At 41.2% G+C, this 69,692-nt stretch overlaps 7 protein-coding genes across 10 annotated transcripts; 3 read left to right on the top strand and 4 right to left on the bottom strand.

Annotated features, from left to right (window-relative positions):
* Positions 1–11,000: 11,000 nt before the first annotated feature.
* c1d (C1D nuclear receptor corepressor) lies at positions 11,001–12,797 on the bottom strand. The gene is made up of 4 exons (XM_042065175.1): positions 12,655–12,797; positions 12,358–12,424; positions 12,203–12,258; positions 11,001–11,888 (listed from the first exon to the last, which is right to left on the bottom strand). The coding sequence occupies exons 1-4, from the start codon at positions 12,784–12,786 to the stop codon at positions 11,715–11,717; spliced, it is 429 nt and encodes a 142-aa protein (XP_041921109.1). The 5' UTR covers positions 12,787–12,797; the 3' UTR covers positions 11,001–11,714.
* A 124-nt stretch (positions 12,798–12,921) lies between these two features.
* dnaaf10 (dynein axonemal assembly factor 10) lies at positions 12,922–27,896 on the bottom strand. Of its 2 annotated transcripts, XM_042065172.1 has the most exons (9): positions 27,590–27,896; positions 27,208–27,308; positions 26,930–27,060; positions 26,720–26,821; positions 25,400–25,515; positions 24,712–24,846; positions 24,005–24,102; positions 23,720–23,903; positions 12,922–13,064 (listed from the first exon to the last, which is right to left on the bottom strand). In XM_042065172.1, exons 1-9 carry the CDS (start codon positions 27,773–27,775, stop codon positions 13,062–13,064), a joined length of 1,056 nt encoding a protein of 351 aa, XP_041921106.1. In that variant the 5' UTR covers positions 27,776–27,896; the 3' UTR covers positions 12,922–13,061. The 2 variants fall into 2 exon arrangements, with proteins under 2 accessions (XP_041921106.1, XP_041921104.1); XM_042065170.1 differs by lacking the exon at positions 12,922–13,064 and having other exon boundaries at positions 23,310–23,903.
* LOC121684973 lies at positions 13,521–23,278 on the top strand. Of its 2 annotated transcripts, XM_042065168.1 has the most exons (20): positions 13,521–13,747; positions 13,882–14,089; positions 14,163–14,329; positions 14,475–14,605; positions 14,714–14,880; positions 15,410–15,495; positions 15,715–15,795; positions 15,915–16,029; positions 16,916–17,091; positions 17,663–17,884; positions 18,247–18,449; positions 18,787–18,918; positions 19,081–19,218; positions 19,352–19,583; positions 19,853–20,054; positions 21,403–21,637; positions 21,774–21,895; positions 22,114–22,277; positions 22,605–22,827; positions 23,094–23,278. In XM_042065168.1, exons 1-20 carry the CDS (start codon positions 13,589–13,591, stop codon positions 23,231–23,233), a joined length of 3,303 nt encoding a protein of 1,100 aa, XP_041921102.1. In that variant the 5' UTR covers positions 13,521–13,588; the 3' UTR covers positions 23,234–23,278. The 2 variants fall into 2 exon arrangements, with proteins under 2 accessions (XP_041921102.1, XP_041921103.1); XM_042065169.1 differs by lacking the exons at positions 13,521–13,747; positions 13,882–14,089; positions 14,163–14,329 and having other exon boundaries at positions 14,496–14,605; positions 14,737–14,880.
* A 230-nt stretch (positions 27,897–28,126) lies between the features above and the next one.
* pno1 (partner of NOB1 homolog) lies at positions 28,127–32,256 on the top strand. Its single transcript, XM_042065173.1, has 7 exons — positions 28,127–28,428; positions 29,571–29,720; positions 31,103–31,186; positions 31,390–31,450; positions 31,543–31,660; positions 31,773–31,843; positions 31,946–32,256. Exons 1-7 carry the CDS (start codon positions 28,231–28,233, stop codon positions 32,011–32,013), a joined length of 750 nt encoding a protein of 249 aa, XP_041921107.1. The 5' UTR covers positions 28,127–28,230; the 3' UTR covers positions 32,014–32,256.
* ppp3r1a (protein phosphatase 3, regulatory subunit B, alpha a) lies at positions 32,244–49,456 on the bottom strand. The gene is made up of 6 exons (XM_042065174.1): positions 49,163–49,456; positions 43,378–43,417; positions 36,385–36,561; positions 34,985–35,044; positions 34,679–34,863; positions 32,244–34,359 (listed from the first exon to the last, which is right to left on the bottom strand). Exons 1-6 carry the CDS (start codon positions 49,163–49,165, stop codon positions 34,312–34,314), a joined length of 513 nt encoding a protein of 170 aa, XP_041921108.1. The 5' UTR covers positions 49,166–49,456; the 3' UTR covers positions 32,244–34,311.
* Positions 49,457–50,111: 655 nt separating this feature from the next.
* On the bottom strand, positions 50,112–52,888 carry cnrip1b (cannabinoid receptor interacting protein 1b). 2 transcript variants are annotated; one of them, XM_042065736.1, is made up of 3 exons: positions 52,522–52,888; positions 51,652–51,829; positions 50,112–51,289 (listed from the first exon to the last, which is right to left on the bottom strand). In XM_042065736.1, the coding sequence occupies exons 1-3, from the start codon at positions 52,698–52,700 to the stop codon at positions 51,125–51,127; spliced, it is 522 nt and encodes a 173-aa protein (XP_041921670.1). In that variant the 5' UTR covers positions 52,701–52,888; the 3' UTR covers positions 50,112–51,124. The 2 variants fall into 2 exon arrangements, with proteins under 2 accessions (XP_041921670.1, XP_041921672.1); XM_042065738.1 differs by having other exon boundaries at positions 51,652–51,796.
* An 8,858-nt stretch (positions 52,889–61,746) lies between these two features.
* Positions 61,747–68,293, top strand: plek (pleckstrin). Its single transcript, XM_042066388.1, has 9 exons — positions 61,747–61,909; positions 63,937–64,092; positions 64,437–64,618; positions 65,392–65,483; positions 66,091–66,275; positions 66,698–66,802; positions 67,118–67,201; positions 67,361–67,433; positions 67,553–68,293. The coding sequence occupies exons 1-9, from the start codon at positions 61,868–61,870 to the stop codon at positions 67,690–67,692; spliced, it is 1,059 nt and encodes a 352-aa protein (XP_041922322.1). The 5' UTR covers positions 61,747–61,867; the 3' UTR covers positions 67,693–68,293.
* The last annotated feature ends 1,399 nt before the right edge of the window (positions 68,294–69,692 follow it).

Raw genomic sequence — 69,692 nt, 5'->3', positions numbered from 1 at the left:
TGTGCCCTTGAGAATGACACAAAAGGGAGGAAGACAGGGTTCACTTTACAGCCCAGGAAGATCCTTCAATAAATGACTTTCTTTGAGGAGGTATTGATGTGCTGCTAAAGTAGAGAGAAAAGTAAATTGTGTCTGCAATGAACTAATAATGGTGTGAAGAAAGTGGTGGGAAATTGACTAATAAAATGAACCCATAAACGTTTATGCTGGGGTATCTTCACCGCACCGTATAAGTGTGATGCTGTATGAGTGAATAAATGGATAGGGATATATTTTGTTTCAAATGCTGCCAGGTTAATAGCTTTAAGGGTAAATGTGGCAAAAGAAACACAGCGAAGTATAATAAGAAAACATAATCTCACTCTTCCACAAATAAGTGAGTCACATATGAGTTAAGGCCCTCTAAATAAACCATTTTGTGTAAAGAAATTGCACAGTCTTTGAAATAAACTTTCATGTGAGTCATCTGACAATTGACATAGCTACGTCAACAAATAGCTATATCAAAAAACTTTAACGACACAATAGTGGTGATTATTTTCACATATCAATCATTTACATGACTAATTGTAAAACTGCCTGAGAGTCAGAATCTATGACCAGTGAAACCTACTTTCACCCCATCACCACCCCGCACTGAGCCTAGATGTGCAATTCTCCCTCACATACTCCCTTTCACCAAAACAAAACATGTGCGTGATGAATATGCTGAAGCAGAAAAATAAAAACAGTCACTGGGCCCTTGTGCAGATGGACCAACTTGCTCTGTGAATGGTGGTGCTGAGCAAGAATGCCCAAATCACGATGGGTGCCACGCATGTGTCGTCCGAACCAAGCCATTTCTAAGCCAGCAGCTTGGAAGTTAAATAAAGGCAGAGTTAGACTATCTGTAGCAGACACAGAAACAATTACAGTCGTTTGCATTGAAGTTTTATGAGAAAACCATACAAATGGAAATTTGACCTGCGAACATACAACATATCACAAACTGAGGAAACCAACATTTTGTGGCTACATTTGAAACAATACATTGTAGATCAGCCAAAGTTTTACAAGTCCTTCATGACTGTGTAAACTATTGTTCCATACCCTGCTCTGGGTGCCCAGACGGTGAACCCCTTTTGACTTCACATTAGGATGTAAGAGCATTGGAAATGGTCAAATGAACCAGCATAATATCTCTTTTATGAATCAATCTCGTGATGCATTTCTCTCTTTCAGCGTGTGTCAACAGGAGAGTCAAATTATGCTTGTCAAACCTGGATGAAAAGAAAAATGAAGAGGCAGAAAAAAAAACCTGAAATAAAAATCGGCACCGCCTGTTTCCAAAACCCATCACTGGGCTCCAGATGTTATTAATTACCAGACTGTGTTTAACGAAGAGCCTTGAATTGCCGTGTTTTCAACCCAAACAGTTCCCTTTTCAGGACTGGACTGCCAAAGCTTGTGTGTGCTGTTGGCATCTCCTTTCATCTTGCCCCATTGTGTTTTCTTAGTTATTAGCAGTTATTTTCACAGGAGATCACAAGCGAGCGAAGACGCCCGCTAAATATAGTCCCATGGCAATACATTCCACCTTGCATGGCAGCACTGTCCAATGACAAACTGGCTCAAGGATAGCCATTCCACTCACGTCACACAGAGTCCGCCGCTCGCTATAGCGTAATGAGATCTTTTGATGTGATAATCACGTAAAAACGCCTCACATTTAAAGTGGATGTATCTCTTGGACAGATTCCCATGACACGTCTTATTGAGGAGCTCTATGCGGAGGCCGTGGCCACTTTGAGCAGACCAGAGCCTGGAAGTTGTTGTGGTCGAGACAGGCCTCACTTTGTACAAGTATCCATGTGGGAGTCGGAGAAAAATAGGATGATGGGTTTCATGTACAGTTAGATGAAAGAGTTTTCCTTGGACTCTAGACGATGTGCCCTGCTCCAAAAATGCTTGTTTCCTTGACGTGTCCAGACAGGTCATGGTGCCTCTGATTCACAAGGATGTGGCCGGCGATTATTTCTTTGGGCCCTATCGACTTGTGATTCCTACACCTCGTGCTGTCATAACTTGGCAGTCACTGCAGGTGTGAGAAGTTCTGATGGCTGATTACTCATAAGGCAAAAATGAGCTCAACCAGCGCAGATGGTGTATGTGGCAAAATACCAACATATATCAACCTCATGAGAGCTGCAGGAATAACCCATCCATGCACTCCGTGCTTAAGGGCAGATGTCTGATCACAGCAGGATGACCTCTAGTCTGCCTACAGTATATGAGCCAGGTCTTGAGGTTAAGTGTCAGAACTAAACTCCTTTTATGTTGGAATGGACATCCAGAGGGACAGAGAGGAACCCTAAAGCCAGGGATATACTTGCTTTTAAAGGGACACCAGGCAACGTTTTCGTGTTCGAAATTACTCATCTTCTTAAGTCGGTATATGGTTAAATGACTCATTACAGGCGAATGAAGACTCTCGGCCGCCCCTACTGCCTGTAGGAAGAATATCCCGCTTGCAAGTTCAGTGTATCGTACCCGCCGACCGAAGCAGGATCAGTTTACATCCTGCATCCATTTTAAATGTACGTTTTATGATCAAAGCTATAGAAAGTGTTATGATTGTTATAAGATTGTTTAACATTTAACAATAAGAAACGTACTGTTTAGTTTTACTTTATAGTATTAAACTCCCCCTTTTTATGCCCTCAACTATCTCAGGGAGACAGGAAGAAGTCAGCTCAGCGGCATCTTTCCCATGGTCAGCTGTTGTTCATTTACCTTGCTCAGGATGATGATCCATTATCAGACCACAGCCACCTCACACCCCAAATCTCTTTACATAACCCTTGACTGTACACATTGCTGAACCTATTTCCCTAGGGAACTGACTGTAGTCAATACACATACAATGGTGTTAGTCTCTTAGTGCAATCTACAGGTTTGCAAATATCCTCTTTTTTATCAGAGTCAACAGGGTCTGCTAGCCAATGGGTGGCCTTGATGTGACACTAGGAAGGACGCTGATAGCCCTGGATATGGAAGAATGTGAACTGCTGTCTCACATCCGTAGTCCTTTGCATGTCACCTTGTCCCCACACAGCAACACACCAGCCATCAACTCAGGACCATGAGCACCGCACCGGCTGGCATTCCACAAGTGTTTACTTAACTGTTCCCCGGGGGCGCCTCACAAACTTCCCTTGTAAAAGAGTAACTGAAGTGCCAGAGAGAGACAGAGACCAGGGAGAACACAGGGGTGAGACAAAATGCACCAAGGGCACACCAGGTGAACTCAAGAGTTTGTGTCATTCTTTGCTGCATTTTATTGCACATTTAATACCTCATTATATCATTATTATTACTAGAATTAGCGCTATTTACATTGTGAAAATTCAGAGAGCACTTTGTGCAAGTCGTAATAGGCTGAGCTGGGAACAGGGAGAGGGCAAGGGGTATTAGAAGCACACAGGACCCGTATACAGTAGGCTGCCGTCAGCGTGCGGTGGTGTTTCATAGCACAGCATGGACTCCAGCAGCGCAGTAAGTCTCTGGTGGCACTGTGGTGAAAGCCATGCTGTGAACGTTTACACCATGTTTCTCACAGGCCGCCACCATGAGTGAGTGAGTGAGAGGCTGATGGGGGTGGGGGGTTGGGGGGACGAGGGCATAGGCTGACTCCTGGACCACGCCAATTATGTACATGAAGGCTGTGTCTGTGTGTGTGTGTGTGTGTGTGTGTGTGTGTGTGTGTGTTGTATGCTTGTGTGGACATGTGCATGTGTGTGTGGGTGGGTGGGTGGATTCGGGGGTTTGGCGGTGGGGTGGGGGATAGGGGCACACATTGCAGGTGCCTGGCCGAGTGATAAATGATGTTTCTTTAAACTTTGGAGGGTGTCGTTTTCAGAGGGCCGTGCAGATCGCCTCCTCAGAGGTGTCATGGCAGCTCACCCAGCACAGAGGGGTCTTTTCAAGCTCGGGGGAGGGGTAAGAGGAGAGAAAAAAATGCCACGCAATTAGTTAATGACACATTCGGCTTCGATTAGACGTAATAGGATGAAACAGGCAGCCATTAGACGACCGAGCCTGCTAACATTAGTCTCAGCATTTCCTGCTGGCGTTTAGCCTGGCTAGCGCCACCACTTCTCAATGAGACGTGGTCTGGGAACCAAACGTTCATTTTCTCGTATTTGAAAAAAATGCCCAGATCCGTTTATTGGGTGCCACGGATGTCTATCAAATGCGTCTGTGCATAGCTCATCATCGTCTTGCTTTCCCACCTGTTCTGTGATTGGTTCCCTATCTCAGGCGAACATTTGCTCCATGGTCTCCAGGCTGCCTTAGCAGCGTGAATCAAATCGCGCGCAAGGCAGCATGGGAACACCCAGGCTAGCTGGCGTTAGCAGAAGAGGAGGAACGGCACGGACATGTCATGACGATCCCTTAACAGCCACCTCGCCATCTCCATCGCCATATACACAGAGAGCGGCTCATTTATACAATGGCAGAGAAAAAACGTTAATGGCTCAATAATTATAAAACAATAAGACACGCAACATTTACCCAGCCTCTTATATTAGTCTGGCTCTCTAATTGGTGATATATGGAGAAAAATGCAATGTCATTTTCAACACTGCATTTAACCCATAGTGCCTTTAGGTAAAGGCCTCATCTTCTGGGTTGTAAACAAACTGGATATCTTTAAGGGAAAAGATGGTGGAGACAGGGAAATACTCATAGTGAGGTCTTTTAAACAAGACAGAGTGGCCTATCAGAGAAATCGGGTGTCTTCATTGTCAAGTATTCCTCAAGGGTTTTTGGCTCCACCATTGGATATATGATGGAAGGGTGACAGCCTAGACTGCAGCTGTCTTAAAACAAGGCGCTCGAAAAACTTTACTCAAGTTATCACGCTAATAATCAGTCAGCTTCTCTTCAATTTACATTCAGCTCCAAACACACAAAGCTAGTTTATGGGTCTTTTGTCAACAGCAGTGCTGATTCAGCTGAAAGGCACAATCTGTTTATCGAAAATTATATCAGACTTGATGAGGGACATAACTGAAGATTGAAGACAGGAAAGCACATGGTGACAAAGAACATTTTTAAAAGTTTATATTTGGTGGGCCTCCCTTGAGTCCCCCATCTGAAGTTCTAATCTAAAACACAGGGTATTCTTTCCTATACTTTAGACACAAATAGGAAGTTAATTTAATCAAATCTGCGATGTAGTTGTGGGGTACAATGCCAGATGAAAGATATCTACAAACAAATGTCGGGCCTTACTTGCAATCATGGACAAACGGTTGGGTGCTGGAAAAATGTCTGGTGGAGTAGCCAGTGCAACCAGGCAGCCTAAATCCAAAGAGAGTGCAAGTTTTCACATTCATTCATCAGTACACAGCTGGGTAACAAGAGACTTCTAGAACAATTACCACAACAGTCATTATTATCACTGATATTGTTGTTGTTTTCTTTGTGTGATAAGACTGCTTATCAGGCGACTTCGCAATCATCTACATCCGCGTGAGGTTTCCACTGCAACTCCATCCAGTAAAGCACACAAGAATGCCTGAAGTTGTCTTCGGGTGCCACCTAGTGGTGCTCTATCGTTCCAACAGGTATTTGAAAGAGCTTACCCAGAGTGATGTAGGAGAATTCTCGAACAAAGTAAAAAAGTTCCATTGCAAGAAAATGTGTAGGCCTACAGTAGTCACACACTGTTACAGAATTACACCGGTCCATGTCATAGTCACAATAACGTCAGCTTTAGATATTCAAAATGAATTGGTATTGCCACCAATAAATAATCAACAACAGTAGCCTAATTTGAATTTAATGATTTTAATTCTTTCATTCGATTCACAGCACTTCGACAGAAAACGTCAAAAAGCATTTCACCCGTTTTATGTGTAGGTCAGGCCAAGATGTGACCAGGTCTGACGAAAGAGACCTTGAGAGGAATGTGGACAGAGCGCCGTGCTCTTCTAGCAACCCCAACAACCACTTCATCCACATCATAAAACGAAGAGGCCTGCAGTTTACTACCCCCTCAGCCACCCTTAGCAGAGATTCACATCACGGGCCGAGTGAGCCTCGCAGAGGTCGTAAAGTGAGGACATGAGAGAGGCATGAGTGGCACTATTGACATTCCGTAAAGCATATTTTACCTTAACTGTTTCTCGCGGTGAAAAAGAATTACTCTGTCCATAATATCACACGTCCTGCCTCACAAAACTTGCTATTAACGTGGGCCTAAAATGCTATGGCAAAATCTTTGAATGTGCCTCATTTATAAATGCCTATTATTGGCACTCGCAGTCGCAAGGCATTTTTTTTATTGCCGAATACTGCTGGTTTGGCTTACTGCACCACCTCGATGTGGTTTATGAGATACTAAGCAACTGTCAAAAAATAATGACAATAGCCGCTATCCAACTCAGCTGTTTGCATCACGCCAGCTGTCACGCACTACAGTGGAAATCACAGGCCGCATTCTGATCCTGTTCATCCCCCTCACAAACCCACAACAGACACTCTCCCTTCTACCAGGCTCTCCTGGGATCTATCACTGAGAGCGTGGGTGTGTGTGGGTGAGTGTGCATCTGTGTGTATATAGGCAAGTGTGTGTGTGTGTGTGTGTGTGTGTGTGTGTGTGTGTGCAGATGCTCTTTAAAAACATAATTTGTCATTGGGGAAAAATCCAAATTCACGGCCTTCAGCTAACAGGCATCAACATTCCTCGGAAAATATATATCCCGACAGCTGTGGGCCAGTCTTCCTATGGCCAGTGAATAAACCACTGTCTTAGAAATTATGGGGAGCATAAAATCCATTACACACCACCTCTGTGTGAAGACCGACATTGGAAATGGCCTTAGGAGGAACTGATGGGTTATGGCCTTTGAAAGCGCAGAGGAAACTCTGACACACACTCCAGTTTGCATCACCTTTAGTTTCATGTATCTGTAGTGTACGACCTGAAGTGGATACATGAACATAATGATCAATTTGCATGTTAGGTTATGTGGTCATTGTGGGATACATTATAGCCTTGAGTAGACTAAGGAAGAAGGAAACATAATTGTGGAGACAAAATATGATGCCTTGACAGAACAACTGTCAACTGCTACAGGAATGGTCACATGAAGTTTTGTTCCAATGCATGAAAATGCGAGTGGTGCGCTAGTGAGCACTTGAAAACCCACAGAGCGTGCTTTCAGAGTGGCGTAATTTCCTTCTAATGCAAAGCCCCTGGGAGAAAGGGAGGGAACCAAGGAACAGACAGAGGGAGAAAGAAGGGAGGGTGGGGATCGAGAGAAAGGAGAATGTGGAGAGTAAAGACAGAGAGACAGACAGACAGAGAGAATGAGAGAGAGAGAGAGAGAGAAAAGAGAGAGAGACCACAGACACTACTCCACAGACTCACTGAAGTTCTTTTAAGGGTGACGAGTCTCAAAGTAAAGTCTGACTTTGGAAAGACTCATTTGTCCTGGCTGGTGTGGTGAGGGTAAATAAAAATCTCTTATCTTGATTAATCTGTCCATCTGTGCCAGACAAGGTGAATGGAAGGTAGGACAAAGGACTGTGAAGAATGTATGTGAGTGTGTACGTGTGTGTGTGTGTGTGTGTGTGGGGGGGGGGGGGGGGGGGGGTGTTCTTGTGTAAACACCCCCTGGGTCGCTCTCCGCTCCATCAGTCATGGCAGCAGGACTCCCCCAGGCTCATGCGCGCCAAATTTATTTAGACCCCACATTACTGCCACTGAGGTCAGGGCTGGTGATTACAGGGGGAATTGGGTCGGGCTGGGTAGGTGGGAGAAATGGGGAGATCAACTATACATGCTGGTACTATTTCAGGTATTACTCCTCAACGAAAAGAGAGCAGTGATCAAAGTAGTTTTGGTAGAGAGTCAATACACGCTAGAAACACATATGGGGTTCGGAAAATCCGATGTTTGATGTTGTAAAAAGGTTTCAAGCTAGAAAAAATAAACAGAACCACATATTCTAAAAAGGGTTCCATTTTGGAATTAAATAGCAAGAAAAGGAGAGAAAATATGAGGTGATAACATAGGGATTTGAATCTGGAAGGAATTCCTGGACAGGATTCAGCGTCTGTTCTTATAAACCAAGATGCAGACAATGCCAGTTATCATCATTTATTTCAAACTCCTTCGCCTGTGGTTGTGGGCCACTGCTAGCTGAGCTAGTCTGTGAGTGGGGAGAATTTCTCCATACTAACTGGGGAACAACATATTGTTCTTGGCTCTGACTGTGGCACTTTATAAGGCCAGAGGCAATGTAAAGAGGCTTGGAGGAGCTCCTCGGCAGGCCTCCCGTGTGTCTCTCCAGTCCTCTCAGGCCACCGCTACGCGTCTGTCTCAAGCCACTGACAGCATTATTAGCCCAGGCCTACAGATGAGCGACATTTCGGTCTCCTTAACAGAGTGACCCCAGAACCAATTACTCCGTCATTAGTCCCCTGATATGGCCTGGCCTCTGGCTGCACTTGTGAGCACGCTGTAAAAGGAAAGAGGGGACAATGCTGCCATAATCTATTTAGGACAAAGAAACCTCCATACAAGAGTTTACTGAAGCAGTTTTAGTGTGAGGTTTACGTGCCAAAGCCAGAAATATGCTGTTATTTGAAGTAAAAAAAAATACCTCTTCACGACTTCACTTTCATTGCTAACCTCACAATGCACTATAAAACCAAAACCAAAACACTAACTGACTTCACCACATCCCACTGAACATATCCATTAGTACAGTGACTGCCATGTTTTATTTAATTTCCTGAGGATATATTTCACAAAACTCTTTTTAAATTACTTTAAAACTCTTTGTCTCTATAGGGGTCTTTAATGGATGATATATCCCGCACCAGACATCAGACTCACTAATTAAAGCCTGAAGGCCTGCCAACAATAGCCTTCATGAACCTCATCTTCAGAAAGCTTCTAATTAGTCCCTCAGAACCTCTTATTCAATTGCCCAGTCCTTCTCTGCTTCAACTTCAGCAGCACTTTGTCCAGCGCAATACTTTTACTGTTCTGGGTTATGAACGCTATTGCCAGGACAGGGTTTCACGTTATATTAGTGTGATCTTTGACAGGAAAAACTTTTGCTGCCCCCTTCAGGCTAGAGGTGGTCATACCACTTGGCCATTGATATCTATTTCCCAAATCACATGGCCAGAAATGACGATCCAAACAGAACAAAGAAAATAAATGCAATGAATGAGCTGGAGGCACAATCAGAGCTGTTGTTGCAGCATGTCATTTAGCTTGAGTTTGTTTTCACAAATCTGTCTCCAGCAAAATTCTTCTCAAGTGACCTAATTTCTAAATTCTTAGCACATATGGCCGCTGAAAGCTCTGGGGAAAAATCCACATTTTCCCAATCTGCTTTGCCATGAGAGAGACAGACAGAGGGAGAGAGTATGCTTTCTGCAAGGCTCACTGAAAGACATCTCTGAAGTAAAAAAAAAATCAACAATTTCTTGGAAAGTGATGGATAGGAGGAGAACAGTTCACTTCAACAAGTCTCCATTGCTAGTCACCAACACAGGCAATGCCAAAACAAATGGCATTCCTCTAAGAGATGCTCATGACATTTCTTCTCATAATGACTTATTTAAATGTCATGTTCCATTCTGACATTAACAAAAGGCAAATAGTCTATTCGGAATGAAACTGACAGATGAATAACATTCTAAATGGTAATATATACATTGATGAATCAACGAGGCATCAAGTGAACAGACATGTTTGTCACATTGTCAAGCTCATAAAGTACTAGTCCCTTCCTGCATAGCTATTGGTCATCAGCATGCCACCAAAACAACTCAAATCTGCTCATGCCGAGAGAGAATGGAGCGGAGCAAGAGGCAGAAACGTTCGACTACTTCCGTGTGCGATTATTGCGAGGGGGCAGGGGGCAGTTATTGCCTCATTTTAGGAACAACTACTGATCTCAAAAGAGCACATCACTTTTCAAACCATACTCAGGGCCATTTTCTTTTAGCAATCACTCCAAAGGTCACCTGCAAAAGCCAGCTTTGGTTTGTAGTACACCCCTTTGGTCTTCAACACTGTTTGCACATGTCAAATAATCATCCACACAATTCCCAAATTCAGTTTCTCAGCAAAACATTGCCCTGAACATAACCCCTACACCCTGTGTTAGTATGGAAAAGACAGGACCTCCTTCATTGCTCAAATGCATCAGAGAACCTTAAGTGTTCAACAGCCTGCCACTGGATCAGGTTTATCCCTCTTAAGGCCACTGTTGGTAGATCTCAAACACTGCTGACCAGGAGTACCCCACAAGACAGGTAATTTTGGAGATGTTCCGAGCACAGTCATCTGCCAAAAAAAATGTAACCCTCCAAAGCACAGTCCACAGTTCTAATTCAATATATATATAATAATTCAATATATAGAATAGAATATCTATATATATATATATATATATAGGCTATATCCTAATTCAATATTCAGTGGCTCTTTAAATGGGAAACAAACATTGTGACATACCATTCCAGCTATGTTTTGCTTTATCTGCATCATCAATATCAACAATCCTCTAGCAGAATCATGGATTGAATCGTAAGTTACTCAGGTGTTTACATCTACCTACTTCTCTCACACCTAGCATATAAGAACAATGACACTGATATAAACAAACAATTCCGTTCAATTTGATTTGTTTAGATTACAACTCAATATCAATTCAATAGAAATGAAATATGAAATGATGTTTAAAAAGCTCTGAAGGGGATAGCCATTTACAAATAGTCACAGGATGCACCTTGTGAAAATTGCCATCTTGTACACACTTGTCTTTAAATGACAGTTTATGGTAACGGTTATGTAAGAGCCTGTGTATTTCATTCTCTTCTTTTTGTGAAAACCAACCTATTAAACCAGAAACTAAAAATGCATATCAGCCTAAATGGTCAATCCATTCATTACAATCTATTGATTAATAAAATTGATGAATTAATCAATTAAACTATGTTTATTACATCCTTAATAATGAGAACAGACCATTCTGATACAGTTCATTGTAGGACTCAAAGGCACATCATTGTGTGAAGGATGTAACTAGTATATTTAATTGGTTTATTCATTTTTCACATTAGCTGACAAATGTCACCTTTTGCTGTTGAAAATGTACTAGATCATATAATATAGCCCATGTGTTTGACAATGTGGAACCCTGCAAGGAACTGTTGAACATACCAAACTCAGTTGGCTAATTGAGCCATTTTTTGACTAGTTCGCGAAGTTATCAGTCTTCCTGCACAGTATAACTTAGTTTGCCAGCTTATAGTTTAAGTAGCCTATGCAGAGACACTTTTCAATCACATGTCAGCGGGTTTGGTGACACAATATATGACTTTAATACCTTTAGCCTAGGTTAAACAGCATGAATATTCCATGAAAATATGGCCTTATTCATGGAAATCTACAAGTATTTACAAACTGCTGACTGGTAAACATACTGATGAAAGAAATGTTTGCATTTTGCAAATCGAAATTACTTTCTCCTTAAAAAAGAAATAATAATAAAAAAAATAATGAAAAAGAATCCTTTTGAGGAAAGGCTATCAAACAAGTCCTTAAGTCCTTAGTGGAGAGCTTTCTCTCATTCACGTTACAGTCCACTGAAAAGGTCACACTATGTTAACCCAGACTGATTTCTCACTCCCAGACTTCATTTGAATCTCTTGTGCTTTGCTTTGGGAGGCTGCCCAGTTGCATCCTTGCCCTCCTCGGCCTGCCACAGGGCATTCCTCACAAACCGACCAGCAGCACCTTTATCCAAACGTGCTGCCTTCTTCTTATCCGTGATGTCTTTTACTTTGTTCATATGAGCTCGTATTCTCTCCTAAAGAAAAAGGAACAGATACATGAACCTACCAAACATATACGGACCACATAATTTAGACATGCAGTAAATATGTTGATATAACATTTGAATTTATGGGTGGGTGGGTCCATATGTACCTACAGACAGACTGACTGAATGTATCCCAAAGGGAAAATTGTGATGTTGCAACAGCAATTTACATAGATCATAACAAACAAACAAACTGTTTGACACAGACATGAAGTACATGTAATAATACTGTACATATTAATACATATTACTACCACTATGTGGAAATATAAATATCATAACAATGTTTTAAAACCCCTCACCAGCTCTTGTTTAATTCCATGTTCTTTTGGGTTGATTCCTTGTGTCACCAAATACACTGTGAAGAACACAATTATAAGGAAAATATGCCCATGGTTCCAGAACAATATTGTCAGAATTGGTCAGGAAAAAAGTAATGGAAAGATCATTAACTCACTCCAGAATAATGAATTAAGCGCGTATGCTGACATCAAATCCAGTTTTGCTTGCTCCAGTGGGTCCAACTGAAAAGAGGACAAAATAACTATCAACAACTTAGGCCGTGTTCGTCTGACTTTGATGAGCCTTATTCGAGCTCATAAGCCTAACGTTACAGGTGGCAAAATAAATGTTACACAGATTGTTGATTTTAGGCTACACTGTAGCCTTCAGGATTATGGCAGAGAATTTACCAGTTCTGACATCTCACCAGTTACAGGCTCAAAAACCTACACCGTTGACGTTAACTCTATACCTTTTGGTCATTTCTGGAGGTAGTTACAAGTTTTTGCACGACGTCATTCACAGAGCCCAACGATGTGTCGAATCCAGTCAGGTACTCTTCAATCTCAGAGGGATAATCCTCGGGAGGAATGTCTTCTGCCATTATTTTTCGAAGAGTTGTATCTCTGGTTGTATTCAGTATTTGCTAGTCAGCTAGCTAGTAAGAAGCAGCAAAAGAGTTGTCTAAGATTGGTTTAGCGAAATGCACCAGAAACTTGCAGGAAACCAACCACGAAAAGCACTGACAGCTATTTAATAAACAAACTCGGGACTAACGTTTTATAACCTTTAAACAGCATAAACATCGGCAACGTTATGCTATATCAGTGCACAAGTCCGCCCATAGGTCTTATCTTATCCACGTTTTTTGCAGTGGCGTCACTAGGTCATGATTTCACTGCCAGGTCAAGAGAGTTATAAAATAAAAGCACCCAATAGGATCGAAAAGGATTTGCATAACATGATTTCTTTTGTCACTCGAATTATTTTAATATATATATATATATTTGCAATTGATACATATCCAAAGCGTATTAATTTACATGTTTTCGGTAGCTCTCTAACTATTTGCCTTTTACTGTGATAGAAATTTTCGAAACTTCCGAACATCAGTGTAGAAAAACAAAGAACACTGCCCCCTACATGTGAGCACAAGGACTCTAGCAGCATTGTTCATTTTATTGTACTGTGAATAAATAAATTAATGAACAAATGAATGTTCAAGGTTGCTGAATTAATTTGTACATTAAAAGCGCAACACTTGTCAATATGTGTGCGACATGAGCGTGGGCTAAATTATATGGCAAACCCACGTGACCCTGTCTCGTTTCTATGGCTACAGCGTCGGGGTGTGTAAGCTTCTAGGTCTAAAAATCATAGCAGTTTCTCACTCCAAATCAACTAGGATGGATAACTGTGACCTAGAGAAGCTCTCGTGCTCTGGTGGGAAACTGGAACCCCCATTCAAACCAGATATAACTTGTTATAAAGTAACTGTTGAGAGCAAAGTAAGTAAGGTGACTCTGGATCTCTTGACAAGTGACTGCGGAGCTTCCTATAAAATAGTGAGTGATCTAGCATCCTTGAACTCCACGAACTAACTTACTTACCATCTTCTGTTTCTGTGTGGTGTGGTGGTGTGATATGTTGCATTGCATGTACCACCCTATGTCAACAGTTGTGTGTTTGTTTTTAATAGCTGTTTGGGGATGGCTCAAACACTATCAAATTGAACGATGGATTGAATGCAGTAGCAATTGAAGTTGTTTCTGAAGATGGCACAGCGAAGAAATATTGCATCGAGATCACCAAGTTATCAGCCAGCTCAGCTAAATTATGCGATTTAGCAATAGAGGGGGGTTTTAAACTACAACCAGAATTTTCTGCAAGCGATTACGAATATGCAAGTGAGTAGCCTACAATGATGAAAGGTTTGGCCTTAACTATGCCCTAGTGTAATAATCTCTCTCTACGTTCCAGGCTCTGTCCCTGCCGATTTAACCATGGTTGTCATACAGCCAAAGCTACCAGATAAGAATATGCAAGTTTCAGTGAATGGGGAGGACAGCTCGAAAGCCGTTCTGTTAAATGCTGGTGATACTGTGGTTGCAATTAAAGTTTCATCGGCAGATGGCACCAATTCTCAAGTAGGACATTTTACGGCCTGATTTAGTGGCCTAATGTCATTTTAAAATATGCACAGTATTTTTAATCAAGTGAGATGTTTTTTTTAAATTATAGATGAAATTAAGTCAAATTGAATGCTATCTTTGTTGTCACTTGGCTCGGCAGGTGTATTTGATTGCCATCAGTAGAGAGCAGATACCAGTGGCTGTCACTTTCTGTAATGTGAAGGATGAGATTAAGTATGAGTGTCCAGTTTCCTTGACCGCCTTTTACAGACCTGCCTCAATAAATCAAAGGTAGAACAGCATGTATTAAAAGCCTTCCTAACCCATGTTAAACATTAAAGTTAGGTATTTCTAAAGGAGCCTACTTCTTTCTGTCTGTCTTATGCTGTGTCTCTGTAGTGACCCAAAACACATCTTCTCAGCTCCCTACATTGACATGTTGACTCGGAGGTCAAAGGTCGACCCCCTCAGTGAGTCCCCTTTGGGTGAGGGCTGGAAAGTGCCAGAGTTGGATCTTGACAAGAAGATGTCTGCTGCATCTGTCAAATGTTTCTTCGCTCATTGTGGTAGGCTGTGTTTATCTGAAGAAAAAAGAGGAAAGAGTGTCTTTATGTCTGTATTTAATTCACACATAGATAGATAGATAGATAGATAGATACTTTATTGATCCCCAAGAGGAAATTCAAGAATCATCAAGTATCATTGTGCACTAAGTCATTGCATTCTATAGAGTTGGATGTGAGTGATCATTCACTTAGCCTATTTTGTTGTAAAATAGTTGTGACACAATGTGAAGTGAAGGTTATAGAACACTGAGAAATTGTCCTAGATGTGTGCTACAGTGTTAAACAATAGCAATTTTAGTGAGCTCACGTATTGACTTCCTTTTGAAACTTAATTGAAAAGATATTGATGTAATCTTATACAGACTCACTAAACAACAAGCAGTCATTTTGTTTAGATGGCAGTTGTAAAATGAGGCCCATATTTGGGGCCCAAGATACAATCTTGCACCAGATAAGATGAAAGTATTTTTGTCAATAGTTCTGAAATGTTGAAACAGTTGATGCTCAAGACTGTTGTCTCTAACCAAAGGATGTGAAAGCACAATCAAACTGGCCGAGGTGGTGTCTCATGCAAAGGACTGTCCACATAAGCCCCCAGTAGACCTGGACACAAAGGTCAGCAATAAAATATTCAGGAGGGCTGCTCCTGTTGTGCCAAAATCAAAGTCATTGATTTCGGTTTCACTCATGGTTAATTCATCCTTTACTGTGACTGCACACTTCATTGACCTGTTGGTCACGTGTCATTTTTATATCACTAATTACGGACTTGTCCAGTAGCACAGAGAACTGTAATCCATTTGACAGATCGACTCTATACCTTTTCTTTAACAGGAAGTCACCGAAACCCTTTGGTATAAAGCTCATTTTGAATCTACAGATAATCTTGAAATTGAGACAAAACACACTTCAGAGGTATATGTGCTGTCTACATTGACCATTGTATTCTTATTCAGGAAACCATGCCACATATAAATGTAGATATTCTGGGGTTGCGTGTGAGAATATAAATGTCAGTGTGTTTAATCCTGTAGATACGAAACTGGGAGAAAAGACTGCAAAAAGCTGTCGGCAAGGACAATGTGGAGGACCTCGGCACCCACGCTGAGGAACAGCTAAATCTTTACAGACAGCGTCTTCCAAAACCAGGCATGTGCCAGAGTCCCAGCTGATGTGACTATAGATCCCACTCCCGCCTTTAAAAATAGATGAAGAGGGTTTAAATACAAAGTGATTCTATTGTGCCCATGCACTCAAGTTCCCCTGTTCATTTTCCTCGCCTTTTTCGCCCTTGATCTGTCTAACTCACGCTTCCAAGAAATGACATCAAAGTAGGCTCTTAAAGGATTTAATTGGATTTAGTTCCGATGAAATATTATCTTAATTCACTGACCTGCAAGGGGAGAATTTAATACAGGTTTTAAAGTTTCAGGGAGGATCATCCTCTGTTAGTTGAGAGTGGGATGTTTGAGGATCAACTGGTGTTGTCGCCTCGTTTTATTAGATTTATGTGATTCACATAAAGCCACATTAAGTGCAGGCTTGCAAGTGCCGATGTTTTACAGAAAATTGATTTTCATGGTAACCACTATTTTATGGCTTCCATGTAAACAGAAACGAATCCCTTAGATTTAGGATAAAATATGTGATGCTGTTTTTATGATACTTTTTACCCAGTGGAGCTTTTTCTCTTGGAAAAAGAGATTTGATATTTATAGGGAATGACAGAAGGGTTTTTACTTATTAAATTCTTACGCAGTTAATATTTCATGCATAAAAAGATGCTTGAAATAATTCATAACTGTTACCATGGTGCAACAGAGTCATATTTGTGTATTCATGTTCCTATGTTCCTCATATTCCTATCTGTGTGTGTGTGTGTGTGTGTGTGTGTGTGTGTGTGTGTGTGTGTGTGTGTGTGTGTGTGTGTGTCTTTGTGTGTGTGTGTGTGTGTGTGTGTGTGTGTGTGTGTGTGTGTGTGTGTGGTGTGTGTGTGTGTGTCTTTGCGTGTGCGTGTGTGTGTGTTTGTGTGTAGGTGACATAATGCAATATGCTGAGGGACAGTCACCCTTGGACTTTCTTGAGCAGGCTGCTGTCCACTACTCGTCTGCTATCAAACTCAAGCCTCGTGATTCCAAACTGCATTATTTGCTTGGAAGAACTTTGGAAGAGCATCATTATGCCGAGGAAATGTATGGCCTTAAAAAGAAGGTATCTGATAGTTATTGCACCTATACAGTTACAATGCAATTGGGATATAATTACAATGATTGATGATCAGTCTCTGGTGGGGTACCATCCAATATTCATGAGTGTTTAGCTGCTCTTATGTAACAAGCAAACTGGAGGTCTTACATACTTGATCTTCAAAGCAACATGAATATTGTCATCTTACATATTGTCACCTTCTTAACATAATGGCACAAGTCATTTTTTGACAAAAAACTTTGAACTTTTTTGTATTTTCTGAAAAACCTGAAAAAATTACTTATGCCATTATTTTCGGAAGGTGACAATATGGTAATACAATAAACTCACTCCAGTATAGCAAATGTGAAAAACAAATATTTTCAAAAGCACTCACTTCATATCAGCAGTAAGTGTTGTGTCAGCAGTAAAGAAAAAGGTATAATGATGACAAGGAGTGCAATAATAATAGATCTAAAAGCAGGCTTGGTCTATGCTTATATGCAAAGCATAGTGTTGAAAGATAGCAGTGCATCAGCCTTAAACTAAGCTGCAAACATTGCTGACTCCAGTCCTCTCCCCCCCCCCCCATCAGGACACCGGTGACGCCCAGGAGCTTGACAGTGCCAAGACTGCAGGGAGGCTGGATGAGATCTTGGCTGTGTGCAAACTCCATGGCTTCATGGGAACGCCCACGCTCGAGAACCAGCTGAAAGCCTTGGACACGGAGTTCCACCAGCTCAAGGAGCAGGGCCAGGCCACCAAGGCTGATTATATTCAGACACTCTACCTCTGGCTCTCCAAGAAGGCCAAAAAGGTAAATCTTACTACAGATGTCATATTTGATCAGTGGATACCTAGTATGTTCATTCTTCACTTAGCATTTCACAATTTAGTAAATTCATTGAGAATGCAGTCCTGTATGGACATACAGTACATCATAATAAACCCACTGACATTACACCATTTGAGTGCAGTTATACAATCTTTGCATTTATTCTTCCACTGATCTGGATATAGGTTGTTCTGACCCACTGTTCTCGTTTGCACATGGAATCTGGTCCAAAAGCAGCTTGCTACTCAGACAGTGCTACAAGGCTATGATTCCTTTCTCATGATCAGTCTATTCTGCACCAATTCTGAACTCTGTCACCGTGCAGACAAACTGTGTGCCCACAGGACGGCCAGTCCAGCCTCGCAGACGAGGAGAGCTGGCTGCACAGGGCCCTCCTCAAGTACCTGGACGCCTGGTCCTTGAGCCAGGACAGCTGGGAGCACAACCTGCACGCCGGCCGCCTGCTCCTGCTTCAGGGGAAGAGCCGTGAGGCCCTGCAGCATCTCCAAACGGCCTTGGCACTCCGGCCATCTCAGCCAGCCCTCAGGTGACACTGACACCTGAGCTGAGCTCCTTGTCAGCCTAGGATAGGATAGGATGTTTTAAGGCATTGTTTGAGCGCACTCCTTTGTAAGCTTATTGACTCCTGCACACTGTAATTGTGGTCAGCCACTGGAAAATCCAGGAAGATTTACGTCCTAATTGTTGCAGCTGGCACCTACAGCCAACAGTATTGTCTCGGTGACACAATGTATAGTGTTACAAGACAATTACATTAAGCCAGGCTAAAGTTTCTGCTTTACATTAAGCCAGGCTAAAGTTTCTGCTTTGTGAAGTCATTGGTTGATCATACTGCCAAGTCTTACTGCTATTTTATCTGGAAGGTTCTATACAGGTATGGCTCTGCTCCAGCAGGAAGGAAACTCAGAGACACAGGAAAAGGAAGCTGCTATGTACCTTCAGCAGGGGTTGGAATATGTCATGGCCCGTGCCTTGGCGCCATCAGAACATGACAGGTAGCCTATTAATGTGTCTACATGGGCACATGTGTCTGTGTACAGATATGTGTGTGAGATTGTGAGTGTGTTGGATGCACCTGAAGTATGAAAGCATTATACTTTTACTGTATCTCTGTTGCAGAAGACATTATGCACTGTTTCTGGTCTTTTCACCCATAGAGGAGAGAAGCTGGACCACTCTGACCCTCTGTCCATTGTCAACGTCCAGTTCCTCCGTGGATGCTACAGCCTGGGTGACCTGTTAAGCAAAAATGCCCCCTCAGGGAAGTCAATGACAGCAGAGCAAGTCTACCACATGTGAGTTCACTTTAAAACAGTACAGTTTAGAGAAACACAGAAACAAATCCTTGGCCCATTATCTGATCCCATTCTTCCTTCATTCTCTTTCTGCTCTGTCGTGCTCTGTTCTGTACGTCTTCTCTGTCATCAGAGTGGTCTCTCTGGCAGCTCAGGGCGTGGCCCGCTGCGTGTGTCGTGGAGAGGTGTCCCAGCAGCTGGAGTGGGTCCTGCTGGACGGCCACTTCGCCCTGCTCCAGAACCTCATCCAGCAGCCTGGGGCTGCGAAACAGGCCTGGATCGCACAGCGCTGCCAGGCCCTCAGCGCCCTCATCCGCCTCACCTCCATCAACCCCTGCAGAGAGCTGCTAGACATGCAGGAGAAGGTGACCTCTATTCTAGCTGTCTGCATCTGTTTAAGCATTCTGAACCAGTTTAAGATTGAAATGTGCAACTCTGTGGGCCGGTATCACATACATGGAAGTCCATTGCTAGACTACAAGAGAACAAGAGGCTTAATCATTGTACATAAAACTTGATTTTATGCCAAGTTGAAGTTTAGTTTTGTGCAAAAATGTGTATTAATTTAATAAAAAGCAGTCACCCGCAGTCCAAGTCAGCTGTTTTATTTAGATGATATTTTGGTGTGTCTCAGGTCTGTCAGGTGGGAGTTGTGACCATGCCCCACAACAGTCATGCACTGTGTCAGCTCGGTGTGACCCAGCTGGCCCAATACGACAGTGAGCCAGAGTCCGAACAGGGCCAAGAGGCCTTGACAGATGCCTGTCTTAGCTTCCAGGCCAGTATCGAGTTGGAGGGGTCCCCCCAGACTGGAGATGCCCCTGAGAAACTAGCAAGTAAGATGTTGTGATGCTTAACTTACATTTATTCATTTAGCAGACACTTTTAATCCAGAGTGACTTGTGTAGTAAGAAATTTTGGCCTTAAAGGTCCGGATTCATGAATAAAGCTCTCTGAGATTTCTGACTTGACTCCTGGCTGACTGAGACTTCATTTCTGAAACAATCCCTAGACAAATTTCAGTTCCTACACTTGCATATGTCAATATTGTCCCCGGAGCAACTTAAAGGGTCATTGTGAATTATCTGGATTTGACATGATACAGAGGCCTAACTATCTTGAATATGTAGAATATGTTCTCTTATGATCTGGGTTAGCAGAAAGTCATCCAGCTACATCTGATGGTTCTTGTGCTAAATTAGGAATATAATCCTTAGTATTTGAATTTATCTTAGAGTTGACTGGGAAATGCTAATTACAGTAATTTGTCACAGATATGAGAGTTTATTGTAGATGTATGTGCCGCTGTTTACTTGAATACATGACAACTATAAACAGAACACAATTTTTGTCAATTTGCATGTAGCCCCACACAGTGAGACATTTGGAAATTTGGCTTAAATATCAGTAGGAATAAAAGTGTACATATTAGGGTCCGTATATACGAGAACGATTGCGAAGGAAGACGACAAAATATTTTATCATAAGAGCCTTTCGTTTACATGGAGACCCCGCCATCGGGGCTTGAAGACGCAAAAATCTGAAGACTCCTTCCAGAGTGTAGAGTTTTGAAGACGACCCGGGTTGCGTCTCCGTCTAAACGGCTAAACCAAAGATCCTTGATTACCTCTCTGGCTAAACTGTCAAATTAGAATGTCTGCGCGTGACGTACCGGGGTTCTATCACACCACCACCCAGCGGTCTGGAATGCATATCCAATCGAATATCACATACTCTTGCGTCTTCATATAAACAAAGATTTCCCCCTGAGAATGCTCGTCTAAACGCGAATAAAAAAAATGAAGACGAGACGCCACTTCTGCGTCTTCTCTTTTCATCGTCACCGTATAAACGTAGCCTTAGAATGTGGATTAGCTTTTGAAGGAACAAACGTGTCCTGAAGTGAAGGCTCTTAACAGGATCATACATTTTCAACAACTTGTCCTCAGACTTGCACACCCAGGCCCCTTGAGAAGAAAACTCACCAGGAGCAAAGGATTAGAGAATAAAGCTTTATGCCCTTTTCCCTTAAATTGTCCCCCGTGTATATTCAGACTGCAGATTTGGCAGTCAGCTTGAGTGCTCTGAAAGAGCATATTACAAATCCCTGCTGTGTTAGATGCCATGAGTGAAGCAGTCATGCCTTGGGTTTCAGTTCAGTGGTTCCCTCTGTCCCTTCTTCAGAGCAGGCATGGTGGCAGAAGCGACTGGCTCAGAAGGAGAGAGCTGCCAAGGAGACAGCCAGCAAATCCACAGGGGCACCGGGGCCATCTGAAGCAGGGGCTGCTGGGAAGGCGACCGGGCGTGGGAGGGGAACCCCGGGCAGAGGGGGCGCCGCGGCGGCCGCTGCCAAGTCAGGTGCTGCAGCCCGAGGCGTCAAAGCCGCGCTCGCTGCCAAAGCGGCACCGGCGGCGGGAAGGTGACTGTTTGACATGCTGTTCTTTTTATGGCCCTGGAGCGGCTAGCTCCCTTATGTTTTCCTGTCTATTTATAAAATTATATGTGATTTGTTTCAGATAAAATTTGCAATGTGTGTTCCTTTTTTTTTTTACCAGAGGGCGGGCTCCTGCCAAGGCCGATGGGGTAGCAAAGGCTCCAGGCAAACCCTCTTCTAAAACCCAGCTCTCTCCCAGCAAATCCAAACAGGAGTGCAGCATCCCTCAGGCTAAACCAGACGGTGAGACAGCTAGCCGCATTGCTCAGGGCCCTTACTCTAATCAAATACTGAAATTTGTATATATTTATGATATGTATCAACTAATATATTTGTATTAGATAATTCATGTGTTTAATAGATTGCAAATACATGTATTTGTTGTGTTGAGGTACCACAATGTAGGGCATTGTACAGTGGCGGGGTGCTCATTTTATTGACTCGATATGTTGTTTTGTTAGTGGTCGAGGCTCCATCATCAAACACCAGGATTGCTGCACCTGCCATTGTAAACCCTAAGAGCCATGCCCCTCGTCTGGGACTGGCCAGAGCTCTCTCCCGATCTGCCGACACCCAGCAGGAGGCCTGTAGCCTGTACCAGGAGGTCATATCCATGGCACCAGAGGTCAGTCTGTTTGGCCTTTGTACAATGATTATCACATAGCCCACTCTCCTTTGCAGGAACGGTGAAGTGCATGTGGTGAGGTAATAGGAGGGGGCTAATTAATCCAAATGTACATGATGATAGCAAAACCTTTGGTTCTATGTAGAATAGTCAGTGGTGTGTATTAGTTTTACACAGATTAAGCAGGATTTACCTCAGTTCTCTCTGACCATTTGATCTCTGGTCTTATAAATTGACATACTGTTAAATAGTATATGCAAAGAAAGAAAAAAAAACACCTTTGCTGTGTGAAGGATTTGATCTTGAACCTTTTCTCCCGTGCTCCAGGTCCACGACGCCTACATTGAGCTGGCTGATTTGTTGGTGAAGACTGACCCACTGGCTGCAGTGGACGTCTACAACAGGTTCCCCCTCAGGCCCATTGCTGAGCAGTCATTTGATGATGCCTTCATCACAGGGGAGATTGTTCGCATCCTGATGAAGCAGGAGCTGTACGACCACCCTTTACTGGGTCCGAACCTCATTGCCTATGGGAAGGTCATGGGCTTAGGTGAGCCTTCATCAAAAATGGATGCCCTGGATGAGTGGTAGTTTATAGTTCACATAATGTATGTATGTGCTTGTGGTTCTTTATATCTGCCGTATTAAGGAATAAAGCGTGCACTGCTGAGACCACATATTCTATTTTCTAGGCAGTGCTCTTGAATTACATGATCTACTACAGCAGTTAGTTTAAAGTTTGAAAAGAGAAAAAGCGAGTCATTATAGTACATCTTGTCAGTGTTGAAATGGATCTGTTTTTTGTCTCTGTTCAAGGCTGTCTTGAAAAATATATCGATGTCCTGGAGGGAAAGTTTAAGACAGATCTGTTAAAAAGTATGTATGCCGGGATCCATGACAAATCAGTGGACGACAAAGACCTTCAGGACTTCTTCAGGTTCAAGTGTTGGATATAGTGTAAGCAAGATTCTACCAGAAATAAATGACAGTATGAGTGGCAAGCACTATTATTATTATTATTATTATTATGTAAAATAACATATATAATATATTCCATATATTTTCACCAGTTTTAGCTCTTTCTGCCAGCAAAAAAACAATTGCTCTGGAAAATAGTTCACATTTCAACAAAAGGCACCCCTATGGACACAACATGGGGAAGTAAAAATGACATACTGCACTGGGCAAAGTTATCAAAGTACACAGATACATGTCCTCATGCATTTGAAGAATAAAACAATACAAAACAGTCCTGGGGCAGTTCTCCTGTCAAATTCTGTAGGCTCCAATTCACATTTGAAACCAACACAACTGAAACAGCCAACCCATACTTGATCCACCACATTCTGTGTTAAGCATGTGTGGGTGTGTATGTGTGAGTCTCAGATCGTAGAGACAGAGAAAGTTAGTCCACCAGCTCACACACGATTAAGTTTGGTCACGATGAGCACACGAACGGACTGGTCAAAGGCGGTGCACACACACAGACCCTGCTTGTCTGGGCTCCAGTCCAGGCTAGCGATTGGCTGAGTCGACAAGGTCACATTCTGCAGGAGGTTCACTGTGCCAGCAACGCCCATGTCAACTTCCTCAGAGTCCTTTTTACTTCTCTGGGCTGGATACTCACTGAAATCACAGTGTGCAATTTACAACAATAAAATGGATAATGAATTCAAATAAACAGCACTTTCACGTTATAGTGGGTCTGAGGGTGACAAAGCACTTACTATTTCCATAAATGAAGATTTCCTGCTCCACCTGCCGTCATGAAGATGTCTCGGTTTTGAGGCAAATGCCTTACTTGCCAGACTGTGGATTTATGAGCCTACAACATGAACCAGAATGCACATTTACTAACATATCCATTGTGGCTTATGCTTCGTAACATTAATTTTTTTACATGAACTGTCTGGACAAACAAACTTGTAGAAGTAGAGCAAAGGTAAGACTTTTTGAACCCAATGAAGGACCAAGGTCAAAAGTTTCAAGAGGAAAAACAGAAACTTTTTTTGTTTTGGGGAGACAGCAAAATTGCAAGGAAATACTTGTCAGCCACATATCCTCTATATTTTTTCAATATAAGATCTAAAAAGTTTTGTGGCCGTTGATTGTTTCATAACTGCGGAAATATTTAAAGTGGAACGGTTCCTGACCTGGCGAGGTGTGCCAACACTGGACTAGGCTAACCCAGGTTTGACGTGCGTAAGGAGGCTTTTCACTAGGGGCACAGAGTCGCTCTCTTTTCTGTGACCCAGTGTCGTTTTTGGCACCGGCTTTCATGGCCAATAGCATGCAAAGTAAACACACTCACAAACTGTTCCAGCTGTGAAAATGTTAAAATGAAGGCTTTCCATGCAGCAGAATGGGAAAGTGAGAAATAACCTTTGACGTGTTTTCCGTATGCCTGGGCCAAAATCGCCTCTCTGTTAATTACCTTTTCAGAAACCGATGCAAAGCCTTTGGTGGGGTGCTGGGTCCTCAGGTCGAACACATGGAATTTTCCCTCCAGAGATGTCGCCACCAGTTTGTTCATGTTGATATCTTTCCTGTCAAACTCAACGCAACATACCTGCCAGTTACAAAGAAAAACAGCAATCAGGTTTCAGTCAGGCTAGTGCTCAGTCAATCAGGCTAGTGCTTTGATTATGTATGCACTATTATCAGGCAACCATGACTGCAACTCACACAATCACATTGCTGGAAATCAGGGATGAAAGCATGCCATAATATTTTGATTACATTAACTTCAATGTGGTAAAAAAATAAATAAGGTCTGATCATATAAGTGGGTCCTAATTTGGATAATGGCAAAGTGCACAGTCTTATGTCTAACTAAAGCTTAATAACAAGGAAAAATCAATTTGCTAATTTCACATCATGGGTACGACCTTAGGTGCTAACACTGATGAGTCCACTCAATGCCCCCACATGCATGAGAACTTTTAAATTAGGGCACAGTGTGTTGTGCAATGAACAGAAGAGTATTTTGAATGGCATTATTAATTTATGTCAACACTGCAGTCTAAAGGATGGATAGCAGTTAAATGTTCAGGAGATCTTTCATATCTATATTACTCTAACCAACATATATTAAGAAGCCAACACTGCTGAAGAAATCTCACTCCATTTTTGATGTTTGTTTCCCATCGTAAAGACATGTTTCTGAGGTCAAATAGCTTGATGTCTCCATTATCATATCCAGCACAAACACAGCGGTCCTGGTCATTGAAAGCATTCCCTGTACAAAAAAAACATAGACAAAGGGGAGAAAATATGCTTATAAAGAAGAGAAAAAAAGACTCTCCTGACCAAGGCCCATGTGAGCGTTTCTAAGTGGGGAGATTTAAATGAAAACTAAGAGTGTTTTGCTAAACACAAATATGCAAGCCAGGTCATTGGTCAACAATGAGGACTACCCCATGGCCAAACACTCCAGAAAAAAAAATCATCTCAAAATGATTTTAAAAAAGTCTATGTGTGGGGGTGACCAACTGAAAAGGTTGTCGCAATGTGAAATATTTTGGATTTGGAATTTCAAAGCTATGGAACACATAGTCCTAAATAAAGAGGTAGATTAAAGAACTTTTTGGTGATTGTGCATTCTGATCTTAGCTGTCTTTGTTGCATGCTCTGTAGTGCCTCTGCTGTGTGTGTTTTCTGTATGTAGTTGACCATTTCTAGTAATGGGAACCGTGTGAGCGGCTGGGCTTAACACTGGCTGTGCAGTTCCTGTGAGACTAATCACAGATATATGTGTCCGTGCCTTTTTAACTGAGCAGGTATGTGTCTTCCTACGCTTATACTGTATAATGTCCTGAAGAAGGTACACATGCCACTATGCATAGATGCTGCTACGGGTGTGCATTTTTAATCTGTCCGTTCAGGACATGTCCACCCAATGAAGACATTGGAGTTCCTTGGTCTGAAGGTACACATGCCACTATGCATAGATGCTGCTACGGGTGTGCATTTTTAATCTGTCCGTTCAGGACATGTCCACCCAATGAAGACATTGGAGTTCCTTGGTCTGAGGACTTTTCGCTTTCCTTTTTTGCTTCTGAATCTCTTCCTTTGAAACCAGACTAAAACAAATTATGAACACTAATATTTTTTAGGCCTGGGTACACCACCAACCTTTTTTCATATGCTTGTAAACATTCAACAGCCAACTACACAAACACAGACTACAGAAGAGATCAAAATTAAGTTTATGGTGAAAGTACTGTCACTCTATAAGAGCATGCACTTCAGCTGCAGAAGGCAAACAACATCCCTTGTCTTCTGTCCTACACTGTCTAAGAAGAATGTCTGAAACGTCTTGCTTCTTTTATTAGTCTTAAACACAATAGGTCATTTGCGATTGCCTTTTCCTATAATGACAATAATGACTACCCGGCTACACGGCACATTTGTTCACGTGCTCCTGGTCCTAAATAACTTACCGAAAGCCACAGTCCAACAGTCCCTCTTGGTCTCTCCCTCAACAGGCTCCATATTTGCCACAGGTGTGTCTTTTTGCCTGGGATCCCAAACCTTCACTGTCCCTGAGGGTCAAAAACAGTAAACACACACTTGTCAGTTTGTTAAATCCAGTCAACGGCAAGACCATGTATAGGACACAGATGAGAAAGCTGAGCAACATATCACTATACCGTCTCTACTTCCAGTCACAATTTCAGGTGCACCATCTCCAATTCCCAGTCCCCCAACACCATCAATACTGTTCACAATCTCTTTGTGTGCCTTCACTGTATATACAGGCACATCTGGTACCTCTAGGTTCCTGCAAAATAGAGATCATTATATTTAAATCATTATAACAAAGGGGATAGACTGATGAAACAGTGAGGATGGGTCACTCTTTCTAAGTGTGCCAAATGACCATATACAATAGATGAACACTGCCATTTGTAATGAACTGTAAGTATACCAGATATGTAGATTTCCATCGAAATCTCCTGTGGCTAAATGTCTCTGTTGTAGGGATGTGGCTCCAAATGTCCCACATTTTATGGGCTTTGGCTTTTCAATCTGCAAAAGTGTACAATGTTAGTTATTTAAACACATCCTTCACAAACTGAATACATTGATAATGAAAATAACAACAACAACAACAACTGAATAAACATCAACAACACTTTCAACAGTGTGCTTCTTGTGCTGGCTTTAGTTTGTGGTGTTGTTGTCATGGAGATAAGTCTAATTTCCTATGCTAGATTTTTCTAGAAGCTCATGAATCTATCGTAAAGCAAGGGGAAGCCATTGCTAGTGTGTTAGCAACGATGCTTTTAAATCAAACGCTTAGTCCTCACCTCTTTTACAAGCTGAAGCTCTCCTTGATTGATTTCGTATATCTGCATCACCCCTGTACCCCTTGGAAAGTTACCCATAGTGACAAACTTTGCACTGCATGGTATCCATTTGCTGTCAAAAACAGTGTAGTTCAAACTTTTTTGGATGTGTACTATTATCTGAGGCTTTTCGAGTGGCGTTGACATGTTTAATAGACCCTCAGTGAGATAAACAAATATAATAAAAAAAATAATATTGCAACGAAAATCTACGATTGGACTCTGCTGGACGTTGCTCTAGCTAGCTGGATACACTAACAAATAGTTAAGCTCGCGAGATCGAGGTGCGAGACAGCTGAAATATAGATGCCCACACAGTTGCCTTAATAAAAAGGCGTGATAGACCAACAATATGACGTGTTTCTTAAAGTTTACGGAGCTTTGCAAGATTTCGTTAGTATCATTTAATGTAAGATTTATTCCTATTTGTCACCGACTATCATCGTATTTTTCTAACATCAAAGCAAATGTCACTTAAATATAGGCCTTTCGCGGACACCTACGATTCCTTTCAACAACATGGGGCATATCTGCGTGTCCTGTTAGTAGATCATCTCCATAACTAAAGTTTGCTTTACACCTTTCAATCGCCACTTCTCAAGATGGAAACTGTAACAAGTAAAACAACAGAAACGAGTTCGACGATGGATTGTGAAAAGAACGCAGATTCATTCGAAGAGGTTACATACAAAAAGACTCAAAAACGTAAACGGGAGGTCGGGCCAATGGAAATGGAATCAGAAGATACGACTGCAAGGAAAAGACCTCAATTTCCAGCTATTTCGGGAGATAAACTTATGGTAGAGTATAAAACTTTAATTTGTCTTTGTAGTTCTTTGTTTTCACAGTGTATGTTATGGTATGTTGTGTGTCGTCGATTATCAGCTGGTGGATGCAAACACGTGCATCATGGACTTCACGCATGCGCAATCTCTTGAAACATGTAGACCAGTCGACTTGTCAGACACAGTGTTGTGAATATTAATGTTAGACTGACCCAGTCATAATATTCAGCAGAGCCGGACAGTAACGGAGTACTTTTACTTGATTACAGTACTTGAGTTCAATTTTGAGTGATCTGTACTTTACTCGAGTATCACTTTTGGGGAGTACTCATGACTTTACTCAAGTACTTTTGAGAGGCAAATATTGTACTCTTTACTCCACTACATTTCTATCCGTAACCGTGAGTACCCGTTACTTATTTTAAAAAAGAAAGGAAAAAAGAAAAATCTCGGAAAACCATCAATTTGTTGTTTCCCTCTCAAACGTGATTGGATTGTGCAGGCGCCGCTGATTGAGACAGTCTATCAGCAATCACCTTCAGCTTTCCCAAAGTCAACTCCATGGTCAGATTTAGATAAGAGACGAAACAATGGATGAAGACGCAGCAGTTCCATCCCGGGAATGTGCCAACCCGTGGCCCTACCTCACCAGACTATTTAAATTTTCTGAACAAGTTAATGATAGTTTTTGCTTCAAGTGTTTCAATTACAAAATAGTATTTTGTATATGAAATACGTATTTTAAATACATGTATTAGAAATACTGCCCATCCCTGGCAACATGGTAAAAAGATGAAAATAACTTGATTTTACTCTACTAATTCCTTTTACATTTTCCAAGGTAATAACATTAACATTTTTCATAACTCCATGTAGGACGTTTCTGTACATAAATGTGGCAGTAGTAATGCAATATTTAGAAAATGTAGGCTACTCTTGATACTCAAGTACTTTTAAAAACAAGTACTTCAGTACTTTTACTTAAGTAGACATCTGACTGTTGTACTTTTACTTGTACTTGAGTAAAATTTAGCAAGGGGTGTCTGTACTTTTACTCAAGTAATGAAGCTGTGTACTCTGTCCGCCTCTGATATTCAGTGTATCATGAAACTGAGAAACAACTTTATTTAACATGTGTTCTCTGTCTCCTTTTACAGGGTGGGACAGATGAGATGCGAAAAGTTGCTGTACCTGCTCACCGCTATACACCCCTCAAAGAGAACTGGCTAAAGATTTTCACACCCATTGTTGAAAATTTACAACTACAAGTCAGATTCAACCTCAAAACAAGAAATGTTGAGATAAAAGTGAGTGTCTTATACTGTAGGCCAGGGATTCCCAAACTGTGGTACGCGAGCTGCCACTAGGGGGTACGCGAGATGAAAAGGGCAATGATGGAAATGTGCTAAAAATGATTAAATAATTAATTAATAATCAAATTAGTTCATAAATAATAAATCATTTCTAATTGGGTTATAATGATATGGAAACGTAGCCTGGGTGTTCCCATGCTGCCTTGCTCGCGATTTGATTCACGCTGCTAAGGCAGCCTGGAGACCATGGAGCAAATTTTCGCCTGAGATAGGGAACCAATCACAGAACAGGGGGGAAAGCAAGACGATGATGAGCTATGCACAGACGCATTTGATAGACATCCGTGGCACCCAATAAACGGATCTGGGCATTTTTTTCAAATATGAGAAAATGAACGTTTGGTTCCCAGACCACGTCTCATTGAGAAGTGGTGGCGCTAGCCAGGCTAATGGAAACGTGAAATTAAAGGAAATCATTTGTAAACTCTATAGCAGGCTATGTTTTCATTAAAAAAAAAAAAGCTACCCACAATGCATATGATTTCCTGCGGGCAGCCAGAATATCTGGCATGTTAGTTTCGTGGAAGTATAGGCTATGTAGAAGGCTACGCAAACATGGAAAACTGTCTAAAAACAGGGACACTGTCCAAAAGGACTAATTAAAGCGATCTAAGCGAGAGAGCAGGAGACGGGTAACGATGGGATGGGGGGCAGAATGATGGAGGTGGAGCGCAGGGGGGTAAAAAAAAGATGAGACAGAAAAGACTGCGCAAAGAAAAAAATAGGCTAGCCTATGATGAGGCATATAGGCCTGGGCTTCAAGTGGATTGGGAGACAGACTGCCCAAAGCCACAGTGTGTGGTTTGCAGTGAGGTACTATCTAACCAGTCTAATGTTGTTCTCCACACTGTTTTTTTTTAGCGTGAGAGCTCATAGACAAGTTGCGCATTTTGATTTTGCTATTTGTTGTCATATAGCGTGGCTAATTAAACATGATGCCATCTGGAATGCGTCAATAGAATGTGTTACTTTTCGGATGGTGGGGGGTACGCGAGGCGAGTCAGGATGTAGCAGGTGGTCCGCAGGAAAAAAAAGTTTGGGAACCGCTGCTGTAGGCCATTGATCATTCATGTAGTCATGATTTAATGTGGTCAAACACTGACTGTCTCTAGATGCATATAGGCCTCTCTCTCTCTCTCTCTCTCTCTCTCTCTCTCTCTCTCTCTCTCTCTCTATCTATCTATATATCTATCTATCTATCTATCTATCTATCTATCTATCTATCTATTCTATCTATCTATCTATCTATCTATCTATCTATCTATATATATAGTGAAGATACAGTAAGTGATTATTGTTATGCTATTTGTGTACAGACATGTAAAGAAACTCAGGACATTGGTGCCCTCACAAAAGCAGCAGACTTTGTGAAAGCCTTTGTGTTAGGATTCCAAGTTGAGGTAAGTGTATTATTGACATATGGGGCATATACATATGACACTGTTGCCCGTTTCAAAAAAGTGACCACCAAGTTTCTACCACAGTTATCTTGAACGTATTGGGGGGGGGGGGGGGGGGGGGGTTCATAGTTTCATTACGGCTGCTTGGATCAGCATGTATCTGATTCTGCTTTTATATCTTCCATTTCCATTATTACTCACAGGATGCTTTAGCTCTCATCAGATTGGATGAACTATTTCTGGAAACCTTTGATGTCACAGATGGTAAGTTGTGTCCAGATGCTGCATGCTGCTCCTGTTTCACTCAGTAGCTGTGCACTCTTCACTCACCTCTCATTCTGTTTGCCTTTGATCAGTGAAACCCCTTAAAGGAGACCACTTATCTCGAGCAATTGGAAGAATAGCAGGAAAGGGAGGGAAAACAAAATTCACCATTGAGAATGTCACAAAGACAAGGATTGTGCTCGCAGACACGTGAGTATGATCTCTTCTTATAGGACGAATGAAAGCCATTACAATATGTCCTCATGACCTATGCTTTTTCTTTCCAAAACCATGAATATCGTTATCCTTCATGTTTTTTCAGGAAGGTTCATTTACTTGGGTCTTTTCAAAACATTAAAATGGCACGGACAGCGATATGCAACCTAATTCTGGGTAAGTAAATATGTGTTGTATAGTAGTTTCTGTAGACATCACTATAATATTTTGTAGCAAGTTCTTGACTTTGAGGTTTTTTCCACCAACTCTACCCAACAGGGAGTCCACCATCAAAGGTCTACGGGAATATCAGAGCAGTGGCAAGCCGAGCAGCAGAGAGATTTTAACATGAAGAGGTTGTTCTGTCGCTTTTCCTGTTGGTATACTTGGCCTTGGGTTGGTAACACACCCATCACCTTTGAGGTGGACTCTTTGCCTCAACTATGTGGAACTGTGGGGAAAATCTCTGGATTTCCCGACCAATGGACCTTTTTGTGTTCTATCCATGAGTGGATATTGTGAAATAACAAAAAAGTATTTACTAGAAGGAAAAATGAGACGGAGATCAACTATTAAACAGATTAAATGTTTCAAGTTTATTGTTTTTTTTTTTTCATACAGTATTAAGTCCAAGAATCCCACAGCATAAGATGCAGCATGCAGAGAAGGATAAAAACCCTAAAACTGAAACTTAATTCTTTAAAACTTTTATGCTTTTGCCCCCCTCACACACACTAAGTATCCATTCCACCAAACTAAAGGTATGGTATAACTGAAACTTCAATTGGTTATATGGACAGTGAAGAGCTGGAACCGCATCAAACAAATATTTATGTACAAAAAAAAAAATCCCCTTTTAAGCAGAGTATGTGGCAGTTGACAGGACCAGATATGCAACGTTAGTGGAATTCAAGCATTTCATTGATCCAGGTGAGTATAAAAGTTACACTGAAGTAGGTTCACTTATGGTTATTACCAATCGTGTGTACACTTACCAAATTTTGGCAACATCCATATTAAACATTTTAATTGTTAATATATTATAAACATCACAATCATTGTGTAAACAATAGGAGCATTTCAAAATGGATTGACATGCATTAAGGGAAGTTTCCATGTCATGCAAGACCCTTGTTTCCCCAATCGAACAGATTTGTAAGATTGTGCACCATAATGGTGACTGCTTTGTGCCACCTGTCAGCAGAATCACTCCAATTGTGCTGAAGCACATGCACAAGTTGAAATTTCACAGAGTGCTCTCGTTCACCTAATGTATACCATCGTTTGGTTTGAGGAAGTGTTCTCACAACTAATAACTCCTTGAGTGCTCACATACTGTGGGTTTTATCCATCAGGGGAAAGAAACCTACTTAGAAAGAAAAAAGTCCACATACAATTCACAAAGTGTATTCAATTGTACGCCTGTCATGCCAATATGTAAATGTCAAGAGTACAGTTATTCCATTGCACTATATAGAAGACAAAAACTGAAATTACAGTGCACAGCGACCCTTAGGACGATGAACTGTATACATGTGTAAAGCTTTCCTCTGATTATCTGAAGATGAGCCAATGCTTATGAGTACTTAATATACATATATTGACTTATAAAAGAGGAAAATTCTGCCAGCAGTTTGTGAATAAAAGCGCAACAACAGATGTATTGGACTTCCAGAATTAGAGATCAACACTTAAAACTTTGGGTTTTGTGAACATTGACTGCATTCCAAATGCAATTCTATAAGAAAATACAAGTCCATAAAAACATTCTTAATGGTTTTAATAGAAATTTTGCAACGTGTATTGGTCAATGGTAAGCACTGGCGTGTGTGATGAGGATGCAGACTGCTTGCTTACTAAAGTAAAGTGTGTTACAAGAACACAAAAAAACTGCTAAGACGACACTTTCTTGGCATCTAATTCTACTTTACTATGTATCTGAAAGCAACACAAAGAAACCCATTACTCTGCAACAATATAAACAAGTGACAAAAGAATCTTAACAAGACTGGAAGCAAAATTAAATTTATCAAATCTAATCAAAACCTCATATTACAAAGTGTATTATAGAAAAAAATCCCACTGCCTTATCGGTTGCTTTGAAATGAAATTGCATACAGTTATATTAATCATGCAATTGCAGTTATGTCTTCCAAATTTAATATGATGGTACAGTTTTCTGAATTGATTAATTAAATATTCTGCTTGGCACAGCACATCCTACAGTTATATTTTACGGATCAAGTATGTTAAGTTGCAACTCAGCTAACTGCACATTTTCCCCTTAAAAAGCAAGACATGTTTTGTTTTAAAAAAAGATGAGAACAAATAAATATTTAAAAAATAACAATAAAAAACAAACAAAATATAAACAAGCCAAACTTCCTCCCTTCTCACCGCCAAATAGAGATGCTCTTACAAGACTAGCCATCATTCAGTCTCTTAAAGTGCTACACCAGGGTTATTGACAGGAGAAGAGTTCAATAACACAAGTTGGCTTCACGAGGCTCGTGTTAGAAGAAAGTGGCTTCACAGAGAAAATACTTCCATTTAAATACATAGAGAGCGACTGCCTGACATCTTGAGCTGATGGTCGGAGAGATGGAGAAGAAAGCATGTTGTGTGTTGCGGATCAGTCAGGAAGCTCACACGTCCACCACCATCTTTTTGTGTATGTCAAGGCCTCCTACAACCTAGGTAAGAGACAGGCGATACACAGCAAAGGTAAGAGATCCAAGCCACTCAGTTTGACTGAGTTTTGACTGTCAGTCTTTGCAGTCAGTGTACATACACGATCTGTGTTAGATCTGTTTTTGTATGTTATACAACACATCCCATGCTATTCAGACCTGTTTTCAGACAGTTACAGCAAAATACTGTATATAAAGCTTTGTAAACACATCCCTTTGTCTGCTAGTCAGAGCCAAGATGTCTGATCAGTCTGAAAATGCAATGCATCAACATCATTAGATCGCATTGTATCCAAAGCTGACTAAAAACGGGAAAACTTACTGCGCAAAACTCCTCAAAAGATATTCTTCCGTCTCCATCCTTGTCTGCATTTATAATGGTCTTGTCAACAATCTGCTGAAGCTGGGTGTCCTTCAAGTTGTTCCCAACCATCATTTTGAGCACCTGGAACAACTCCCCATTTGATATGTAGCCATCTTTGTCCATGTCATAGATTCTAAAGGCAACTGTGCATTGAGAGAAAAGGCAAAAACATTTAAAAATATATATGTTCATCTTCATATACATGTCTGTGAAAAAGATAGGTTAATTGCAGCTGATCAATATGAATGTTTTGAGAGTACTTACATCGCAGCTTCTGTTCCTTGTCTCCCTTGACACTGAACTGGGACACACCCTCTATAAACTCTGCAAAGCATAATAATTTTCTTAGTGAGTGACAGTGAGGATTGTGCCTGACACAAGGTCAGTTTACCTATCAATCAACCTTGTACTAGTACATTAACCAAGAAGTCAACCTTATACAAGGAAAAATGTATTTCTACAAATGCAGGCATATGTCTCATTAGGAATTGTTTGTTATGAAAGTGTAAGTCCAGCTACAGTTATGTGCCGAATAATAGCAGTGCGTTTTAAAAAATTGAAAAAAGCTCAAAATCCTTAGAATAGCTGATGCTCATTGAGCTCAATGCAAATCAAACCAGCTAATAGGCTAACTGAAATAACACACATGCCAATCTCTAGGTATGGTGAAGGGTATGTGATGATGTGGGGCTATTTTAATTCCAAAGGCCAAGGTAACTTTATCAGGATGCACAGTATTCTGGATCCATGAAATAACTGGCCTTTAAAAATAAAAATCTGCCTGTCTGGGAATTTAACATAGGGGTGGGAATACTTATGACCCCTGTATTTTAAGGAAGAACATTTATTTATTTATGATACATTATTCATTCACAAAGAAAATTGGTGTCCTTAAAGGTTAGATATTTCCTCATTTTTCACTTAAGGCATTAAGATCAATTTCCAAAAGATGATTTTATATTCCTCTTTTCAGTCAACTTTAGCATGGGTGCCAATACTTTTGGCCATCACTGTATTCTAATGATTTTGAGCTTTATTCAATTTGACACTGCTATTATTCTGCACATAACTATACTTCTGAAAAGGCTAGTAAAGGTTCATCCCTATCAGTGTTTTCATTTTAGGTCATATGTCAGTGTATCCTGAGGTTGGACACCCTAAGGCCAATCAATGGTTCATCTCACGCGATAAGAGGACAAAACCAGTCTATACTGGAAGACGCCTTAAGGGGCCAAAGTCCTAAACTCTTCCCCTGGTTATCGAGCTCCTTTTGTTAATCATGAAATGTGATTAATATTGCCGTGAGGCTCTATACCAGAAAGGGACATTCCTGCTCAAGAGCACAATGAATGAGGCTGTTTTCAAGCAAGTCTTAGCGCCTTGATTATGACGAATAAGCCTGAGACGAATGTGATTTACAGGCATTTCCTGTACAGTCGCAAAAAAAAACAAAGCGCACACTGTTGCAGTGTTCATGAAAATTCTCCAGACACAAATAAAGTTATTATCTTGGTGTGTATAAACAGCCACGTTTACATTAGCCACGTGTTTGGAGATAAGCCGAGTCTAGCCTATAATGTTTTATCTGCCTATCAAACTAGGCACAGAGATTGCACATGGGACTACAAACAGACCAATGAATTCAAATCAGAAATGGATCTCACCTTTGAAGTCAACTTCCCCGTTGCCATCTGTGTCAAATATATCTATGACCCGTTGCACCAAAGGATTCTGTTGTAACTCCGGCAAGGACATAAACTCTTCAACACTCAGGGATCCTGAATTATCCAGGTCGAGTTTCTTAAATCTCTTCCCTAGCCTCTTAATCTCATCAGCATCGACTGGGGAAAAGAAAAGAGAAGGGGAGAGAGGGAGAGAAAGAAAAAAAGAAACACAACACATCTATTGAGCAAAAAGGACAGATGCAAATGAGACAGCATTGAGCTTCCACACGCACCTTACTCTAAACGCTCGTAGGATAGCTCGTAGGATAGCGGTGCTCACTCCTCCCGTTTCCCTTTCCCAGCTAAGTGAGGGGAAACTGCCGCGTTAAGACAGTGGCTAGCGTGAAGAGACGAGTATGCTCGGGTGTCCACTTACAGCCGGACGCATGAGGCTTGCTGCCGCCACGGAGCGCGTTACCCATCCCTCACTGTGGCTGACTGAGCACGTCGGGCGTCCCAGCCATACTGAGGCCAACTTCCTCAATGCACTAGTGATGCTAAGCTTCTGAACTACATGCTTGGTTACTATAAGCTTATTCACTGCCACCACATGACCCTGTTCTCCCTCCCAAGCTCCTTCCCCCCTAACTACCTAATCAGACCGCCAAGATACTTCTATTAATCTTTACACAAACTACAGATAAGAGAGATCGAACAGCACACACACACACACACACACACACACACACACACACACTTAATTGACCTTATCTTGGGGAAAGACCAGAGACAAGAACTGAGTAAGATAACAAGACAAAGGGGGGGTGTTGGTGGTGGGGGTGATCCCAAGAGCTGAAAGTGAAAACCTGAGTTGAAAGCTCATGCCTCTAGTATGTGGCTTGCAAGCCTGTTCCTCCATGCCACGATGCATGTGCTCAGTGACTAAGAAAAGATGTGCGGACATGATTGTGTGCATGGAGGATGAGTAGAGGCAATGGTGGCCTGGAGCACTCTAGTCATTTTATGACTGTGGGGGAATACATTAGTTATGTAATCCACATTTTATTTTGTAAAACACATAGTATTAAATGCATACTCAAAGGTGCATACTGTTTGCGAGCTTAGCTGTACACAAGGTTGCATACTCAGTCCCTTCCTGTACACACTTTACACAAATGACTGCCAGAGTTCACTACCCAACACCACTTACTACAAATATGCAGATGACACAGCCATAGTAGGACTACTTACAGACAACAGTTCCATCACAGCTTACCACCAGTCCATCACAGATTTTGCACTGTGGTGCTCTGATAACTACCTCCAACTCAACATTGACAAGACAAAAGAACTGGCCATTCATGCATCAAAATCACCCCCTGGACTCACTCACATCACCATCCATGGCCAACCAGTTGCACAGGTCAGCACTTTCAAATATCTTGGTCTCACCATTGACAATAAGCTTAACTTCAATGAACATGTCACCATTACACAGAAACGTGCACAACAGAGACTGTATGCAATACGCAAACTAAGATCACTGTATGTTGCCCCCCATCTCCTTCTACTACTCTACAAAAGCATAATCCAACCCCTTCTACTCTATTGCTCCCCCTGTTTCTTCACCATACTAAATGTCACCAGCAAGAACAAACTTATTAAAATCTCACACTTAGCATCCAAGATAATACAGCTTCCCACCCCCAGCCTCACTGATGCAAATGACACAGCCACCACACGCCTTGCACGCACCATAGTAAGCAGCCCTGACCATCCCCTGAACCGGTTCTTCACCCTACTCCCATTTGGCCACAGATACAGAGCCCTGGACTGGAAAAAAAGCACACTTTAAGAAACGTTTTGTACCCTCAGCAATCACTGCACTAAACAAACTCCTGTGACAATCATCCATCCCCCCTATTCTTTTGTGTTTTATGTTGTCTGCACTGTCCACCTTTTTGCTTGTATGGTGTTAAGGAGGGAGGGAACTGGGGGGGTATGGGGTGTGTCATGTTATATGTTATATGTATGAGGCTGTGTATATCCTGCATGGAATGTAATAATGATATGTGTGAAAAACAATATCCTTATAGGACAATAAAGACTCTATACTACTATTTCATAATATCATTCGCTTCTCTTCTATGTCTGCGATGGAGTAAGCCTGCAATGTTCAGGAGTACTTATTTATGACTTACGGTGTTTAAATGGCAAAACCATTACTAGGTAGATAATAGATATACACAGCATTCAGCAAAGACCACTTCCTTATCAAAATGTGTTCCTGTACAGGTCCGGGAGATGTTCCCAAAGATTATAATATGGCCAGTGCTATGGACAGGCATCTAAAGTACACATAATAGCATGTTACAACATCTTCAGCAGTGACTACTTCTTATTGCAGTTATTAGAAACGGTCAAAGCCGTTATATTGATCTGTTTTCAAATCTTGAGCAGACTGGCCCACGCCTGAATTCCGGCAGAGTCCCTGAGAACTTTAAGCTCTGTGGTAGTAGATGATATGCCACTTACACAGCACTTGAGCAGCGTTTCAGAATTCAGAATGTTACCTTTGTTTATGGGGCTCACACAGGACAGGCTGGAAGCTGAATCATTCAAAACCAACGGACACTGTTACTAGGCAACAAGCTCTTAAAGGGTCTACATGTGAGGAGGCATATGAACTAGCATGAAATATGTTCACAGACACATCTGCACTACTTCAACAGTCCATCGGCACATGAACAGGCACTCACGTTTTGCTGTGACGGACTCACGATGAATGGGTCTAAATAACACCTAATTGTAACAAATGTTCCTTTAGACAAAAGCTCATTTTAAAAGTATCAGTGTGATTGTGCCTACTGCATTAACCTATTTATACACCACTTACTAGTCAGAGAGAATTACAGGTTACGGCTGTATGATAATTAACATTTATGTGCCGCAGCCAATTAAACTAATGAAAGGACTGACAATGTTTTACATTGGTGCCTGCAATTACGCATTATCCACCTAACTTCTCCATTAGCACAGACCTTCATGATGCCACCGGATGGGGGTACAGATACTGATGCCCTCTTGTTAAGTGGATGAATGGTATGCAAACACTGATATGCTTGCACACCTCACAAAAGTAAACATCATCTTATGCATGCTTTCATGAGGGAGAAGAAAAAAAATCGATGGCATACAGGTCTACTGGATGTCTTCATATGTGATTCAAGATGTCTTCCTTTTTTTCTGTCTTACAACTGGCTGTGCTTTTTGATTACTAGGTGTTCTCTCTCTACAATGCAGATAAACCGCTTAAAATGTGACAGGCTTAGATGGAGCCGATCATTTACTTCCACCTGAGTGGCAGCAGGTGTCACCATCGAGCAGCAAGCTGGCTTGGAACCCTGTTTCATTGCCCTAAATTCACGCCCTGATACAGCTGAAGTTTGTGCTGGTGCTCTATGAGTGTCAATAGGGCATCATACTTCTCTGAGTTTAACTAGCTTGCTACCCCAGTCTAGGGCTGCACTGAACAGAGCACATCTTCATCATTTCTTTAGACCTGTAGTTTCCTCATAGTTAACACTCAACTACTGAACAGCAGAGCTAAACATGATGATAGTTGCTCGTAAGTTGGGGGGGGGGGGCGGGCAATGAATCTGATTTGGGTTTCTGTCATTTTCATTTTGGGGACTATTACATCTTGATTCTTCAGGTTCTTAAAAAGTGAATATATCTCCATTTTTCCTGTTTGTTTCAGTGCCAATGGTCAACTACAAATCTATATAGCCAGTATACTCTCCCTGCAATATACTTCCTTGCTTCCAAAATGTTGTCGTAACAGAATCATTCATGTGTAGCATCATACCTACCCTAGTTAATGACTACAAAATGAGAAGCATCCACATTTTTCACTGTTTGAAAAATTAGAGAGCCTGGTCTCGATGTTGTCCCATGTCAATAGTCCGATCAAATCCTTCTCCTCTCCCTAACTCCTCAACTGCAATTATAGCAGTTATAAATTGACTCCAAGTTTAGACTGGACCTGATGAATTTAGCAGCTTCCAACAGTGTTCTGTTAAAGCCCTCCTATTTGGAACACATCTATGCTAAGCTACATTATCACCCAGCCTCTCGTTCTACTTCTGGTGAGCTAGTGTGAAGGGAGTATCCATTGTTATTTTTAGTGATGTGGTCACAAGAAACCCCACCCCCCGTACCACCCCCACCTCCACCCACCACCCTTGTTGGTGCTCACCCCCACCCACAGGGAAACCCCTAGCAACATGGAAACCCAACTAGCAGGCTAGGTTTATTTTGGGCAGCAGTAGGCAGATCAACATAGGTTTAGCCACTACTGGCTGCCTGAAAAAACCATGTTACCACACGCAGTGTTTCATAACTAGGCCACTGGTATTGTCCATGCTGTTCATAATCCACCGTCTGCGAGACTGGCTCTGAGATTGCCTCTCTCATTTGTGACAGACTCCAAGGAAAGAAACTAATTAACCATCTATGGAGTTTTGTTCTCTATGAACCTTACTGATACAAATATATCACTTGGGCCAGAAAACTGAAATGCATCATCAAACAGCAGGGTTTAAAGATCAAGGCTCCAACTGTGTCTCGACGTCTTATAACTCACTGAGTACACTGGCACAGAGCTCTAAAAATATGCCTTAGGTGCCCCTAGATAAACATTTGGCAAATTGCTACATTTAATATTATGACTAACCCAGTTATAGCTCCCCAAACAGTAAACAAATATAATCTTTCCACACACAAAAATGGTTCCTTCAAAACATGTAGTGCCTCCTTCATCCACTTTCCTTCAACCGTAGGATAGGACCATAATTCAATATCAGCTACTGTACATCCACAAGGATGTCACATCTCAAATGAGGAGGAGTCCGAACTGTAACACAAGGGTCAGTGCAAAAAGCCTTCATTGGCTGTTATGCTAGACCTGATTTAATTGGTCAAGAGACAGGGGACCGCAGGCGGCGGTCTAGTGTTCAGTGGCCAAAGGCTTGAGACTCGATGGCCTGGGCTGCTCGCGGGTCTGGCTGACTAGAGTGTCCGTGTGCTTGACGGGCCGAACAGCTGTCCTGTCACGACAGCACAGGGCTGGAAATAATCTCAGAATGCTGAGGTCCCCGCGGCGGCTGATTCATCTGCACGCCGTCGCTGCCCTACTGAACTGAGCAGTGCTGTGCTGGCCAAACCCACAGGCATGCACAGGTCTGGGCAAGGCAGGCACCCCCCGAACATTACCCTAGGCCACCTTCACACAGGGCTTTGGCAGTTCATTGGCGGGATGCTAGCCAAGCAAAGTGTGTGCTAATGTTTTGACAGGGCTGTCACTGAATGCAATGGCACCAGTGGTGCTCGGTGGGAGGCATAAAAAGCACAATGTTGCATTGTGACTGTGTCTTAATTAAGGAGCCGCACGCTTCCAGGGCTGCATATGTCGACCGAATGAGTCAGTTGTGCAACTATGCAGTCCCATTTCGAAGACTCCTTCAAATGCATTCAGGAAATGCATCCCTTTTCCCAGTGCCAACATACTGTAATTCATTCATTGTGTGGCTGTGATTTCATGTTCACGTCTCGATGTGTTGTTAACAATGTGTTACGATTTTGCTTTTGCACTCCCACAAGGCCACACCTTCATAGACAGAGGTAGACAGTGCTCTTTGAGGGATACAGTCAGTGAAACTGAATTGAAATGGAAATCAGCTTGTGTGCTATTATGAGTTGGAGACGCCTTTCTCCATTGTATGCAACAGTTGTTTCTCTGTCGTATGCTACGGTTCCGATAAATGTGGAGTGTGTGTATTTGTATGGATCTGTGATAAAGACATTTCAATGTCAGGTGTGCCTGATTTTATACGCTTTGTCCTCTTTCCCCTTCCATATTTCCTGTCTCATTTGACCCACTTTCTGTTGCTTTTTCACACTGCACTTATAGCTTATAGCACTTATATGCAGTATAGCTTTAAACTTTTCCCCTACAACTATTTGATCTTCTTAAACCCTCCATTGAACTCAAACATGCCCTCTCTATTCCCTGTTGTACTCTCTGCATCTCCCTAACCAAGTTTTCCATCCTCTGACAGCCCATTAAAGGAGACATGGAGACTTTTTGGGCTTCCAAATGCTGCTGGGTATTACCGGGAGGTGGGAGGCCTCTGGTGTCAAGCACCATGACGGCAAAGCCTGAGGTGTTGTTAGCGTAGCGACTAGCGAGCGAAGGCTCAGTCTGGCCCTTGCCCCGTGGTGGTGGTGGTGGTTGTGGGGGGTGCGGGGGGCACCGCAGTCTCACAGCTCATTAAGAGGTCCACATGGGCCTCATGAACACCTGATCTGCTGGACAGTTGAAACCTGCGTTTATAGGCCATGCTGGCATGCTGAGTCAGCCGGTGGCCATGTCCTGTTAGGGGGGCTGCTCAGGGCTCGGGCCGCCCGGGGCTGGGAGCTGATCTAATCACCCGCCTCGAATTAAGAGGCTTCTCTTGCGTGCAACGCCATGCTAGGCCAAGAAACTAATTAAAAAGCGTGCATCCCGACTAAAAATAAGCGCATGGCTCCCTGGTAGACCTGGCACTGACCTTTACGATTGGGCAGGGAATTTTTAGCCCGGGCAAAATGGGTCTCCCTCTAGCCGTCTCATCTTTCCCTTTAGCCTCTGGTGAGATTTAAATTGACCAATAGCCACCTGCCTGCAAGGCGTAGTCATCCATACAGATTTTACTTCGATTTTACTGCTTTCATCACACTTTTATTTGAGCCCATGCTCAGGATGGATCACAGAACTAAATTTCTACTATGCAGAGGAAACTTTTGAATAAATGCAAAGTAAGTGCAAAGGCAACTGGGTCGGGATAATTAACTGTCAAATTATGTCTAATTAAACATAGCATAGACATTTTCCAAACACACAAATTGCTATCCATATCACACACATGGCAATGATTAACAAAAACTACTTACAATGTGTGCACATTTCCATGGGGTAGCTTGCTTCATTTCCCTGTAAAAAACAGATGAGAGAGAGAGAGAGAGAAAGAGAGAGAGAGATGTAATTATTATCACTGTTTTCAGGTCACATAGTACAATCATGCAGTGGATAATTCAGGAAGAAGTTTGAGGACAGAGGGGACAAAAATATCACTGTGCTCTAGCTACTGCAGGAAACCTTGTGCCAAATACAAAAGTGGACCAGTCAGTTAGGAGCATGGGGGAAAGCAACTGAACAAAAGTCTCTGGTGATTGTAGAAATTGACGAGACAAACAATCTGAACTGAAGTAAAGTGTACCTACAAACCTTAAAAGACTATATAAAATATAAATATAATATAATGCAATATATTATGTATAGACAAATCTCAGACATCTTTTGTGCCAAAAAACACAAAAATGCATGCACACACAGAATGAGGGACTAATTATTAACACTAATGCATGACATATAGACCCTTTCAAGAAAGTTCCATTATCAGCATCATAGTTGGCCCCACAAGGCTTCCGTTTTAACATTCCATATGTTATCTTAATGCAGAGGAAGTAGATTGGGAACCAAATAGAACGTTCAAGCATTGTTTTTGTTTTTATTGTTGAAAGGGTCTATAGAAATAGAGAGGGCCTCTGCCATGCACCGAGAATAGACCTGAGACAGTCTTCAGATATCTCAGACATGTAGCTATGACAAGGTCCTGTGGGGGCTGACTCCTCTGGAGCAATGGACAATTTGACTGACACGCTGAAGTCCCATCTCATTTTACCACAGTGATGACTCAGGAGAAGAAAGCAAGGGCCAGTGTATCAATTCAATCAAGGCAGCACTCATCATAACTATGTAGCCAAGTGGAAAGCAGGGTGAGAGTAAGAGAGTGGTCAAATCTTGCACAGCTAATCTGCTAATTTTACTAGATTAACAATAATTGGATGCACTGCATGAAGTATCACAGAAGGAGCCAAAACTTTGCAATGTGATCACATTATAACCATGAACTACACTTCCTTCATTGAATTTGCTTATGTTCTATGACCATGCAATCTGATGTCAAAACAAAGAAAGACTGTTTACAATGAATTTCTGTTAAGATGACTGCCCAGAGCACAACAGGACATTTTATGATCAAACCCTCTTTTAACCTTACATACCTCTCCTTAAGACTTACACTGACAAATGTTCATGGCTTTATTTCCATGACATGCTTTATTTTCATGATTTTTGGTTAGAATAAGGAAAATTAACCAGAAGTCTTCTGTGCTCATATGAGAGATTTTAATCACACACACACACACACACACACACACACACACACACACCAACTCTTTAGATGATGCACTTGGCCAATGCCTGTCTCAAAAAGCTGGAATCTTGTGGTATGCAGTGATAATTTATCACAAAAAGGTTTTCTGTTATGGTTCCATGAGAACCATACTTCTGCCATTTTCATTAATGGTCACTGTGTTCATGAACTATCAGATACTTGGGAAGGTATATCAGTGTAGCCCTACAACCTTGAAGTTACACCCATATTCAACAAGAGGCTCACTGACTAGGGTACCAGCTACATTCCAGAGATGACTGTATTTACTTGAATGGCCTTGGTCAAATTAATTATTCTCAATGCTATGCACCTGGAACGACAGGGGGTGCTATTAAGCAGCAAAACTGCCTCCATATTACAGTACTCTGCTTCAAATTAGGCCATTTTCCTCTGATATCTTTTCAGTGACTTATAACCAGGAGACAAGGATAAAGGCCACATTGTACAATTCAACATGAGAACTGTGTAATAATAACATCATAAGATGTTTCATTGATATAATTTTAATAAACACATGCCTACAAAATGCCATAAAAACAATAATATTTATAGTAGTTCTCTAAAAATGAAAACACAATGTTCTTTTGCATTCTATGTTTCAGATGTTTTTATGGTTGTATAGACTTTGCAGAAGATGCAGATGGAAAGAAAACAACTAGTGCTTCGGGCCTAAAAACAGATCAACAATATGCTTTGTGCTCCCAGGAATCTTGTGACACAGAGAACTCTCACTACTCACAGATGCACAGTATAACGCCTTCAGATGGAATCGGTGTTATCAAGGTTAGAATACAAACATACATGCATTTTAGATTCACTGAGAGATTCACCCATGAACACCTAACGACTTGGCAGCCACTCAGTGCAGTATTACATCCGCATCCCCTCCTCTGCAATCCTGCCATCCAACACTGCAGTGTTTTGCTCTGTGACCACTCATGAGAGAAGTGAGACAGACAGAGAGAGGGGGAGAGAGAGAGGGGGGAGAGAGAGAGAGAAAGCGAGAGAGAGAGAGAGAGAGAGAGAGAGAGAGAGAGAGAGAGAGAGAGAGGGCCCGTCTCCCACGTGACCTCCACTGTGGAGTTTCCCCATCATGGGGATTTCTGCCTGAGTGATGCCCGCTGCCTCACAGCATTACTGCAGCATGGGCTAGCGCACAAGCCCAGCGGCCAGCAGGGAGGAGAGGCGTGCCCGATGAGCCGATGGCTAAACAAACCCAGTGCCCAGTGTTTCCCCGACCGGGCATTGCAAAGGCCAAGAGTTGATTATTACACAATATAAGCACTGGTCAACACAGTGTTCCAGCTTTGGATGGTGAAAGCTAGTAAAACACTGCTTTAATGTATAGTCAGGGATTTATATGTCAAAAATAAAAACATGATGCTACCCTTTCATACCATAGACAATTCATACAAACAAAAGATGTTAAAGGAAGATTAACTGGGGAATCTTGAAAGCATTTCTGAGAAGATCAGAGTAAAACAAAGCTGACTTTCTACTGTATAATCAAATCCTCCCAACACAACATATAATTCCCATTTTAGCATCAACACATGGCAAAAACAGTGTTGACAAATGGCAGTGCTGGTGTTGACTCATGTGAATATAAATTGTTGTTTGCATCTCTGACCACAGCATTTCAATGGGACACTATATTTCAAAGGGTTGCCCTTACTCAGAAATAACCCTCCTGCTGCCACACTGAAAATATCAAAAGCATGGGAGATGTTTCAGGCGCTGCTAGGGTACTTGAAACACGCTCGCTGCCTCACGCAGACTGTTCTTGTAACTCTTCAGAACAAAATCTATTCAGCCTGGCCTTGAGTACCTGCCACAAACACTCTCGTATCTCCCGTCATCAAGACTTCAAACCCCAAAGTGAATAGTAGGAAACCAATAAGTGTTTTTAACACAGGGGAGATATGAATAAAATACGGATGCGCTCGGTAGCACATGAGGATGCACTGTCTTTGCTGGTTGCTAGTTTAACCTTAGGCCTAAGAGGTAATGACTTAAGGTAAAGGAGATTGTGGGTTTAGGATTACGGTTACATCCTAGTCCGTGGCCTTCAGTGGCTGTCTCATGAATTATATGTTGCCTGTCAAAAATAAATCCAGTCTCAAGGGTAAGTGTTAAAAATAAATGCTTCAATCTCTGGATTTACTTCCCTTTAGAACAAGCTTGTTATGATCTGAACAAGACAAAATGTAAAGCAGACTATGTGGACTGCATAGAAATTGCTTTTGTGGTGGTGATAAATTATTCATTCTTTTTTTTTCAGAATCAATTAGACCACTTAATACAATTTGTTTAAACAGCCGTGGCAACAACCTATCCTACCCGGTTCGTCGTTTGATGTATACAATATTCAGATGACTATGATCTTAAGAACACATCTAGCATCATTAACATCCATTTCTGGCATGGTTTAAACTCGAAATAGGAGAATGATTATGGTAATTAATTGGTAAGCTGTTGCTTTGATATATTCATCTCTGTGGGAGATGAGATTCTGCTAAGAGAGAGAGAGAGAGAGAGAGAGAGAGAGAGAGAGAGTCGTAGTGCATGAGAAAGGCTTTTCTGACATAAATAAAAGTAAATGTCCTCTAGTTTTTAAATCTGGCTGTCAATGTCAACCCTTTCTCAACACCTCATAAAACCTCTTGAACACTATATGACAGCACAATGGTCTTCTTCCTACTCAAAATGCTCAAGTCAGTCAATTGGGTATGACTTACAAGTTCTATTGTGACTTTGTACAATCTGTTGTTGTACTTTCATGATACTGGGCGGCCAGTTGCCTTTAAGTGGCAATGTGTTTACTTGGCTGATGTCTCTGTTGTAAATAGTTCCCTGTGCATTAATTTACTGTTGATGAGCTGTATAGACCTGTGGGGATCCTGTGACAGGGACAACCTTGACCTGGCAGTGCCACCACATTCTGTCTTTTATATTAAACTGTTTGACTTAACAACTGACTGGCTGGGTCAGTTTTTGTCACAGATATTTGGCAATATATAATGAACCACATTATTATTGAGTGATCAAGTAACACCGCATCATTGTATCTTTCTACATGGGGTTATACAGATGTTAATGGTACCGTTTTTGGATTATTTCAGCTGCATCCATCTCTACATGCCCTCCAAGTCCCAAGACACTACTCCTGTAAATTGCATTTAGGCCTAGTTCAGTATGTTATTGTTAAGGTAACAAAATATCTACACACGTGCAGCACTGGGGAGACCAAAGCAGAGTCTCGATGGCAATTAGAAGAATGTGGGCAAACTGTTCCAGGTCAGTGGTGACTTTAATTTTCAACTTAATATAGGCATTATACCACATTTATCATATTGATAAACAATGTTATAGCTGCATTACAACTGGGTATGACTGGGCCATTGAATAAGTAAAATAGAAGGCTAATCTTTCGCCAACAATGGCACTTCTTTATAGGTAACTTAACCCACATAAATAGTCTTATAGAACAGACCTGAGCATGTAAAATGGTAGGTTATGGGGTATATTGGATAAAGCCAAGTGAAAAAAAGATCCTTATACAATGTCAAAATACTAATAAGATCCTTATACAATGCCAAAATACTCATAATCCCGAGGCCTGACATTGTAGGCCTATGCAAGATGTAGCATAGATAAGCAGACTTAACTAAATAAGGGACTGACCTGTCACAGACTACAAACAACGCTTAAGGCCTACCTGTTGGAGTTCAGGTACTACAGGCTAATAATCGATGGCCTTATCATGGTAGCCTATGTCTAATTATGTCGTTACAAATGAATAAACATACCACCAAATACGTGGATGAATTTAAAACTTCAAAAGAAGTACAGACCGTGTATGAATGAATATGACGATTGGTTACAGTAACGCTCATGGCTTTTACGTAAACATTCGATGGCTGTTACACTGTTGCTTCATTACGCTCCTACATTAGACCACTGACTCTTTATCGACATTGTAACATTATTTTTTTTGGACGGTTGGTCTTCGAGACCACTGATTGTGAATCAGGCAATACAGTTCAAAGCGAAAAACACATCAATAGCTCAACAATTTCTCAACTCGCGTTGTTCATGATTAGTCCAAGGCTTTGTGGCGACTGCAGGATGTAACTGAATTAGTCTTACTATAACCTACAACTGTTAGGATATCACTTTGAAGGGGAAAGAGTAGGTAACAGCATTATCTGGGCCACTGTGACGATAGCTACGTTACACAAAGGTGGAGAATTACAAGGAAATTGGTCTCTCCGCTCGATCAACCCTGCTTTCCTGTTGTATAGCCTGCCTACATAGGCATTACAGGTTACGCGATTCCGACTCTGAAATGTCAAGAAGAGCATGCAGCGTCTTGACATTTTATGCCACGACACACCAAGCTTCTTGTTCAAGTAGCTTATAACACAAGCAGTCCTTACCATCTTGCCGGTTGGACGATGAAACGTCTACCAAGAGATGTGCAGAGACGCCAATCGACAGATTTCGCCAAGGGTGGAACGTCGGCCTTCTGAAGCGACGCAGTAGCTGATATTAGCGTATTAACACGGTTGGGTGTTTTTGGTTCACCACTCGCTCTCTTTCACCGGGCGTTTCACTGCAGTGACTTGGGGAGACCCGCAGGGAGGGGTCTATGGAGTGAAGTAGGAGAAGAGGCTCGGTTGGAGAGGCGAGGTTGAAGGGAGAGACGGGGTGGTAGAGAGGGGGAGGTGCAAATACTACAGTACATCCGGGTGCTTTTTTCTCACTACGCTCTTACATGCGCACATCTCAACAGAACGAATAGCCTACTGTCCGACAGATAATGCCAGTAGCATAGGCTACGTGCGTTGTAGGCTACTTTTTATTTTGGTTTATTGTAAGGTAGAGCTCGACTAGATGCGAACGGATAAGCACATTCTAGGAAACGGGTCGTTTGCCTCATGCAGCATTATGGCCTGTATTGTACTTTCTTGGATATGTGCGTAAAGTGGCTGAGCATATTTAAATAAGCGTAACATTATGTTTTAAATATATATATGGTCATGCAGAATGCATTTTCACCTTGACTGCGTAAATGTCCTACCTATTTCAGGAGAATCCTATTTGGCTAGCTGGCTTATATTGCTTTATCCATTTCATCTAATCATTTATGTTGCTATCAGAGTTCACAGACCTATTTTAAATCGTTTTGCGGTTCTTTCGATAAACTAGCACCATCTGCAGATACTTTTCAGTAATGCGTTTCATCTCGAAAAGCCCAGAAACCCTTGAGGAACACCTCAAACAGGCCCATACTGTATTCAATTTGTACATAGCTTTGGCACATGCAAGTAAGATAGATAGAGGTTTGGTCAGTGCATACTCTGTGTTATAATATTGCACTTTGATTTTATTTGCAACGCTCTAGATCACAAAATCATAATTTTAACAATAACTTAAGCTTTTAAAAATGTCTCTGGTTTATTTATGGCCAAAATACAAATGTGTGCAAATGCACTTTCTATTTAGGTTCTGACGTGACTGGAAATACAAAATATTTCACAAACAAACACAGATCAGAACTGATATGTAGGCAGGTAGGGTAGCTTATTTTCTACACTATCACAGTTCACAAACAAGATATTTAAATTAACCCTTGAATCTGTCAGCACTTAGGTAGTATCCCTCAGTCTGATTGGGCTCTCCAGAGGTAGAACATGAGACAACTGCATAGGGATTGAGAAAGTCAAAAGAACATACAGATCTTGGAAAATAATGGCCAGCTATAACCCTCCTCTCTAATAGGCCTGGTTTACACTGCATTTGTTTAGTCTCTTAGCGAACTTGGAGCTTGTCAGTGACGTCATGTCAGTGTTAAAAAATATGAGCTGTTTCTGTTTCTTTTTTGTCAACAAGATTCACTATTGTTTGTCCTGCGTCTTTGTCCCGTGCACGGGAGCATGACGAGAATTGCGACAACAACACGCCATGCAGGGGCATCGTGGGCCTCCCAACAATTGTGACCGCGCGTCATTCACACACGTCTTCGACGCGCGCAAATGTGCACGGAGAAGCATTCCACCTCCTTTAGACAGTCATATTGAGAGTGGCACCAGTAACTAGCTGGTCATTATTCTCCAGGATCTGTATTGGACTGGTTAATATTCTGAATTAAACATTATTGACTCAACTGCTGGTAAATGTCAGTTACATTATGACAACGCCCACATATCACCACTGGATCACCTAATTCACACAAACACACACAGGTCACAGTTCACTTGAACACTGAGGCAACAGGAACTGGTAATGACATGATATGTACAGTCCACTGACAGGCCTGATCAATGACGTCTCAGTAGTGAGGTTTATCAATCACTTTTAACCAGGCGGAGTGACAGCAAGTCGCGCCAATTCCCTAGTCAGACGAACATCTCTTTATTGATCCACATGAGGCTGCGTGTCTCATTAGGCTTGCACTCATAGTCAATGCTTCTGAAACTGTTGCCCCACTGGCAGTGGTCCCGCTTGTGGTAGTTGTAGTACTTCACCTGCCACGTTGTCTCAAACTGACCAGCATCAGGGAACTGAAACAAAGCACAAACAGTGAAAACTTAATTGGTGTTTGCATTTGAAGGAGTATTTATGGTGAAATAATGCTCTCAAGCAGTTAACTATATCTTACTATAGAGTATGGCACAGAAATATGCTCAACATGAGCAGGGGCGCTGTTAGATAATAGTATTATGGGGGGGGGGGGGGGGGCGTCTGTCAGTGCTGGGCGATAAGAGTTGTCCCCCTAGCGGCGCCCCTGAACATGACACTAAAACAATCCTACAACATCTCTGTTCCCTTTCCAACAATTACAGTAAAAAAAAAAAAAAAAACTGCTCTATATCAATATCATTACCACTTTTGTATCTAGGAAAGGTTGATATCATTATGGTACCTCCATGCTTATTTGGACAGGTTGTCTCTCGCCACTCTTGGTATGGTTCACACCTTCTGTGCTGTATAAGCCAGTGTACGCTGCTGACTGAGGATCCTTGGACTGCTGCTCCAAGGAGAAGGTCACTCCCCCTATAGTCATGGTCCTGATGGTTATCAAAAATGAGTAAAAGGATGGACTAGTGGAAAATGAATGATGAGATAGATAGATAGACAGATAGATAGATAGATAGCAACTTGTATGCAAAATCAAATATGACAATGTCATCTGTGTGGTGGTACAAAATAAACATCACAAGGCGGTTTTATATTGATTTTTAAATCTTCAATGAAATCGACTATTCATTCAAGACAGAACAGGGTCACATTGTCATCAGTGTTGCTTGTTTAATTAAACCTAGTTCAACTGAAAAAAAATAAATGTAACCACTATAACGTTGTAGCCTATAGGTTTACCCTCTGCGTGAGGTCGAGGCAGCAGTGTTACAAATGGAGGACTCCTAATCGGCTGTGGATTTCACTGACAACTGGACGACATAATCTCATGGCTGTATGTGGTCCCTCTCTGTCCTAAATTCAATATCAAGTATACAAAATATGACAGATACACTCCAGATTCAACCAGATTCGCAGTCATTTCTTCGTTGCATTTTACCTCTGCATGTATTATATATAGGCTATAGCCATGTAGTTTCACGATGCTTTGTGTTTTTTTTCCTAGTTTGCAATAAAGGCCTCGGTCTGTAAATCGATTTAGGTATAGCGAAGCCCAGTTGCAGGGCGTAATGGGTCAGAAATCATTGCTCCACATTTGCCTCAAAATACCTCAACTACCGAAACATTCTTATTTACCTCCTGACACGATACTCACGTAGCCTGCACCGCCCCGGGTTTGACGACCACTTCAATTTTGTATTTCGTTCCAGTGAGTAATTTTATTGTCCTGCTCTGATCAAATCTAGTCCCATCGGTTTTGAAGAACACGGGTCCCTCGTTGGGCGTCGTTTTCAACGATACGGAGACTTTGATCAGCTGGGGAATGTCAGCCATTATCCTCTGCAAAAGATGCTACCTTTAAACTCTCGGCGAAACGTCAGGCTACCAGGTGTCAATGGGAGGTTAAGCAAAACTGGCACAGATGAAAATGCTGTGACGTGAATCTGTGTGCCAAAATCGCAAAAACGCATCGCCAAAGATAGGCCTCAATGCAATTTCTGCTCTTCCTGTGCATAGCCTAATCCCTGTCTGTAATCCCCGAGTAAGCGTGTCTCCTACGAATCTAATGAGATAATGGCAGAAAAACGCAAATGCATTCAAATAAAGTAACAATGATCAAGCATACATTTTTGTTTCCATCCATCAACATTATGTGCAGTCAATCACTTCGCTGCAAATATATGAACCACAATGAATAATATAATCAGTGTACTGTGTGTTAGATTGTAGGCTATTAATAATAATAGTCCTACAGGGAAATCATATAAAGAACAATAATAAATAAATAAACACACTATACGAATTCCCATTTGCGTCCATTTTCTACACTGCGTACCAAAACAGACCCCAGATAACCCCAGTGAAATGTTCTCAAGGCTGTTCTGTTAGAAATGTTTTTGCCCACAAAGGTTGCTCTGTTGGTGACTTTTTTGATGGTAAATAGGCTTCCCATCCCATTCTCACTGGTAAATCAGTTTCCCATCCAAAGGGCACCTCAAATATACAGTATGGGATTTGGCAGACGCCTTTGTCCAAAGCGAATAATATATTGATTAACCGCTGTGGGGAATTACCTAGCACTACGAATTCAGCATCTCTCCTGTGTATATCGGACACTATTTCCATGTAGTGCGATGGTGACTGTTACTGATGTTACTGTTACACTCTTGTAGCCTACTCTATATCCCTAACATTGCAAGTCAGCAGTTAAGAAATTACATTAGGCTTGTCTGCTCATGTACATGATGTAAATGTGTGCATTACTTCTTTTACTTCTTTCAATGAAATTTTGCTCAATTTATTTTGGCCTTTTTTTACAATAATTTACAAAAATCCCCTCTTTAATGTCAAAGTGAAAGCAGATTTCTTCAAAGTAATGTTAATGAATTAAAAATAAGCAATTCCATGAATATTCGCCCCCTTTAAGTCAGCATAGTAGATAAACCTTTGGCTGCAATTAAAGCATGGAGTCTGCATGGATAGGTCTCAATTAGGCTTGCACATCTGGATACTGCTATTTTGCTCCATTTTTCTATACAAAACTGTTCAAGCTCTGTTAGGTTGGAAGGGGATCAGGTGCACAGCCCTTTTCAAGTCCAGACACAGATTGAGGTCTGGGCTTTGACTCAGCCACTCAGAACATTCACCAGCAAATCTTCTCCCAAGTCATATAGTTCTCTTGCAGACTTGATCAGATTGTCCTCCAGAATTTCCATATATTTTGCTGAATTCATTTTACCTCTACCTGCCAGGGCCTACTGTTGAAGTATCCCCACAGCATGATGCAACCACTACCATGCTTCAAATTAGGTATGGTGTGTTTGTGGTGAAAAAGCTACATTTTGGTTAATCTTTAGTCGAAATTTAATAAGAGCATATGGGATATTCTGGTATTTATGCAATCGCTTATTTTGCATTATATATTTCTTATTACTATGACCGCAGCGAAGCGGTATAGGTTTAGTCAGTTTAGAGTTTTTTTCTTCTGGATTTTTTTTCTTCAGTAATTTTGTGTCAACGATTCCCAGGACACTGAAAAACCGGGGAGTTCGAAATGAGAGTAAGGCGGACATAGTTTTCTGTGAATATCTCGAGAACCATAGGGCAGGGGTGTCAAACTTATATTAGCTAGTGGGCCAGATTTGTTGGAATAAGACCTCGTGAGGGCCGTCATTGTCATGGCCATAATCATTTTTCTGCATGGGTTGTTTGATATACTCCTTTACCATATCCACTTATAAGCAAACAAGTAGGCTACAAATCATGTGCTACTAACGCTATTTCTCTCTTGAAATAACCTACTTCCATGTCAGTTCTTTCAGCCTCTTCCTTCCTGAGGATGGTTTGTAGTGCTAGGTTTAATCAATGTATCATAGAGATATTGCTTATTACACATTGTTGAAGACTATCTTTTTTTTTCTAATTTTCCCTTCCTCCCAGAACATTTGATGTATAGCACTAACCTGACCTGACTGGATTGCTTCGCATTTGCTCCGCATATCCATCTGGGAACTTTCCGTTGGAGAACGTTTGGGAAGGGGCGAAAATACTGGTTAGCTGATTGGATAAACCATCTGTCTATCACCACCTATGTTGACGGTCCAAATCAACCAATCAGATAAACGAAGCGTTCTTCTAATGGCATCTTTTAACATAGGCCTACAAGTAAGTAGCCTAGTTAACGTTAACGTTTTTAAACTTAGGCTACTATTTGTATGTGACATGAACCTCATCAACGACAATCCCCACCAAGTTTTCATGGTAGGCTACACGTCTGAAGAAAGCATATTCCTTCTCGTTAAGTAGCCTAACTAAGATTCAGTGGTACCAAACACTAACTTGAATTGGCCATGGAGGATGTCTGTGTCCGTCATTCCTCCCAGCTACATTGCAGACTCCTAGCTTCCCCAGGAATACTCAAATATTCGGATAAAACTTCAGCGATAGCTATGCTCATCTCATCCGTGGAAGTCGTCATGTTGTTTAGATTGAACAGTAGCTTCTCGTTGTGTCACACCTAAACCTGCCTCAAAACCAACGCTGATTGGACGTTCGTTTGGTGAACTTCTCCAAATTTTCTCTATCGGAGAGATGCCAGACTGATCTGTGAGTGAAAATCTGAAGCTCGTGAGATCAGGATGGTCTCACGAGGCTAGGCAGGCGCGCGGGAACATATTTTTGACCAGGGGTGCTGAATAACAAAAATAATGGATGTCCGACGATTTCTCTCCCCCCCCCGGACATGTTTAGGATTTTGACTGCTAAATACGTAATTTTAGTGCAGTGTGCGGGTGATAGCGAGAAGTTTTAGAAAAGTCCAGCCACAAATTCCAATGTTCCGCGACAGCACTCCGAGTCCACTGCGCCCACCCTAAACCCACAGAAGCGCTCTTGACATCGTTAGCCTATTTCAGTATAAGGAAAATTACTTTTCTGATCGTCAAAACCACACCAGAGATGTTAGGCTTTAAATATAGGCTAATAATCAGGCTGCAATGATCTCGCAAATAATTTCTGAATAGCCTAAAGTGTGTCATCTCCACAGCAAGTATGTGTCCTAATAATTTCTATCTTAGCGACTAGATAGTGAATGATTTCACTAGCTATGCATTTATTATTTTTGCAAAACTGTAAAACACAATTAAAGTTTCTTTCAGCTTATCCATGGTTTTTTTTTGAACGTGTAAATCGCATAGAATATGTAGGCCTATATCAGCCATAGGCCTACACACTTGATCGCTATCACATAGATGAAACCACGCTACGGTTCTTACAGTAACTGACTCACGTTCACGTTGATCTCTATAACTGTTAATTTTTAGTAGCCTATATTCAAACCTATCCATAACCCTGCAGCACCCTCAGCACCCCCCTTCCCGCGCCCTTGAGGCTAGGCACCACCTAGTTAAAAATGAAAAAGCAAAAACGTGGCCTTTTAATTGCACAAATCTGGCTGACAGATTCAAAACTGCACGGAATTTGAAGCGTAGGATTATTTAGACACCCTCTGAATGCATACCAAGTTTCGTTTAATCCTGTTGCCACTATAGGCAATAGTCATGCCTTTATAGCACACAAAGGAAACAAGCAGTTCCGTTAAAAAAGAGACTGACTTGTTCAGTTTGTTGTACAACTTTCTTTGGCCCTATAACAGCAATAGCATGGACAGTTAGCTTGTTTACAGTTGATTCCATTGTTGCAAAGCCTACTTCCAGGCTCAACCGTCGTCCTACTATGGTTGTTATAATAACCATTCATAAGCATTGTTATGGAAAGGTGACTTTTTTTTACCAGATCTACTTCATAGGTGTCCCATTGTTCAGAATTAATAGCCACCCCACCAGCCAATCAGAAAAGAGTATTTCTTCTCTCCGGGTGATAAAATAAATGAATATGTGTACATTTAGTAACTGTACACTACGCATGCACACATACACGCACTCATGAACACACGCAATCGCACACATAAAGATACATGCACACACATGCAGGCACACACAGACACACACACACAAGCACACACAAGCACACACAGTAGACATGTAGGCATACGTACGCACACACACACACACACACACACACAGGCACGCACACACAGACTCACACGCATACACACACACACACACAGGCACGCACACACACAAAAACACAAACACGTACAGTACACGCATGCAAGCACAAACACATACACACACACCCCATTACCACCCCCCCCCCCCCCCCACACACACACACACACACACTCACAGTTGAAAACACACGCACAGAGAAGCACACGTACACAAAAGTAAACGCACACATGCACATACTCATTTACATACACAAAAGTTGCAAGACTAGGGGATGGAGTAGGAGATGGAGACAAATTGACAAGCGTGATTTATTTTTGCGGAGAGAATGTGTAGGACTGAGTGGCGGTCATATTTTGTATCGTTTTGCAGTACATCTAATTAAACAATACTTTGTAGAAATTTGCTTTCACTTCGGCATTAAAGAGGGGATTTTTGTAAATCAACGTTACAGTAAAAAGGCCAAATTAAATTGATCAAGATTCCATTTACAAAAGCAGTAAAAGCAGGGCAATATCCAAGGGGTTGAATACTTTTTATAGGCACTGTAAATGTGCACACGTGCATGATATAAACAAATGTGTACTTATACAAAATGGTGTCTACCTTTGGCCTTTGAGTTAATGTTGTCCACACACTTATATCAATGTGCTACGTGCTGAAATACATTTGAGACAAAAGCATGAAATATACAACTTAAATAAACTTAAGTTAAAGGAACCATATGTAAGAAATGTATTTCAATTAATCATAAAATTGCCCTGTTATGTCACTAGACATTAAGAAATCATGTTCATTTCAAATACTTATATCAATGACAACAGTAGTCCGGCCAGGATATTGTCATTTAAAAAGTGAAGTTGCAGCCCTCAACTGATGTTGATGTTGTGTTTTGGCCTGATGCGCCACCCTCCACCTATCTACTTATCACAAACTCAGTAGTGTTTCGGCATCCGGGTTGACAACCTCGAGTCAGGGGGGAGGGGATATACCGCTCTACAGTAATTTTCAAAGTGATTGTAGTACCAGTTTTGGCCACAATCTTACATATGGTTCCTTTAAATTTGAAATAGTAAATAAAAAAAAGTCATAGGTTTAGACCACTGAAAAACGTTGGGAGCAGGCTACACCCAATTTTCTTTTCACAATACTCAGAGTGCTGGACTGAACTGAGGGCTTAGAAATAGAAAACAAAAAAATGGCACGCATTTGCACTCCCTTGTATTGGAATATGTAAAGAGATAATTATTCAACTAAAATAATTACTTTATACTAAGTGTGACCTTATTTTCTGATACATGTAGACTGCTAAAATGATGAAAGGAATATTTTGTGGCTTGGATTGTCCATAAGATTGTCCATTGGATTGTCCATACATTGACAGTATAGCCTAGTGTCTCAGAATTATGCCTATGCTAAATACTGTGAATTATAAACAAATGAGAGGCACTGCCTGAACAAGTAAATGCATAAACCACCACAAAAATGTAATTGAAGAAATACACAATTGTTCTGAGTCCTTTTTTTAAGTTATAAGTAGAACACAACTGAATTTACTATTACATTAGAGTAGCCTACATACTCTTCAAAGCACCCGTCCTTTGCATAGGCAGGTCAAGCTGCTCATGTGTCTTTGCCAAAAAGAGGTTGATGTATGGCTATGGCTCCACCAGAAATGTTTCAACAATAAAAACAAAAACAATGCTTGAACATTCTACTTCCTCTGCATTAAGATAACATATGGAATGTTAAAAGGAAGTCTTGTGGAACTATGATGCTGATAATGGAACTCTCTTGAAAGGGTCTAAGTTCATTCATTAACAGATTCTTCATCAGAACATCCTCCATGTAGCCTGGGAGAACCCAGATAAACCTGTTAGCAATTGAGATTTGAGAAGTGGTCTGGTGTTAATCAGGGTATTCTCCATGATCATTGCGAGATTGGAATGAAATTAGACAATCACCTGACACCACATAGCTAGATTTTTATAACCTGACTCCACCAGATGGATTGCTTTGCATTTGCTCGGCATATCCATCTGGGAACTTTCCGTTGGAGAACTCTTGGGAAGGGGCGAAAATAGGCCTACTGGTTAGCTGATTGGATAAACCATCTGTCAATCACCACCTAAGTTGGTGATAGACGGGCCAAATCAACCAATCAGATCAACGAAGCGTATGACGTACTAACAGAGCGTCAACGAAAATACAACCACAAGCTAGGCTACCCAGACATTCTCTGGCTACCCTTAATCTAAACCACCTCCATGATCTAAACCTGCCTCAAAACCAACGCTGATTGGCCGTTCGTTTTAGCCCGGTTAAAACCAGACCCTTCTCAGTCGTAATTGACCTAGCGTTCATGGGCTTCGGAAAAACCTTTTTCCGAGGCAAAACATCATCATTCCGCGTCATTCACGTCACGTAATGTGTGAGTCAGAGGTCGGAAACTGGGGCTAGATTTTGCTAACAGAGTTGCCCAGTTAGGGGCTCGTCATCACTTTTGTCGTCACGTTGTAGTTCGTTTGTAGTCCATGTGGCCTTTCATGTCCAACAGTTTTAATGTGAACTTAGGAATTTGCCGTTTTTGTCACTTGATAGCTGCATATCTTTCTTTCACAAGCGTCTTTACACTATATTTTAAGCAAATACAGTTGTTTATTTAGGATTAGTGAGTGTATGTTTTAACCTTTGTTGTGGCATCCGTGTTTGTCACACACTCCGACGGCAAAGCACATGAACACTTGCTGTGGGAAAAACAAAGTAGCCACAGGGGGCGGTCCTTGTCATTCTGAAGTACCTTGAATGCACCCTGAGAGTGGGTCTGCGGAAGGTTCGTTCACAGCCCATTTCCAAAGGGCGTTCCCAAATGGACGCCGATCAAAATGCCTCGGACGCAATAGGAGAGGCCAAAAACCAATCAGAGCAACGAATAGAAAGAGAGTGACGGAAAGTTCGGAAACACACATTTGCAACACTGTCTGGTTGACGGGAGAAGCAGGAAGAATTAACCACTTTTTAATTAAACGTAGGCTAATTTACAAAGACATCGTGCCACACTGAAAGCTAATATTTTGTCACTATTACATCTGCCCTCTGTCAAACACAATTGCATGTTCAGCTCTGAGCAAAACCGTTCACATTCAAACGAGCATTTGTTTCATTCGTCCTTTCTTTCTGGCTGACCGGGACATATAAAGCAGAAATGGGGGACGAGGGACTGAAACGTTCAAAGCAATTATGCCGGAATAGGCCTAATTGTTTCAAGGCAAACACTGAAGTGTAGCATTCGAGTTATGCAGATATCATAGGTATCCCTTACATACATGTTTGTACAATGTTGCATATTCCAACATAAGGAAGCAGTTAAGAAACTTTTAACTCCCTGTCTTAAACCAACGTGATATCAGCTTCAAACAAGCGGCAGCAGCCATCGTTGCCATGTTTTTTTTTTTTTTAAAAACCCGACTTCTTCAACAGGGTGCGCTATCGTGTAAAGCCCGCCTCAAGGGTTCTGATTGGTGCCTAAATTGGAAATGGGCTAGAATGGGTTCTTGGCCAGACGGATTTTCAGAGCGAATCTCGAATTTGCCGGAAGTACGTCTGGGTTTTTCCCAGGCTACGTTCGTTTGGCGAACGGCTCCAAATTTTTTCCATCGCGAGAAGCCAGACTGATCTGCTGTGGAAAAATGGAGCTTGCGCAGTGAAAATGTTTTAGATTTGTGAACAGAAAATTAATAATGATTGATTTAAAGTATTTTTAAAAGCAAGTACATCTGTACTTTAAGTAAAAATCTGACTTAGCAACTTTCACTTGTATTGGAGTAATATTTGACATGGTGTATCTACAGTATACTTTCACTTAAGTAAAGAAATCGTGTAATCGTTAAGTAAAGAAATCGTGTACTTTGTCCACCTCTGCCTCACCACAACAATTTGTCTTAGTTCTGTGGAAAGAAATGGTTCACACAGCCCCTGCTCTGGAAACATTGACACATTGTATGAATATGATGACCTGATCATTCTGGGAATCAGATTTGACATAGAAGCAATGGTATTCTATGGAAATGCATGTGTTTAAACTCAAGTAGATATAATATATGTTAGGACACATTTTATATGTTGATATAAGTAGAAAATACTGATAGTGAAAGTTGTGGTTAGGATATTTTCAACTCCAACCACATTTGTACTTCCTTTTCAAACAACAGCTGCATGTACTATTGTGTCCTCCCTTTCTCTCTCTCTCTCTCTCTCTCTCTCTCTCTCTCCTCTCTCTCTCTCTACCTTTACTTCTAACTGCTTTTGCTGTGTCTGTCTCTCTATTTGTGTATAGTTACATAAACAAAGGAGAGAGTAACAGCCTTGATCAGTTAGTGAGCTATTTAATATAAATATAATCATAAATATCATATAGGTAATGTCATTGAGCTATATGATATATATCTTAAATATCACTTAAGATAAATATTATATAACTCAATAGATCAGCAAATACAAAATATCTCACATTTCAGCCAAATAAATAGGTGATCACTCCATGTCTGAAAAACTCAGTTATAAGTTATAAGAAATCAGTAATATGCACAGGAAATAAAGGAGTCACAGATTATGATATATCTTGAGTAGGGAGGTAACTTGAATCAACACTTTTAAGAATGGAAAGAAAGGGTGGGTTCATTAGTAAGTAGCCTAACTCTGCCTAAAGTACAAAAAAGTCACCCACTGCTGGTGGTAAATAGACAGGAAGCTGTGACCATGTGACGAATCACCATTGCAGAACTTCCCTCTTTATCTAGGCAGAAGTTAAACCAGTATGGGCTGTGACAGCTGAGAGAGTCACAAACTGCCGTGCTTAAGTAGACTGCTCACACTTACACGCACACTCACACACTCACCTTAGCAGCCTTGCAGCAATCAGAAGAGAGCCTCATGGAGCCAAAGATTATCAGAGAGGGCTACCTGGTTAAAAAGGTAAGGCTAAAGCAACACAATGCAGTTCTTTTACCTTAAAGGAATCGCTTCAAACTCATTTTGATGCTACAATGAGTTTTGATAAAGAGAAGTCTCTGACATTGCCAATGCATGCCCGGAACGATTGCTATTGCACTATGTATCGTTGATCGGGCAGGATCATGACAAATGTAGTCATTTTTTGACCAACTGGGTACTGTCTTTGTGCGTTGAATATTGAAGCCAAGGGGCATAAATATTGATTTTTCCATGGTGTTGCTTTCAGCAATGTAAGGTAAAGGGAGGGGGATGGCCAGCATCCCAATTAACCTTTAAACACTGTTCGTTGCTACCCCCCTTAATTTACTGTTCGCGGTCAAATTTGACCGGACAGTTTTAACTACTCTTAAATACCAATACCATGACAAAAATGATTATTTAATAGAACATTATTGTAAACAGACCCTTATTAGAACATTAACATCTACATCATGTGTGTTTGTGTGTGTGGGTGTGTGTGTTTCTGTATGTGCGTGAATGTGTGCGAACTCTGGTGGCTCATATGCACAGTGGCAACATGACAACATGAACTGACAACATGAACTCTGTGTGTGTGTGTGTGTGTGTGTGTGTGTGTGTGTGTGTGACTGTGTGTGTGTGTGTGTGTGTGTGTGTGTGTGTGAGAGAGAGAGAGAGAGAGAGAGAGAGAGAGAGAGAGAGTGGGTGTAAATGTGTGTGTGTGTGTGTGTGTCTGTGTCTCTGTGTGTGGGTGTTAGTGTTTCCGTGTGTGTACAGTACATGCATGTGTGTGCAAACATTGGTGGTTTTCCTGCACAAGTGGCAACATGACAACATGAACTGACAACATGAACTGTGTGTGTGTGTGTGTGTGTGTCTGTTTGTGTGTGTGTGGATGGGTGTGTTTCTGTATGTGTGTGAATGCCTTGGTGGTTCACACGTACAAGTGGCAACATGACAACATGAACTGACAACATGTACTGAGTATGTGTGTGTGTGTGTGTGTGTGTGTGTGTGTGTGTGTGTGTGTGTGTGTGTGAGTGGGTGTACATGTGTGTGTACTGTATGTGTTTCTGTTTGTGGGGGGGTGTGTGGGGGTGTGTGTGTGCTTCTGTGTGTGCATGCATGTTTGTGTGTGGGAACATTGGTGGTAAGTTGTAGGAGTGTGTGTAAGGAGATGTCTTTTATCTCCTGGATGAAAATTATACTCTTTCCCATTCATTTCCTATGGCGGTCATTTTTGACCGTAAACAAAACAAGTGTTTCTACGTTGAATAAATCACTCAAAATTCAAAGAAAGTAGTCAAAATAAATTCTATGTGTTCAAACGCCTTTTGTGAAGGATATCATAAGATCTTGAAGCAATCTGATGAAAAATGCCATATTTATGGTACAGGGAATGTGTAAATCAGTCATTTTTGACCGGAACAGTGTTAGAAGGTTAAGCTTCTAGGGAATGCTGTGTCCTCTAAATATGCCATTAGATTATTTACTCATTGTTTTGCCAGTGTAAAACTGACACAGATATGAAGGTTTTGTGTTGGTAAATTTATCTATACAAATTTGGTGTAGATAAGCAATTACTCAAAGCCTGTCATGTTATGACATGTTGTATGGTTTTATACAGTATTCAGTGTTCATTTTCTTTTTCCCGTAATTCACAATATCTTGTCATAAGCAGAGATAGCTTGACTAGATGGTTATACACTTTCCTTCACACTAGAGGTGTTAAAAATACTTTGGTCAAGTTTATAAGAATACGTAGACAGCTTCATCATGGAGGCCTGACAGTTAGTCAGCCATCTTCATTGGTTGAACTGTAGTGTGTAAGCACATTAACAATCTGTACGACTTTAACCCTTTGTAAATTGCGTGTCTAAACATAATTTATTTAGTTTTGGAGCTGATTATTGTCACTAGATTAAATAACTCTAACTCTAACTGACAACAGACAGAAAGGAGGATTTGAGGAAGTTAAATCCTCAACGTGGCCCATAAATAAGAAATGTTTTTTGTGGCCTGTGGTCAAGGGCACTCTACTGAACTCATGGAAAGCAGTTTGGGTGGTGTTATCTGATGATGGACTGGAGTTCTATAAGAAGAAGACCGACAACACCCCCAAAGGAATGATTCCCCTGAACGGAGCGAAGCTCACAAATCCATGTCAAGACTATAGCAAGAGACAGGTATACATCTCTCTCTCATCTCTTATTTACATCCACTTTCACACATACTGCCCAGGCAGACAGCACCTTGCACTGCACTTGTGTCTCGCATTGTGTGACAGCAGAGCTTATTTGTTTTTTGTTAACACCTAACATAAAGCATAAAGGAGACCTTGTGAAGACTTCAGTAAAATAGCAGCACTATGGGTCAGTGCCACCACACATAGCACTCTTAATATGGAGACTTATACATCAACTGCTCTCTCTCAACTTTGCTACGCAGCAGTTGTAGCATAGCTCTACTGTCTTTAACATACCGTAGTTTGTGCATGTAGCTCATCAATATTTATTTTTTCCTGCCAAAGCTTGTGTTTAAGATCAGCACCTTGAAGAACCAGGACCACTTCTTCCAGGCTACTCACCTGGAGGAGAGGGAAGCTTGGATAAAAGACATCAAGAGGGCCATCAGCTGTTTGCAGGGCGGGAGGAAATTTGCTAGGAAGTCCACACGCAAATCCATTCGCCTGCCAGACACAGTCAACTTGAGGTATGACAAATCTATGGCAATGTATATGTCAGGTCAAGGAAGTGTGGAGATTATTACAGTAAGATGCAGGGTTGTGCACAATTCGAATGGCAATTCTGCTTCCTGTTTGCTACCTCAATTGAAATGCAAGTGAAATTCAAGAATTGAATTGGAATTTAAGAGCCAGTTTCAATTCAATTCTGGAATTTTGCACAAGCCTGGTAAGATGATGTATATACACTACCGGTCAAAAGTTTTGGGTCACTTAGAAATGTCCATTCCACTCCATTATAGACAGAATACCAGCCGAGATCAGTTGCATTGTTTTTTTTAATCAAGGCAGCAGTTTTCAGATTACGTAATATGCTTACATAATTGCAAAAGTTTTCAATGTTTTCTCAGTTAGCCTTTTAAAATTATATCAGATTAGCAAACAAAACATGCCTTTGGAACATTGGATGAATGGTTGCTGATAATGGGCAATGTAGATATTGCATTAAAGATCAGCCATTTCTTTCTACAACAGATGAGAACCCTTTTGCATATGTAAACACATAATGTAATCTGATATGAATAAGATTTGAAAAAGAAAAAATGCTTTTACTAAAAATTTGGATAAAGTGACAACGCCACTCCAAGAGCAAGAAGAATAAAATATAGATATAAATGTGTCTCTGAATGGAAACTTCATTTTCTTTGAACATGCAGTTCATGGCAGCATATTTACGTTCATCTTTTCAAACAGACAACTTACCTTTAGCACTTCTCTGAACATGTTCTCTTTTTTTCCACAGTGAACTTTATGTTTTAATGAGAGACTCAGACAATGGAATTAAAGAGTTGAAGCTTGAGAAAGAAAAGAAGATCTACAACCACTGCTTCTGTGGTATAACACAATATATGAATCATACAAACAATATTAAGACATGACAATATTTATCAAATGTCTGTACAGCCTGTCTGAACAGATCACACAGTAATACAACTATTACAGCAAAAAACACTTCTATTATGGATGGGGTTCTAACTTCAAATTTTTTGTATGAACTGTTTTTAACACCTGGGGCCTATTTTGAAGGAACTATAGCTATCATGTGGTATATTGAGCACTGAGCTGACACATCAACGGCTGTGGTTAAGGTCTTGCTCATGGGACCCTAATTAAGGGTCCCATGAAAGTCAAAGTGCAAAGTCAAAGTGCAAAGTGAGTCAACAGGCAAAGTTCTTGTGCATGAGCTATAGTTATTGTGTGACATTGTTGTTAAATTAACAAATTGCTCCCCCCCAATTATTAAGTTAGCTTTAGTTAGACGTAAGACTTTGCACTTTGCCCATTTTTTAAATTAGGGCCCATAAGCATTAAAAAAAAATGTATACAATTTGTATACTCCTTTTCTTCTCCTCTCATTTGTTCTCTTCTCCTTTCCTCTCTTCTTTCCATCCCTTGTCTTCTCTCCCTTCCTATCACTACTCCTACCTTTTCCTTGGTTCAGGCAGTACCGTAGTGGACTGGCTGGTGTCAGAGGGGAAAGCCCGGAACAGGCCGGAAGGGCTCATGCTGGCCACGGGCCTGCTTAACGAGGGCTTCCTGCAGCCAGCTGGGGAGCTGTCCAAATCAGGGGCCGAGGGCGGCACCGAATCAGTTCTACTGGATCAGCCTGAAGCCTTCTACTACTTTGTGAGTGAAATGTTCACCTCCTTATTATCTGTCACTCTTTGAAGTGGGTTTCATATCAGCCAGAGGCAGAGCCTCTGTTTCATCAGTCTAGGTTAAAACAGATAACCACACTGTAATGTCACAAGCTTATTTGTTTGTTTTTTTTTAACTTGGATGTATGCACATGTTGTAGCCTAGATGCACTTCAGCATTCAAAAAATTACAAACATACATACATCAATACATCGCTGAGATATGTCTTATATGTCGTATAGCTGGTTATTGTTGCTTAGAAATGAAATAATGGATTACAATCTATGAATAACAATACAGTGCTGCCTATCTTGTCGTGGATGGCATCTGTCTGTGAAGTGGGTATCATTTCAACTTTTATCAACCAACATTTTGTTTAACTAAGTTTTTATGTTTGTGTATCTTTGTAGGCAGACAGTGGCTTCTTTTGTGAAGGTTATTCAAGTGATGAGGATTCAATTATGAAAGAGGAATTCCGAGGGGCTATCATCAAACAAGGATGTCTACTCAAACAAGTAAAGACCTTATTTGCGTAATTAAATGTTCTAAATACCTCCATGTATCCTTACATTTGTTCTTTTTTGATAAAGAGGATTTGAGGTACCGGACAATACCCGCAGATATGACATTAGCAATAAAAAAAGAATCATGAAAAGCCCTTTACTTATGATAGATCTAGTTTCGTCAGGTTTTGATGTTGTTTTGTGGCTAATGTTTTAGCAGGATGTTCTCCGCCCTTGTGGTCTTCCTTCACACTTCTCGACCCTCCTGCACACAAACCATTCTTCATAATTATGCAGCTAAATTGATCGCATTGTTCTCTTAAACAGGGCCACAGAAGAAAAAATTGGAAGGTTCGGAAGTTTATTCTCAGAGATGATCCTGTATATCTTCACTACTATGATCCAACGAGAGTGAGTAAACCATTATCAATGGGTAAAAAAGAATTGCACGATAACACTAGGTGGGTTACTAACGCTTCTCACGACACCATCTCTCTCTCTCTCATGTTTTTCCCCTCCCACTCTCTTCATCTCTTATTTTCCTCTCTATCTCATCCTTTCTTTCTCTAGAATGAGGATGATCCCCTCGGTTCCATTCACCTGCGTGGTTGTGTAGTGAGTGCAGTGGAATATGTCCCAGATGGTGTGTTCCTAACCTACATATCTAATCTAAATCCATCTAGATAAAGATCCCTTTGTCTCCTATATTTTTTTTCACACCTTCCTCTGTCTGTAACCTTTATCTGTCTTGCTATCCACTAGCTAAGAAGTATGACGTGGATGGCAACCTCTTTGAGATTATCACCTCAGATGAGGTTCACTACTTCCTGCAAGCTGCTACACCGGAGGAACGTAAGGACTGGATCAGAGCCATACAGACTGTGTCGAAGACTGGGAAGTAGTGGGAGACTCCTCACAAGTATGCAGAAGACATAGACTTGTACAGACACTATTGTCTTAGTTATTTATAGGAGTGTGTCTGTGTGTCATGCTATCTATCCTGTCATTACATGCACCACACCGCATTTTTCCTGATGACTGTGTCTGCAATCTTCCTTATTTGATGGCTAAATTCACAGAAACAAGCAGACAGGATGTTAACATTTGTGTAGCAACATTATTTTGTTCTTTGCTTCCATTCTGTTTCCATTCTTGGCCAGAAAAAAAGGAAAACAACACCATGGTTAACCACTAACGTATCTTCAGTCCAGCCATTTCCTGTTCACTTTGTTGACACATATCATTTCCTTTCTCTCCTGTCTTGTCACTCTGTGGTGTAAGTGAAGGATGACTTCCACCACACTCAATGTCCTTATATAAACAGTGAACATCTGACTGCCTCTACAATGGGCCCAAGTTCTTCACAGTAGTCTACACAGGAAATACTGTATATCTAAGGAGGTGTTCTCGAGAATGGATAGATCAATGTTATTCAATATATAAAAAAATGGGAGGTGAGGATTAAATGTTATTAGTGAAGTAAAAACAATAATAACAAAAACACTATCTGTCTCTTTCTTCCTTTTTTACTTTCACAACAGCACAGCTCAGTGTTTGCTGGCAAATTCAAAGCACAAACAAGACTCTTTTTTTCTAGTCAAATGTATCAGTCAGTTTGTAGCTAAACTGTTTTGACACTATTATACAGTATCCACCTCTCGCAACAGCAAACGTTAAACATCTGATTCGGTAGAGCTATTGTTAAAGGCAGGGGTGGTTTCAGTCTTACGTGTCATAGCAACACATTGCCTTTGCTCTTTGCTATTACCGTGGTAACTGCAACACTGAGATACAGGACACCCATGTAAGGCTCAAAAGCTCTCTCTACATCTTGACCACAGATAGTTTTTCGAATTACTGAGAAGGCAAGAAATTAACATAGTTAAGAATAAGTCAAAAAGGTTTGCTTCAGAGTTGCCACACTTTGTGTAATTAGATATTCCCTTGTAGTATGCAGTCCTGTTAGCCTGGCCCCGCCCACCTAGATCTTCTTTCAGGGAGATCTAGTCTGGAACACCATAGTTCATACCATAGTTCATAACCGTCTCCATCAGACAAAAACAAATGTCAGGCCAATCAGCGAGGAGAGGGGAAGACAAAACCAAAACTTATTGTGATAAACAGAAGTAACACCTGCAAACGTCAAAAAAATGCAGTTGGAAAAATGCAGAAATGTATTTTCAGCAAAAGTAGACCCACATACATTGTTTCCTGACTGTTGATGCTGTTTATTGTTTGTAAAGTTTAGGCAATGTAGGAAGTGATGTCTTCCTGTCTTTTCCTGTCAATATTATAGCTGACCTCCCTTGAACATTTTTCAGAGATTTGACTTTGTGGTAACTAGTCTCATTTTCATTAACTTTGTGGTGACTATTTAACTTGACTAACTCAAGTTATTCTCTAAATGTGTTTAGAAAACCCAAGGTAAAGCCGAAGGAACTGAAATCAACATTTTATATTAGTTCCTCGCTGGTTTCAGTTCTCTATTATGGGTCCTAAAATACTTATTATGGGTCCAACAAAACTTTCTTCTCCTTTTTTCACATTTAAAGTGATTCCATGCATTAATCGTTACATAACCTGGATACATCAAATGCACAAGTCTATTGATTTCTGCTAATGGCAATCAAAGGGCTTAAGAGTATTTTGTCTATTATTTATGTATGTGAACTTGTGTCATGTAGTAAAAGCAGGATATGATTTTATAGGGCGATGTCTTTCTTTTCAGTATCCGAGACTGCACATTTCTGACTGTAACATGCAGTGTCATGGATAGTTACTGGTAAATGTGGGAGTACTGGTTATGTAACTTACTATGACAACATGTGGAGGAGTTCTCAAAAGTACTGCCCTGCTGTGACACTGATCTTGCTCTATCATACTAACCTTAATAACCCTGGAC

Source organism: Alosa sapidissima, chromosome 16 (genome assembly GCF_018492685.1).
Source record: "Alosa sapidissima isolate fAloSap1 chromosome 16, fAloSap1.pri, whole genome shotgun sequence".
NCBI lineage: Eukaryota > Metazoa > Chordata > Actinopteri > Clupeiformes > Clupeidae > Alosa > Alosa sapidissima.
This window is presented reverse-complemented; position numbering and strand designations above follow the sequence as displayed.

Bases quoted from the DNA above. Each gene is read 5' to 3' on its own strand.
- c1d (XM_042065175.1), bottom strand. From the start codon at position 12,786: ATGGCAGAAGACATTCCTCCCGAGGATTATCCCTCTGAGATTGAAGAG. The intron at 12,425-12,654 runs GTATAGAGTTAA...TCCTCTTTTCAG, and splicing joins CCTCCAGAAATGACCAAAAG to TTGGACCCACTGGAGCAAGC. The intron at 12,259-12,357 runs GTGAGTTAATGA...TGTTCTTCACAG, and splicing joins GCTTAATTCATTATTCTGGA to TGTATTTGGTGACACAAGGA.
- LOC121684973 (XM_042065168.1), top strand. From the start codon at position 13,589: ATGGATAACTGTGACCTAGAGAAGCTCTCGTGCTCTGGTGGGAAACTG. The intron at 14,090-14,162 runs GTGAGTAGCCTA...TCTACGTTCCAG, and splicing joins AAGCGATTACGAATATGCAA to GCTCTGTCCCTGCCGATTTA. The intron at 16,030-16,915 runs GCATGTGCCAGA...GTTTGTGTGTAG, and splicing joins ACAGCGTCTTCCAAAACCAG to GTGACATAATGCAATATGCT.
- dnaaf10 (XM_042065170.1), bottom strand. From the start codon at position 27,775: ATGTCAACGCCACTCGAAAAGCCTCAGATAATAGTACACATCCAAAAA. The intron at 26,822-26,929 runs GTATAGTGATAT...TTTGACCCTCAG, and splicing joins TGTGACTGGAAGTAGAGACG to GGACAGTGAAGGTTTGGGAT. The intron at 24,103-24,711 runs GTAATTAACAGA...TTCATGTTGTAG, and splicing joins TTGCATCGGTTTCTGAAAAG to GCTCATAAATCCACAGTCTG.
- pno1 (XM_042065173.1), top strand. From the start codon at position 28,231: ATGGAAACTGTAACAAGTAAAACAACAGAAACGAGTTCGACGATGGAT. The intron at 28,429-29,570 runs GTAGAGTATAAA...CTCCTTTTACAG, and splicing joins TTTCGGGAGATAAACTTATG to GGTGGGACAGATGAGATGCG. The intron at 29,721-31,102 runs GTGAGTGTCTTA...ATTTGTGTACAG, and splicing joins CAAGAAATGTTGAGATAAAA to ACATGTAAAGAAACTCAGGA.
- ppp3r1a (XM_042065174.1), bottom strand. The intron at 36,562-43,377 runs GTAAGTAGTTTT...TCTTTTCCCCAG, and splicing joins CATGGAAATGTGCACACATT to TCGATGCTGATGAGATTAAG. The intron at 34,360-34,678 runs GTAAGTTTTCCC...TCTCTTACCTAG, and splicing joins CTTTTGAGGAGTTTTGCGCA to GTTGTAGGAGGCCTTGACAT.
- cnrip1b (XM_042065736.1), bottom strand. From the start codon at position 52,700: ATGGCTGACATTCCCCAGCTGATCAAAGTCTCCGTATCGTTGAAAACG. The intron at 51,830-52,521 runs GTGAGTATCGTG...ATTTTCCACTAG, and splicing joins CCCGGGGCGGTGCAGGCTAC to TCCATCCTTTTACTCATTTT. The intron at 51,290-51,651 runs GTACCATAATGA...GCTTTGTTTCAG, and splicing joins CTGTCCAAATAAGCATGGAG to TTCCCTGATGCTGGTCAGTT.
- plek (XM_042066388.1), top strand. From the start codon at position 61,868: ATGGAGCCAAAGATTATCAGAGAGGGCTACCTGGTTAAAAAG. The intron at 61,910-63,936 runs GTAAGGCTAAAG...CCTGTGGTCAAG, and splicing joins AGGGCTACCTGGTTAAAAAG to GGCACTCTACTGAACTCATG. The intron at 67,434-67,552 runs GTGTGTTCCTAA...GCTATCCACTAG, and splicing joins AGTGGAATATGTCCCAGATG to CTAAGAAGTATGACGTGGAT.